Source organism: Pinus tabuliformis, chromosome X, assembly GCF_031772625.1.
Source record: "Pinus tabuliformis cultivar Carrire ecotype Pingquan chromosome X, CPIR1, whole genome shotgun sequence".
NCBI lineage: Eukaryota > Viridiplantae > Streptophyta > Pinopsida > Pinales > Pinaceae > Pinus > Pinus tabuliformis.
Window position 1 is genome coordinate 766,706,834 of NC_142308.1, and position 72,089 is coordinate 766,778,922.

Consider the following 72,089-nt stretch of genomic DNA (forward strand, 5'->3'; position numbering starts at 1 on the left):
ATACTTTTCCCAACAACAAATTGGCGACTCCACTGGGGATCGTATCTTGTTGGTTGTTTGTGTTTTTGCTATTCATTTCATAAACACAGGGAGTACCAAATCGAACTGCATTTGGAGCTTTCAAATGCAAAGTAGAGGGCAGCTACTCTAGCTCAGTTTCTGGGCATGTTTATGATTTGAAGAGCTGATCCACAAGGACTCTGAATAGCTCTTAGTGATAGCTTTTCATCCTCCTTTTCATCCCTTAGTGTGTACTTGATTGATAGCTTCTGATTTGGCCAAAAACTGTGAATTTTTGAGCAATCTGTGACCTGGAAACTGAGAAAAACGAAAGCTTATCTCTTCATTGCAGGCACTGTGAAGGCAGTCTGCATTTCAGCGCAGTTCCCGAAGGGGCTACCTGCACTGAAGGTCAAACTGCCAGTGTACTACCTGCGCTGAACCAGTTTTGCCTAGTGCTACTGGGGTTCCCTCCTGTTTATTGCCCTGTTTTCACCTTTGTTTTTGCAACCTGTTAGCAGTCAATGTACCTATCTGAAACCAACTTTCCTTGCCACTATTCCGCCTCGGTTGTATAAAGAAACTGTATTTGTTCTTTGTGTATTTCTTATATCATTTGCAGTTTCCCATAACGAAAGTGAACTAGTCTTGTTGTGGCCTCTTAGATCTAGACCTGTGATAAAGTGTCGTTTTGATCTTAAGAGTTAGTTTGTTTGCTGTTCATAGTTGATTGAGCTTTCGCTTTCGTCATATGGTTTGAATTTATGTATTTCTAGTGTCGAAACAAGTAAATCTTAAGGTGTCTTTTGATTTTGGACAAGCTTGTTTGCTTTCACTTGAAATTGAATTCAAAGTTATACAACAGCTTTCTTTTTGTATTACATCAACATTAAGAAAGAGAAAAGAAATACCTGCATTGTGCATGTGCATTTTGACAGCTTGCATGTTGATTTAGGGAAAAAAGTGCATTAGTGTGTGCTCTATGATCTGTGTGAAAAGATGATGTCTTTCTTTTCCCTCAATAGTTAAGATTTTCAAAGTTGAAAGATTGAAAAGCTTTCTTATCATCTTAGACTGCATTTAGGAGTATTACTATACATCTCGTGGTGATCCATAAAGGCAAACTGCTAAAAAAGATCAACCTTAAAATAAATTGAATTTACATAACAATGCATTGAAACATAACGCGAACACATAGAGGTCTAAGATAGAGACGTGTTCCGGCGTCGTTAAACGTGATATCTTAGCGTTGAGTGGTTGGGTGATTCCTCCACGGTGAAGTGATAAGTATCAATACGGACTTGTGCTCCCACGTACCGTCGCGTATATATTGGGAGACCCCTATAGGAACAAAGCCTTTATCCATAGGAAGCCGTGTCGGCCGCCCTACTGATCGCAATGCAGTGAACACAACATTCACGAAGATCGACCACTCGTACCGTAAAACGTATTCTGTGGTTTTGCGAAAAGTTTGGCACACCCTCTGCCTAGAACTCCAGAGTAGTTTCTTTTGGCCTTTTTCAAACTCTATAACTGAAAAAGTCCATCCGAGCATTTGTCACTTCGGGCTCGTTAAAACATCGAAGGAGACTAGAGTCATCTTTAGCTTTTTCTCGACTCTTAAAAAGTGAAAAAGCAAGTTGTGTCTAAAGCGTCGTTATAAAATTTATTTTAAACGGAACATAATCACCTCCTATTCCTGCGTTGATCTGTAGGTTGAGAACATGGAACGCCCCAACCAAGGAATTCCACATGATGGAAATCCTAGTCCTTTCTCCTCTTAGGGAGAAGTTGGTGCGCCCCACATGGCCACATTGTCGCTTCCAGGACTGACAATTGGCCTGCCTATTTGGCTATTCTCAACCAATGTAGTTCAGAACACCATGGTTCCTGAACAGTCGAGTCAACAGTTAGATCAGTCTAGAGCTGCCCACCAGCCTTCTACTTCCTATAACTCTTCCTCCAATCCTTCATCTTCGCAAGGTAGAGCCGGCAAAAGCCAAGCTCCCATGGAGAAGAAGGAGAAGAAGAAGAAAGAGAAGAAGAAGAAGGAGCCTAAGGCGACTGGGGGCAAGCAAAAGACATCTAACAAAAATCCACACACAGCACAGACTGGGCCTAAATCACCATGTGTCATATGTAGAGGAGACCACTTCCATAGAGATTGTCCCTGTATTCCCCGGATACTAAGGGACTGGTCCCCTCGTTTGCACAATTCGGGAGCATCAACCTCTGATAGCCATGTTGAATGCTTACCGTCAACCAGCGAAAGTGAAGGTTCAAGACAAAGAGGGGGGGCAAGATCCCCCTGCAGACTGTGTGAAGGCAATCACGCCATCCACCGTTGTCCCTTCTTAGACGAAGCGAAGAGAGTTTTGGAAGATCGTCCGGTTTCACCGTTGAGACTTCCTCCTGGATACAAAAAACTCGTGCCAAGTCCTTCGTTGGTTGAAAATACAGCTGGACCGCTCAAGTGGTCAGCTGAAGCGTCAGTCATTGAAAATGAACCTACTGAATCCAGACCGGATGAAAGTCCAAAGGTCGATACGGCAGTTGACCCGGTTCTGCCTTCGGAGGTTTCATCTTCAAATGACACCGTCACTGAAGATTCATCTTCAAATGACACCCTCACTGAAGAGAATAAGGATGACACCATCCAGATTCTTTTCATCAACACCGACTCTGATGAGCATCAGGGCAATGCGCCCATTCCTTTATCGCAGGAAGGAACATCTTCAGGGTCATATCCGGCCGTGTATTCGGTCCCACCACCAAGCAACCTAGTTGTGTCCTTTGATTGGAACCAACTAGGCAGACCCCGGTTACCAGCCAGTATACCATTCAGAATTATAGTCCAAATTTACAGAATGGTAATGGCTGGAACTATCATTGATGAAGGGGCATCTGTGAGTATCCTTTCCTCTATTGCTTGGAAAGCACTGGGTTCCTCGGCGCTTTTGCCTGAGATAAGAAATCTCTCGGGTTTTGATAAAGGAACCAGTCGACCATTAAGGATCCTCCCCAATGTGCCTGTTACATTGAAAGGGAAGACCGTTCAAATGAACGTGATGGTCGTTCAAGGACCCTTGGATTATAACCTACTCCTTGGACGAGACTATATATATTGCATGGGAGCTGTAGTCTCCTCACTCTTTAGAGTAATGTGTTTTCCACACGAAGGAAGGATGGTCAAGCTCGTAGACCAACTTTCATTTCCGGGATCACGCATCGCAAATAGTCAAATACCAACCCTGAATGGTCTATTCAATCAAGAAATATCTCCACCCCCAGTCCTCCTTCCTGATGAGTGCGAGTGATTCGGAAAGATGGGACTGGAACCCAGGGGGCATGCATCCTAGTCTGCTTCGGGCAGAGGAAACCCTGGGTATAAGGTAGAATTTCCGCGAGAGAATATGACTAGTCCGTACCCCGTCCGTGGATGGAAGAGGGGTTGTTCTAGAATAGGATTCTTTTGTCAAGGTTACTTGTTTGACAAAGGTCATTCACCATTGTCTACTTCGGTAGACAGTGCCGAAGGAATGTTTTCGTTTGAAGAAGTTAACAAAACAATCTTTGGGTAACCAGAAAGAGGCAAGCCTCCCTCGATAACACCAATGTTTTATCTTTGAGTAGTGTTCTTATCTTGTCGCAAGTAGCTGTTCTCTTGCGATCTTGCAAAAGATCTGTTAAAAGTTGGGCTGACGGGAAGACAAGTACCGCATAAGACCCGTTAAAAATAACGAGAAGACAAGTATCGTTAGCATTAGACTAGCAAGACGACAAGTAGCTGTGAACACCCAAAGAAAAGCAGAGGTGGGGGAGAGGAGGGGCAGCCTTGAAATTGTATTTTATACCTGGGGGCATGCAAACCTTTTGGAGTGCAAGCAAAGAGCGGTTATTTATCTGTTTTTTGGATTAGTCGTTTCCGAACTTGCATAAAGAAAGGATGAGAGGGAGCATAGCTTTGGTAAGGCACGAGCTCTATAAAAAATGGGATCTTACAGGGGACATTTCTTATCTTATGACTGGTATATCGAGCACTTTTACCGCAGAATTTATGCTCGTTAAAAAATAGAAAAGCGAGATCCGATCAGTTTTAGCACATAGTTCATGCTCGTTAAAAAATAAACATAAGATTGAGCAGTGTTTTTGGTGCATTCAAGCTCGTTAAATAAAAAATGAACCTATCCCGGTAAATAACCATTGTGATCGTAAATTTATTAGCCATAAAAAAGCCTTGGTCGTGTTTTGCACCTGCCACCTCCATTTCATTTGGCCGATCGTTCACCTCCATATGATTGTTTACCCATTTGGAGGAACAACTGCGAAGAGTGATTTCACCTAGCCATCCTTGTGACACTGCCGTGATTGGAAAATTCCAACCTATACCTGGAATCTGCTGCTATCCCTGTTTATCACTCGTTCCTCAAAAGACGAGTCTTCTTTGAGCTCTTTTCAATTGACTCGTAAAATATGAAAAGATTGCCGAGTTTTGGCCTTCCAGCTCGTTAAAGTGACCGGAAGAGCTATCCCTCCTCTAGATTTTAATCTTTTTGGACCTGAGGGATTATTACACAAAAAGGTCGAGCGCTTGTTTTATTCAGCTCGTTAAAGTTATCGAAAACTCATCCCTTCTGTATTGTTTTATACTTTTTCGGACTTAAGGGATTAGATGACGAAAAAGGAATTTTGGAGTTAACTTTCTGTACCTTTTCAGACTCTCTAAAAATGAAAAGGATCGAGTTTTCCTTGTCGTTAGACTCGTTAAAATGATTAAATAGCGACAAACTTGTCTTTAGACGAGAACGAGTTTCCCTATCGCTAGGCTCGTTAAAACATAGCGATGGGCTTGCCCGAATGGCAGGTTATAGAACAAGCATATGTTATCCTCCTCAAGCTTGACAAAAATAAAGAGGTACTGGTCAGAAATGATTGGGGAAAAATTGGGAGAACCTCAAAGCTTTAATGGTAGCAAGTCGCTCTTGAACATGACACTTTTCCTCCGTATCACATCGGGTTGGGTTGTTTCATTCACCGGTCTCATCACCATGGTCTCGCCAAACCATCCACATTTGGGGTAATGCTACCGATCCATCGCATCAGTGTCGTTATATGTTCAAGAGATGTTGTTCAGAAAGAGTCAACCGTGTCCCATCCACTGCCATACATTATCCTTCATCCACCCATGATCGCCACCTTGAATCATATTTCACAGATTGTTTTCACCTCCACTAAAATCATTAGCTCCGTTCCATGTCCCTGATGTGGGATTCATTAAGGCCCTCCTTTGACGGATCGCTTCTTGTCGACTTCAGCTCATTATCCAAGAAGTTGATCTAGGAACACCCCCCTCAGCACTTTGAAGCTTGCATGCCTCAATGGCAAGTTTCTCACTTCCGGCGACAGGTATACATCAATGACCTTCGACCAGAAGATTTTGCGTGGTGTTCAACGCCAAGTCCTATATTCACACCACGTGAATTGTACTGCAGTACCTTGAGGGTCATTATCATTATCGGTGATTCCTCTCGCGCTTGTTAACGGTTTACATCATTGACCGGTAATCAAGCGATGTCTTTCCATGTTCGACTTCAGCGCAATTCTCACATGGATCGACTTGTACTTAGAGTGAAGATCGAACGAGTTTGAAGACCCCGGATCTAGTTTCATCCATCCGGGCTGCGATATATATTCAGGAAATATAAAGACATTTGACATGTACATCATTACAGCAGATGATCATCCTCCTCAAAGGATGATAATTTCAGCAGAGAATTATCAGACGATCGTCTGTTCTATGTACTAAAATGAATTTATAAAGCTGAGCATGGGAATGCCCGCCTTGGCTAGATCATGAAAGCAGAATGAAAAATAATGTATTGTATTGTATTTTATTACAGGTCACCTCTCAGCGATTGAATGAACTTCGGATCCTCCTGATAAAGCATTTCACCCGATAAATGACCTCATACTTTAGGGGGCAACTGTTATAGACATTTTTGTGCCTTACAGCATGAAGCATGAAATGTCCATAATCTAAGGGATCCAAAGTCCCTAAACATGTTGTTCCTACCCCTAGAGGAACAAGGTCAGCAAACCACAGCACTGAATATCAGTTCTCCACCTGAAAACACTCAAAAACAAGCTAGTTCTGGATCATGTCAACTGCTCCACTGAGCATATGCGCTGAATGTCAACTGCTCCACTGTGTACCTGCGCTGAATGTCAACTGCAAAGAAGGCTACCTGCGCTGGGCGAGTTTGGACAAGTGGCACAGTCATTCCTCAAGGTGTCAATGCCCAGGAAGCTTCCAAAGTGACACTTGGATCAGGGAATTCGACTGGTGATGAGTAAGAGGGTCTAGATCTCCAAGTGGAAGCAAGAACCTCCAAGTGGACTCAAGAACTGAAGAATAACTGAAGTGGGAGAGGAGACTAGTCAGCTTCATGCCAGCTACAAGCTGACTCATCCTTTCTCCAAAACTCCTATATATAGAGCTCTCTCATGAGGTCTATGGGGGCTGGAATCTTGTGAATGTAAGGAAGTGTTGTTGGTTTGAGTATAGAACTATTGGGTGATTTGCTTGAAGGAGGTGAAGAGGAGATTTCTTTCTGCTGGGAGGTGATGCTGGATTGGGCCTCTTATGGTTGTATCACTTCCTGAACTTTACTTCTTCCATTAATAAAGCATTTGAGGTTCTTCTATATGCATGTGTCTCAATGGTGTATTGCTATACTTGTGTATTTGATTTATTCTAATCCTTGAATCAATTATGAATGTATGCTTCTTGTAGTTTCCCTCTCTTGCCAATTTGCAGGATCTTGGTGTAGCTGGGCCAGTGAAAGAGCAAGGAGCTGGGAGCAAGCAACGAAGAGAGAAGATTGGATCAATCATTAGCGGAAGACATCGGTTAGTGGGTCTCTTTCTCCCCTCTCTTACATCTCATAAAGAAGTAATCTTAAATAGCTTTGCTTTGATTGTTGCTGAGGTACTATCACCCTTAGAGTGGGATAGGGTCATTCCGTATTGGATACTTTTCCCAACAACAGACTCGAGCATTAAGGGGTCCGTTCATGGTGGGTTGACACAGAGGCAGAACATTGCCCAGTGGTTTGTATGTGATTCGGGAATTGGGTCTAAGTTGCATTGGGCCACCAGACTGGTCCAAAAGTTTGGATTGCTCCCACCAGATTGGTCCACAAGTTTGGATTGCATGAGGGCAAGTAATCTTGGGGCAAGACAATTTGTTATGTTCCTTTTTTTGGTTTCCCTTATGGAATGGTTAGGATGGAATTTCAAGATTGGAGGCAGACAATTCACAGGGGCACGTTTACTTCATCAGCAGGCCAAAGGACTTTTGGAGATGTTTTATGGGGTTTGGAGGAGTTCACTTGCTATATTCCATCATCAAGATTGATTCTGCATAGCTTGTTTTTTGTTCCATTGCATTATGGTAAATCTCGTAAAACAGAGTTATTATTGTGCCTAACTCAATTAATTAGGCTTAAGTTAACATCCCAAGAGGAATACTTGATGGAACATCTTAGTGTAATATCTCATTAGAACAGGAACAAGAAGATCTATTGGATGGGATGGTTAAAAGTGATTTTCAGTGGCCTGAAGAGGCATGGTGGCCAATTTACCATTTTCTCACATTAAAAAGATATTTTATTTGAAATAAAAAGAGGGAAATGTGCTCAATGATTAAAATAATAATAAAATAGGAGCTTCTAGAGGGGGGTCCATTAGATCTATAAATAGAGGAGGAGAAGGCCATTACGAGACATCTTGGGTTGGTGCATGTAGTCTTGATGAGAATTGGACATCCTAGTTCCCAGCTACTATGGCCCTAGGACAGAAACCCTCGGGTTTGCTATTGGGTGGTGGACGAAAACCCTGCTCTCTTTAGGGAATTTCACGTTTTGATGAGAATTGGAGAACCTAGTTCTCAGCTACTATAGCCCCAAGACAGAAACCCTCGGGTTTGCTAGTGGGTGTTGGACGAAAACCCTACTCTTTTGAGGAAATTTCACTCAGAAATCTCACGGTGCTTCAGCAGAGTTTTTGGAGAGAGCAAGTTTGCAGTAGTCTTCTCACTGGGTTGTCTACATCATTTTGGTCAAAGATCTTTTTCTAGTTTTTGCTCCACTTGCTTTTCAAGCACGGGTTCCACTATTCCTTCATGTTGATGTACTCTTTCTAGTGGATTAATAAAATGGCTTAGTGATTTTATTGACATCTATTTGTGTATCAAAATGGTAGTTGTGTGTCTATTTGCGATTATTTTGCTGTTCAAGTTCATTTTTGATATCTACTTTTAAATTTTTTCCATTAGGGATATTACACTGTATTTAATGCTTTGTGTTTGTACACCTACTCAAACTTTTCTTTGCCTTAAAGGAACTATTCTTTGTTTTAGGCAATCAATCTGATTATTTTATAAAAGAATGGTAAGAGTTCCTAGATCTTGTAAGAAAACCTGTCAACACAATAGTTCTTTAGACCCTTCACCATTTGATCTTATCTTATCATTTACATAATATCCAAAGTAATATTTGATTTTAAATCTTTCTATTAGCTTTATCTGGTATTGACATGAGACTCCTTGATTGTTCCTTCTATCATGCCGAGACAAACCAGTGAAATTTTCGAAGGCTATCATCATTAATTATGTCTTGGACAAGGCTCGTTGAAACTGTACTACACAACATTCTCTTCATCCATAATTTTATTGCTCCTTAAATAATAGCATATGACACATCAATTGTGAAAGGCAATCTGAGGACTGTTCTGTGAGAAAATCATTGCCAATATGCAGGCAGCCCATAGTACATCACTGAATTTCTAATAATATGACCTCACTCCAACTAAACATTAATCTTTAAGGTAAATTTCTGATTGAGGACCACATTAATCTTTAAGGTAAATTTCTGATTGCTAACCTATTTGTATCGGGTCTTACGAAGTATCTCCACTTGAATAGAGGTTGAATTTATACTTGAGGGAAAAAATTACACTAGCCTATAGATATTTAACCATATGATCATTTTCGAAGGCTATCATCATCAATTCTGTCTGGGAGAAGGCTCGCTGAAACTGTCCTACACAACAATCTCTTCATCCATAATTTTATTTCTCATTAAATAATAGCATATGACAGATCAATTGTGAAAGGAAATCTGAGCATTGTTCTGCCAAAAAATCATTGCCAATATGCAGGCAGCCCATAGTACATCATTGAATTTGTAATAATACAACCTTGCTCCAACTAAACACTAATCTTTAAGGTAAATTTCTGATTGAGAACCACATTAATCTTTAAGGTAAATTTCTGATTGAGAACCTATTTGTATCAGGTCTTATGAAGTATCTCCACTTGAATAGAGACTGAATTTATACTTGAGGGAACAAATGACACTAGCCTATAGATCCTTAACCATATGATCATTCCTTCAGCAATAATGTTAGGCCTTCACTATTTACAAAGTTTCAAATATGCCTAGGTTTTGAGATAAGACAACAATTTTAGCTTCAGGAATGACGCTGTAAGTTTGAATTGAATTTTCGAATTATTACAACATAGCAAATCAGACCTTGGCTAGGAGTTACAACCATCATGATAGGAGGTTTACCTAGCTTTTTCATTAAACAGAACTATCAAAAGCAATTTTTTTTGTAGCCCCTGTTCAAACCAACAAGCTTACCAACTAGAATTTTCTGGAATATCAACAATGTGCAAAACAAAAACAAAAAATCATGGTTTGGGATGGCTTGTAAATTAGCAATCAGAAAGTTAATGCTTGGTACTATTGCCAAAAATACCAAATCAACAAAGAGGTTGAAATATACCTTTCATAATGGTAAGTATTTTCCTTTGAGAATATTAAAGACTTTGAGCTTTGGTAAGAGTAGCATGCTTATCGTTGGAGATGACAAGGCAAGTTAGGAAAACAAAAACAAAAAAATTTGGCCAATGCTTTACTTTGCATGTAGAACCAAAAGTCATATCAAGCTTTTGCACTTAATTCTTATGTCAATATTAGACAAGACAAGATCAAAAGTAGGCTTGAAATGGACAACAAATCATTGGGGATGATAAAATTTGGAATCTACCAACCACATAAAAGAAGGATGAATCGTGACTTTCAAAAGTCAAACCATCAAGGAAAACAAGTCATCATAGTAAAGTGATTTAGGTTTTTGACAAGAGAAAATTCTAGAACCTCATATCAATGGAAATCTCCAACTAATTGCCACTTAAGATTGTTCTTAAACAATCATCTGCCACCCACCACAACTCGGAAACAACTCCACCATTGTTTGTCTTTGCCCATGATATCACAATCTATACCTTCTTAGGTTTTTGGCAAGAGAAAATTATAGAACCTCATATCAATGGAAACCTCCAACTAATTGCCACTTAAGATTGTTCTTGAGCAACCATCTGCCACCCACCACAACTCTGAAACCACTCCACCATTGTTTGTCTTTGCCCATGATATCACAATCTATACCTTCCACAAATAGGAAATATTAAATATAAACATACCGGGAAAAACAATTTAACTCCAAAAAACAAGAAAGACCGAAAATGAAGGAACTACTAAATATAAGCATGCCTGGAAAAGCAATATAACTCCAGAAAATAAAATAAAAAATAAGCAAGACAAAAAATGCAGGTACTACTAAATATAAGTATGCCTGGAAAAGCAGTTTAACTCCAAAAAAAGCAAAAAAGAAAGAAAGATTGAAAATGAAGGGTAGCTTATGTGACATTCTTGCCAAATATAGTCTAAAATTAGACACTTCCCAAATAGGAACATATCACATGTGGACAGAAATAATTTCATTGATTTTTATGTAACAATGTTGCCAAATATAGCCTTAAATTAGACACTTACCAAATAGGAACATGTGACACATCTCACATGTGGAAAAAGGTAATTTGATTTTTGTTTTCTACAAGGATTCCAACTACTTGCTCAAAAAGGACATGCAATCCCTAAAAAGAACGTTGCTAAAAATAGCAGTCATGAATTTTTTTTTCATATCATTAGAAGCAAGCTCATCAACATTGTGAGCTTGCATGGATCAAGAGTCTGTAAAATTTTTTGATAGGCAGACCCTAGATCACCTCCAAATGCACAAGCAAATCTGGGGTTTGACAAGCCTATAATAAAACTAGTGGCTAACTGAATGTATGTACTTAAATTCTAATTACTGTGCCAAGAAGGCAATTTAGCACAAAACAAGACACATTAAATTCCTATATAAGATAAGAAATAACATCATGATAAAAAATTTGGCTAAAATCTTGCAACTAAAATAGCAAGTTAAAAGATTTCAACCCAATAGAATCATTATTAAATGCTATATAACATGTTCATGTTCATACAACTTCTAGAGTGGAATTAAGTTCTAGTAAGATTGTGAATCTTCAAGAACCTTTGGTTGGAAAATAAACCAAAAAATCATTTCTAATATGTGAATAGGCTATTACATGTGAATAACCTACTGCAATAGATTAGCTCCAAAGGTAATCATAGTTTTTAGAAGACAATTATATAAGAACATAAACAATGACTAGTACAAGTTATCATTGTCAAACGGGGTATTCTTACTACCTTTCAATAGTTATTTTGGCCCTAAGACCACACTAATAGTTTAATAATTGCACAATCTGCTTCATTTTGGAAGCAATTTGGCACTATAAACTAGTGTATCATTTAACAAAGTGATCTAAGTCGATGTTTCTTAAATTTGAATGTATGTGTTCAAACCTTGTTTTTGTAAATTAGATTGTTTCTATTTCCTTTTTTAAATTACACCTAATTGGTCTAATTGACCACTTTTTTCAACGTATAACAAATGAGGAGACATAGGAGACTAGGAAAAACTCATAGTGAAAACGAAGGATGGACATCACATAAGTGGATATTTTATTCAGATTCCCATGTCTACCCATCAATATAAACCCTAATCGTTTTTGGGAGATTTCGAGATTTCCAAGTATCCTTTGTTTCCTTGAAGTTTCCTTGAGCATCAAGATGATCGATGAACTCCATAAGTGTTTTGAAGAGATTCTTTAATTCTACGAAAATGTGCTTCAACAATGAATTCCATAAGTGTTTTGAAGAGATTATTTACTTCTATGAAAATGTGCTTCACCGATGAACTCCATAAGTGTTTTGAAGAGATTCTTTAATTCTATGAAAATGTGCTTAAGTGACAAAGTAATTGGTGTAGATTGAAATGCCTATGAGTATCAAGCCATTTTCTCTCCACTCCACATCTCCATGTTGCTTTAGCATGGAAAAGAAATGCCTATCGGTGTAGAGTGAAATGCCTATGGGTATTAAGCCATTTGCTCTCCACTCCACATCTCCACGTTGCTTTAGTATGCGAATGAAAAAACATTTTGTTTTGTAATGTTCCCAGTTGAATTAATTTTGCTAAGATGAATTTCTATTTTTGCAATTGGGTGTTGGAAAATATTTTGGCATGTACACTTAGGAAAAGTGGGTGGAGGGAGTCCCCACTTAATTTTTGGAGAGATGGAGGCCACCAAAATTAGAGAAAACGAAAGATTAAATTGATAGTGGAATAAGGGTTCCACATAAAGTACGCACTTGGGGAACAAGGAATTCGATGCATTTCTATTTTTGCAATTGGGTGTTGGAAAATATTTTGGCATGTAAACTTAGGAAAAGTGGGTGGAGGAAGTCCCCACTTAATTTTTGGAGAGATGGAGGCTACCAAAATTAAAGAAAATGGAAGATTAAATTGATAGTGGAATAAGGGGCCCACATAAAGTACACACTTGGGGAACCAGGAATTCGAATTCCTTCAGGCAAATCGAATTGGTGGAGGGACCCAAAAGGAATGCATGACCAGCAATTATAAAAGGAAGGGAATGAGGGAGAAATAGGGGTCTTTTGTCTATTTGAAAATCGAATTTGCCTTAGTTCTTTAGCTGAGCCAATATCATGTTGTTTAGCACACGAGTGTCTTCGAGCTGAAATATCAACCCTTGCTTCAGTGGACTTCGAGTGCCAGCCCTAGGAGGGAGTTTTACTTCGTTCCACATCGTACCAGCAACAGTGAATCAAGTTGAAACAACAGTAAGTCGAGTTACAACAACAGGACAAGTAACAGCAAGGGGGCTGACTTACAACCACAGGGAAAGGAGCAACATGAGGGCCGAGTTAAAGCAACAGGAAAGTAGTAGGAGGGACAAGTTACAACAGCAGGAAAATAGCAGCAAGGAGGTTGAGTTCTAACAACAGGGAGATTAGCAGCAGTACAAAGCAGGGAGAGTAACAACAACGCATAGCAGGGAGAGTAACAGGAGCGCAGGGACTGCGCAGTCATTGGAGTGAGATTTGTTGGGGCAACATTATCTTGGGGATTGAGTTGGGGAGCTGGGAGATCATTTGGAGGGCCATTTGAGGAGGATTGTTGGAGTTGGGAGTGCATAGATTGACAGGATCAGTCACGACAACAGAATTCGTATTTGGAGGAGGGCCAAGCTGTGAAGGGTCAAATTTTGAAGGTTGGAACCAAGGGAAACCCTTTTTGGGTTTTCTAGGTTTCGGGCAATGATCACAATCCCAAATTCCTAGAATTTTATGAGCACTCTAAAGTGGGCAAATCAGGGTCAAATTCTAGCAGCAACGCAGTTTTCTGGAGGAACTGGATATTGCAGTTGTTGGGCTTACTTGTACTCATCCGCTGGTGCTTGTAGCTTGCCTTATGCAAGCCCAGGTGCACTTATTCCAACTCTTTGTACCACAAGCTAATATTATTAATCAAATCTTGGCCAGTTTGGGATTTGCAGGAATTTCTGGTTTATGTGTATGCATTCCTGAAAATTTTTGTGTTGCTATCTTTCATGTTTTTGTTATCATTGTAAAATTTTCCATTAGGAATATTACAGTGGTACCAGAGCATGATCTTGGCCAGTTGTGGGGTTTCCAACAAGATTATGGAAGACTTGGGCATGTATGCATTGTGATGGGTGAACCATAAACAAACCCATGGCTGAAGGGAGAGTGAATAACATTGAGGGAAAAATGACCCTCACCCACTTTGATGGCTCAGCTAGGAGTTATGTCAGAAAACAGGTACAATAACTGGACACATATTTCCAGGTAAACCCTAGGAGGGAGGCAGACACTATTAGACATGCCACTTTACACTTGGATGGAGACGCTATGGAGTGGTGTTATCGAAGGTTGATCCCTTTGGGTCATGCACGTATCACATCCTACACAAAGTTCACATAGAGGCTTGTGGAGAGATTTGACCTAAAGGACGCTAGACCCCCTCAAAGGGAGTGGGTATGACGAGGACAGTGAGAGGGTGAGAGCAGGGGGCGTTTCTGTTGGTGGAGACTGAGATTTAGATGTCAGGAGCTTGAGGAGGAGGTTGATCAGGAGGACATGCAGGATGGTGAGGGGCACATCGATATACCCAGTGTGGCGCAAGATTCACCATTGTTGGAGGCCTCTTTGATAGCTCTAGCAGACACCTTATTTGAGGGAGTGAGCATACACTCGAAGGGCCATTTATTAATGAGATGCCAACAGTTGATCAGGTACCCAATGTTATGACCCAGTTTCTAGGCGATGGTCACCTACAACAGCAGGTTGATGGGGTGCCTGGAGGCATACTTGTCGTGGAGGAGCTACCAGAAGAGATGGAGGGGTCCAGAGCGGTGACCAAGTTTATAGAGGCTAGCTACCCTCCATAGTTTTATCATTTCCGAGCTAGCCTTCTAATGTTGAGAAGAAGGCCACGACAGGGCGAGAGGCCATTCTTCAGCAGAACGAGGAGTTGGAGGGCATAAGAGCGGTTTGTGCTAAGTTAGTGGCCAAACAGACTTGTGTTGGGGAACAACGGGGTTCCCTAATTATTCAGTTGGAGTGCACATTGGAGTGATGGGGCACCCCTACTCAAGATGCATAGATGAGGCCAGTAGCACTAGCAGGTTACAACTATGGTGTTGCTCATATATGCTAATTTAGCATCTTGTGCCCATAATTGTAAATTGAATAGAGCAGTCATCAAATAATTGTACCCTTATGTACACACATTTTATACTTGTAGATCTGACTTTTAGAGTATATTCCCATGGAAATTAAGTAGTTTCTAATGTTGCGTATGAATGCTAACTTAACATAATAGTGAGTAGAATTTGTTGAGTAACATGATTGGACAATTGGATGCTTGAATTAGACAAACAAGGATCCTTGCTATGAGAAGTGCTTGACATTTAGAACCCATGCTTGGAGAGTACAACACTTGAGGATTGATCTTTTGACATGTGTACACCTTGGATAGTGAGCGCATGACTCTCTATCTTGTATATTGCAATCGCCCTTGGATGTCAATAATTAGACACCCTTATTTTAAGGCTATGGGCCACATTAGTGTTAGTGGGCGCCCACTAACACTAATGTGGCCCATAGCCTTAAACTAAGGTTGTCTAATGAATGAAATCCAAGGGTCATTGCATCCCTACGTCAAACTTTGCCAACATTTCTCCAAAAGGTAATAAGGATGCTTGAATTAGACAACAAGGATCCTTGCTATGAGAAGTGCTTGACATTTCGAACCCATGCCTGGAGAGTGCAACACTTGAGGATTGATCTCTTGGCATGTGTACACTTTGCAGAGTGAGCGCCTGACTCTTTATCTTTTATATTGCAATGGCCCTTGGATTGTTGAAGTTTCTAACTTTACTTAAGTTAGAAACACTCCATGCACTTTATCTGATTTATTCCTACCTACTTGTTATTTTACTTAACAAGTTATTTAACACTCCATGCACTTTATCTGATTTATTCCTACCTACTTGTTATTTTACTTAACAAGTTATTTACAATGTAAACACTAGTGCATCCTTAACATATTATAGATTAGCAACTAAAAGAAACAGAAACAAATATACCATATGACGCCATTATTTTTGGACCAATGTCTCTGGAAAAACCGGTGCAGCTATCTAAGGGTTTTCTTATTAAGCAATATCAGAGTACAATCTGGGTGCCGAAACTGGCCTACCCAACAGAGAATTTCCTTAGCAGTAATACCTCTCTGTTTAAGACAAATCTACTGGCTGAAACCCTGGATAATCCTTCTGGCAGCTACTCAGCACTAATCTACCCTTGAAACCCCAACATCTACCCAATCTAGACTGTGTCAGCCTCTCCTAGCCCAGCGTTGGCCCTGCATCAGCCTATCTTGGCCTTCGCCAGGCCCAGGAGGCCCTGCGTCAGCTACGCTGGCCGTTCTGGTGCTCTACGCAGCACTTAGCTGCCTCTGCGTGGCCCTACGTGAGCACTGGTTTCTCCCATGTCTCTCTCTGGCTTCTCTGCTGTTGTCCTGGCACTATCTCTGCTTCTCTGTTTCTCTGTATTCACTGCCCCTCAGTTGCTCTCCCGATCACTGATTCTATCTCTCTTAGAAAACCTCGCTTTAGAGAATAGAATGATTGATCATCTGGTGTACCCCTCCAAGTGACCCTCAAGCCTCCTCTTATACCTTTCTTGTTGATGATTCAACGGCCGAGATTAAGTCCCTAATCAACGGCTAAAATTAGCTCTGGCTTGATCAATGTATTTTGGACCCCTCTAACACAGATTCATATTAATACACATTAATATTTTATTTTCCCTAAGTTTAGACTTAGGGACTCCATTAAAAATATTAATTATTCTAATATCTCATGATCTATTTAGAATCTATCCAAACCCTTTCAGGGTATTGGAGATCTCATGTGCAACAACCTCTCCACCAAATTTTGTGGCTAGAGCACATCCGATGCTACCCCAAATCAAAACTCCCTCTTAGCGAGGACTGTGCTCTAGCAACACTCCTCACTGAGTATTACTCTGATCATCTAGCATCGGTACCTGTGCTGATGCTGGGCCTTCCTGTCCAACATCCTCTGCATTGCTACCTCATGTACTGCTGCCCAGGGTTCTGCGACTGCCACTGCTGCATCTGTATGACAACTCCCTCTGCATTCGTGCTGCTGCTGGTCCTTCTTCCTAGCACTGCATATGCGCTGCACCTCCTCTCATAATGTTGCATCGTGTTACCCATTGTTGCACTGCAACTCAATTACTGAGAAGTAAGTAACTGATCCTCCAACTGACCTCCATGTTGGGCTAGAAACACCCACTAATGTTGAAGCTCCCTCTGTCGTTGACAAGTGCTCCCTCTCTCTGACTTCTGCACTGCTGCATCAACTCCCTGCATCTCGCACCGTTGCACACCTCGTTGTGCCTTCCTGCACTGGTGCAACACTCTTGTGCCTCTCGCACTACTGCAGCCTACTAGCTCTGCGTTGTCTCAGGACTCCTGCATTGTAGCTCTCTCTGTCGCTCCATCCGCATCCGTATCTACCCACTCAGCCAGTCCTGCTACTCCTCGTCGGGGCTCCCGTAGCAAGGTCTAATCCAAGAGGTTGGGTACCTCGAGGATTCTGCCCCTCATCGCCTGTAATCCACCTGACTACAGCTCGATGTCTGCCCACTTCTTCTCAAGTAGTGCGTGTGGACTCATGGCACAGTCATCGTGTCTCAAATCTTCCTTCTCTGCCCGTGCTAGCACTGCCTTAGTCTCGGAAGACTTTCCCTTACTCTTCTTCATTGGGCACTGGGTTGCATAATGACCCATCTCCCCATAGTGGAAGCACTTGATCTTGGAGAGATCTTTCTTCTTCCGCTTCTCCTGCTTTCGCTCAAATTCTAGGGCCACATCCTTCTCCTCCTCCATGACCTTGATCCCTTTGCTGCTGCTACCTGTCTTCGACTGCCGTCTGATCTCTTCCTGGCGAAGAGTTGCCCACATCTCGTCCCAAGGTAGGAGGGTCCCTCTGCCAAAGATGCTCTGGACAAACACTTCCCACTCTTTTGAGACAGCATTCAGGGCTGTCCTCACAACAAGCTCCTGATCTGGAGTCGCTCCTATAACAGTCAACTGGTCTCGGATCTCATTCAGTCCTCCGAGGAAGGTGTCAATCGATTGACCCTTCTTCATTTGATACGACCTCCTCTGGTTCTTGAGCAACATTCTTCTCCGTACAGAAGTATGCTGGTACAGGTTCTTGAGAGCCTCCCACATCTCAACTGTCGTTTCCTTCTCGGCTATATATGGTACCACATGATCCTTGACCCCGTCAAGGATAATGCACTTGGCCCTCGCCATTGCCTCCTTGTACTTATCGTTCTCATTTGGGCAGGCTAGGATAGCTATAATATTCAAGGTGGAGTTCTTGACATGATTCTTGTCAAGCACTGATAAGATTCTGGCCTTCCAGACTGTGAAGTTTGATGCTTCGTTCAGTCTATCCTGGTCTCTTACCCCGTGTAGTGCCATGATGCTTCTCTACTTCCTTCTTGGAAGTTCTCTGTTCAACTCCTCTGAGTCTCTACTTCCTGTCTGGAAGTTCTCTTGCGGATTCCCTCTGAGTCATGATTTCCCTCCTGGAAATTCTCCTGTCGCTTGTCGAGATACCCGCTACTCTGATCGTCTTGTGCAACTGCACTGCTGATCCAGGTTCCTCGGCTAGAAACCCTCGGTAACAACTCCTCTAGCCTTGCTCTGTCAAGTATTGTTCTGACTATAGTACCTCACCAGCTCCACTCTGCAATGTTCCTGCAACCTTCTAGACCCTAGTAACTGCCTCTCTGTGAACTGCGTCAGCCCTTCTCTGCCCCACGCTGGCTCTGCGTCACCCGGGATGGGTCTGCGTCAGCCCTGGGATGCCCTGCGTAAGCCCTTTGGCCCTCTGCATCAACAACTCTTGCCTTTCTAAGGCTCTGCGCAGTTCCCGGCTTTTTCTTCGTGGTTCTGGCTGGCTCTACGTCACACTTTCTGGCTTCTGCGCTGCTAGAAACAACTTTTGTCACCTTGAGACAGTTGTTTTCTGCTGCTATTGCTCCACTCGGCTGATGTCTCTTAGTTCTGCTATGATTTGCAATCACACTTTGATACCATGTTGAAGTTTCTAACTTTACTCAAGTTAGAAACCCTCCATGCACTTTATCTAATTTATTCCTACCTACTTGTTATTTTACTTAACAAGTGATTTGCAATGTAAATAGTAAAAATAAACACTAGTGCATTCTCAACATATTACAGATCAGCAATTAAAAGGAACAAAAACAAATACACCATATGACACCATTATTTTTGGACCAATGTCCCCGAAAAAACCCAATGCGGGAAAACCAGTGCAGCTATCTGAGAGTTTTCTTATTAAGCAATATCAGAGTACAATCTGGGAGCCAAAATTGGCCTACCCAACAGAGAATTTATGTAGCAGTAATACCTCTCTGTTTCAGACAAATCTACTGGCTGAAACCCCGGATAATCCTTCTGGCAGCTGCTCAGCACCAATTTGCCCCTAAAACCCCAACATTTGCCCAATCTGGATTGCGTCAGCCTCTCCTAGCCCAGCGTCGGCCCTGCGTCAGTCCCAGGAGTCCCTGCGTCAACTCTTTGAGCCTCTGCATCAGCTACGCTGACCCCTCTGGTGTTCTGCGCAGCACTTAGCTGCCTCTATGTCGCCCTGCGTGAGCCCTGGCTGCTCCTGCGTCTCTCTCTCTGGCTGCTCTGCTGCTATCCCAGCACTATATCTGCTTCTCTGTCTCTCTGTACTCATTTCCCCTCAGTTGCTTTCCTGATCACTGATTCTATCTCTCTTAGCAAACCCTGCTCTAAGGAATAGAATGATTGATCATTTGGCGTACCCCTCCAAGTGACCCTCAGGACTCCTCTTATACCTTTCCTGTTGACGATTGAACGGCCAAGATTAAGTCCTTAATTAATGGCTAAGATTAGATCTGGCTTAATCCATGTCTTTTGTACCACTCTAACACAGATTCATATTAATACACATTAATATTTTATTTTGCCTAAGTTTAGACTTATGGACTCCATTAAAAATATTAATTATTTTAATATCTCCTGATCTGTTTAGAATTTGTCCAAACCCTTTCTGGGTATTGGAGATCTCATGTGCCCCAACCTCTCCACCAAATTTTGTGGCTAGAGCACATCCGATGCTACCCCAAATCAACCTGGATGTCATTCATTAGACATCCTTAGTTTAAGGCTATGTGCCACATTAGTGTTAGAGGGTACCCACTAACAATAATGTGGTCCATAGCCTTAAACTAACGGCGTCTAATGAATGACATCCAAGGGTCATTGCATCCCTACATCAAGTTTAGCCAACATTTCACCTTGGACACAAACTAGCTTGCATGATTTCCCCGAAACACCTAGAATGCATGTTAGTCCCCAATTAGGCCCTGGATTGTTCACGTGGGTCCTTGGATCACTATGCTTGAAAAGCTTTTATAATGTAAACTTAGAAAATCTCCTAGAGGACCTGGATGATATAAGTGAGAAATTAATGGTGGACTTGCTGGTATTCATGCTAGTTTGGTGTGCACCCTTTGAAGTGGCTACAAGTGGCTTAATGTGATGTCTCGCTAGACCAAATTTTCTAGTTATGGTTTGTTGTTGATGGTGGATATCCTAGCTAGGGTTTGGAAGCATTCCAAGTATCCACATTGTTCTTATTCTTTCAACAATTCGTCATCTTCGAGTTGGGGCTTCCAAACCATTGGGTAATAGCTTAGCCAAATCCACGTACACATCTGGTACCATTAACATACTAAGGTGCCAAATCGTAGGAACCTCCAACCTATAGGCTCATGCCCCCAATCAACCTGCACCGAGGAAAACCTAAAAGGGAATTTCGTTGATTTTTATTTTGGATTTTCGGTCTCCTTGGAGCCCCTCTCCGGCTACTGTTGTCAAATTCGATTTGCAGGAAAGAGCCTGCAAATCCACCTTAAAACTACCCTCAAATGTTGGTTTCTCCTGTGATAAGTGATTCCTTTTTTCCATATGATCCCTTTGCTCGGATGGCTATTCTCCTCAGCCCCATGAATTTGCTGCTAGAGGCGACTCTGCGGCCCCTCTGCCCAGAAATGCATTGTTGTAATCACTGACTGGCTGGCTGAAAAAATCAGAGAAAATGTCCTCATCCCACAACCTTTCCTGCTCTTGTAACTCCCACCAAGCTAGAGACCTGCCAGTTGGCTCACTCCTCTCTGCGTGTTTCTGGTTGCCCAGAAAGTACGCAGTCTCTTGCTTTGCATGGTTGGATGAGTTGTTTTTCCATGCTGGAACTCCTGCAATCTCTGTGGAACAACCTCCCTAGGGCGGGCATAGATAGTCCCCCAACGTAGAGGTTGAATCTTCCCTGCGGAAGACTCATGGCTAAACAGTCGGTAGACTCACTAAGCAACAGAGTGTAACAGATGGCCTAAGGGTCGCTAGAGCATGTAGAACTCCTCATGTGTAAGGGTCCCTGCTACACTATGCTCTCGACTGAGAATATCGTGCCATCAACAAGATATGAACTCATTATCTCCCACCAATCCATCTCGTGGGAAGGATCGGGTGCTTGTGCTCCTGTATATGGTATGAGTCCATTGTGTTGCACCATGCACAACTCATACAACTCTGCCCATCCAATCAACTAGATATGTCTAGGAATCCCTGTCTCTCTCCTTATAAGTGGACAACCTGTGCTGCATGCCCTATCTATGTACTCCTGGAGAGGGCTGCTGCCTGGAAATATTGCAACTTTTCTAGTTGCTGCTGCATCTACTTGCACCTCATCAATGGGTAGACTCAAAGATGATGGATGCACCACAATCTCCAAAAAAGCCTCCTTCATCAGACTGGAAACTCCATGCTCCAGTGGTCCACTCGTCACCTGCAAAATTGTCCTGTCAGGTCCCAACGCCTCCTGATGACCAATGTTTGCAAATATTACCTCCCTCGTGGTTGTCTGTGCATTTGCCCGCTCCTCATCAATGGTTTGCCCCAAGGATGTTTGCTCATCCTCCTCCATCATGGGCTCAACATGAGCAACTAGCTGACTCTGCAAAGATGGCCCATCATACGCACGATGCTCCACTATAAACTGTTGCTCATCAATCTCCTTACCAAACATGGCTGCATCTTTGAGTTTCCGTTGACAACTCCCCATGATTACTCATGCTCCTCAAAGGTGTCCTCATAAGAACACATGAACTCAATTATAAAAGAAGAATCCTTATCTTGAAAGTCAAGAGTCTTCTCTTTATCTACCCCTATCATCTTCTCGATGTCACTCATGCACGAGTGGTCAAGTCCCTAAGGTTCCTTGCAGATGAAGCAAAGATCCTTCCTTCTCATCTCATTCATGCTACATATTTTGATCTTTGTATCTTTCATCGTCATCAACTCCTCTTGGGTTAGTTGCCTTCTGAAGAATCTCATGTTTTTCTCAACCACCCCTTTGGCTAGCTCATAGGCAGCGAGTGAGGCAACCTGTGTCTTCCTTCAAATGGCTAACAATTTTGTCTGCCGTTGTTTGTGAATGACATCACGTTCAACTAGCAATGAAGATAAGATATCTCATATGTTGGCTTTTACCTCTCTGGGTGATGCTCCCTAATGTTGGTGAAGAAGAATTGGCACATCCGAAGGATCAAAACATCTTGTTCTAGATAAAGCATGACTACGTAGGATCTGGTTTTGGCCATGGTGTCTAGGATTACAAGCCTTCTATCAATGTTTGAGCTCTAGGTGTCATGCAATCTTGAATAGCGTTCTACAATCAATTGAAATACCCTCTTCATGATGTCATCATTATAGGAGGAAAGGGTGTTACTATCCTCAAAATATTGGTTAAATAGGATGTGATGATAAGCTTGGCTTTTTCTCCTAGATGTACCAACAATCTGGCTTGTACCAATGCAAGCATAGTTGGTTTTAGAGCCCAATTTAAACTCCAATCAGATTGACCCAACTTGGAAAGATATGATTCCAAGTCTTCCAATGCGAGGTCATCTCCTGATCTTCCAGGCTTTTAATTTGACCCAAGTACAAAAAGCTAATTCCACACTTCTTTCTCCCTTTCTAAATCCTTTAGATGATTTTGTTGGAGCATGTTATGCACTTTCCTAGAGAAGGGTTTGTTGTTCTGTTTGGGTGCATGGTGTTCTAAGGAACCAACTTTTGCATTGTTCTAGAGATAAACAACCTGCCACAACTTGGAATGTGAGTGGAATGACAATTCTGCTAGACACAAGACACTGACTTAGGTAGACTTGATTCTGGTAATAAATTATAAGGACTCGACCTTGGTTCTCCAACTGATTCAGCTCCCTTCTAATTATCTTGACCCCCTTTTAATTATTTGAGGGTGTTGGGACTCTACAAGTGAGTAACCGATGCCATTACCAAGAATTCAACTTTTTGCAATAATCAACCCTATTCTCCCTATAATCAATCCCTTTGGTAATGGCTCTCGCTTCTTGTAAGCTCAACGATCTCAACATAGGTTGCCCAATCTGATCTTGATGGTCACTAGCAACTCCTTGACCCCACTATTGATTTATGCTACTTCCCATAGAGATCTCAGCATCTTGTCACTAGTTGAATTCTCTGCTATGGAACTCTTAATCAGCGGTTTCCATCTTTCTTGTGACAAATTTTAGTTTCAAATACACAAATTCCATAATTCAATTGGATTTCCAGCCCAATGTATCAACGATTTGGTTTCTGCAATCTTGCCTTCAGGGAAATGGATCTACGAACATATATCGGCCTCTTGCTCCCATATATTTTCTACTAGCGGCTTAGAATTTCGTCTCTCCAGTTTAGCCACCTCGGAATACTAATCCATTGTAAGCTTGGTCTTCAATTTTTCCTAGAGTATGTGCGGAAAATACAATTGGTCCTTCCTTTCCACCATTAGATTGATTTCTGCACTCTTGCCAACTCCACGAAAAGTCTACTTCAAGTTTGGAATAGTGGATTAAGAAATGTAGAATTCTAGGTCAACCTTCCATCTCAATTCTCTCAGCCTCTCCTATGAGAGGAGAAGGTCGGGAGAACATCAGTTACCGGAGGCAGAGGTACAAGAGCAGAGAAAAGGAGCTGGAAATTACACCAGACATGGAGGAAAAAGGGAAAATAGTGGCCAGAGAGGAGGAAATGATGAGCCCAAGGGTAGGGAGGAGATGGCTTTCAATAGCCTCTTGAGGGCTTTGAGTGAATTGGCCAAGGGGCAGAAATACATGCTAGAGGAGATCAAATCAGAGAGCCGAGACAGAGCCACACCTAGAGGTTTTTTGTGTGGAGAAACTTTTAGGGCTTCTCAGCCTTTCTATCATCCCTCACCAACAGTGCATCACCCTTCAGTGAGTGTGCCCATTGGGCTACACTACCCTCTTTTGTACCAATAGCACAAATTGAACTAGCAAGGGAGGGGGACACTTCCCATATGGGTGATTACTTCATAGAGTGGCAGGCGATGGACAAAGATTTCAAAGAAGCCCTCTCCTTTAGAGATTACTGCAAGCTCAAGCAAAGTGAGAGGAACAAGGGGTATGAAGGACAGGGGATCCAAAACTATGAGCTGCGGAGAACTATAGGGAGGATGTACTTCAATACATTTGATGGCACTGCCAAGTGCATAGCCGGGGCTTGGGTTGAAAAGATGGGAACATAATTTCAACTCAACCAGATGACAGAGTAGGAAGCCATTAAGATGGCAGCGTTGCACTCAGAGGGGGAAGCCCATGTCTGGTGGTTTTGTGGCCTAACCTCTTTGGAGCATGCCTAGATAGCTTCTTATGAGGACTTCACCAGGAGGGTGGTGGAGTGGTTTGATCAGAGGGACCCGAAGGCATCTTTCAGGAAGTTGACCCAACTGCGCCAGAGAGGCAACCTAGAGCAGTACTTTTCTGATTTTCTGCGTGTGTTAGTGATGGTCCCGGATCTGCCTGAGGCCAAGAGGGTATATACCCGCATTGAGCGCTTGCTTGAGCCTCTATGTGGACTGGTAAAGTCACGCAAACCCTCTACGCTACAGGAAGTGGTGGTGTGCGCCAGAAACTTGCAGAGGGCCATCCCCAAGACCCGAGCGCCATTTCCTGCACGGACCCCTTTCCCACAGAAAGGGCATGAGATTAGACCCCCACCACCGAGGACCACACAGGGGAAGGGGCAACTAGATGAGGAGACATGGAAGGACCTCCGGAGGAGGAAGCTATGCTTCACATGCAGAGAGCCATGGGCACCAGGCCATAGGTGCACAGCGGGTAGAGCACATTACATTGAGGTATTTTCTGATAGTGACCGAGAGGACGAGGTGGAGCAGGATTGTGGTGGGACAGATGGAGAGAGTTCGGGGGACAGAGGGCCACCACCACCACCACCTCCATAGGGAGGGGCATCTATTGCCTCATCAGGGGGATTCCTTGCTTCTTTATGCGGGATTCCTAAGTTTTTGACACTCAGGATCAGAGGTACAATACATGGACAGAGGGTGTCGGTACTTGTGGACAGTGGGGATACCCACAACTTCATATATGCACAGCTGGTCCAGAGGAGGGGCCTCACCACAACAAAGTTTGAGCGGTTCTCCATCCTAGTGCCAGGGGACCATACCAGATACATGCCCTCCTTGACAATAGTTATGGGAAACTACTCGATGACAAGCCACTTCTTTCTGGTAGATGTGATAAACACCAACGTGGTGATGGGTGTCCAGTTATTGTATTCCTTTGGGTGAGTCACGACAGATTGGAGGAAACCTGAGATGGAGTTCATGGGGCCAGATGGAAAACTGGTGGTCTTGAGAGGCATGCAATCTTATCCGCCTTAGACAGTTTCGCCCCACAGGATGGAGGTGGATCTTCGACATGGGGACATTGCATGGGCAATCGAGTTGAGGATCTCAGAGGTTGGGGGACAGGAACAGTCACCACCAATAGACATACAGGCTCTACTGGATAGGTACGCAGTAATGTTTGGGGACATTCCACCAGGGCAGCCACCAGATAGAGGGTTTGGGCACACCATTGAGTTGGAGATGGGTATACAGGTAGTCATCACTACTCCTTACAGGCACCCCAAAGCCTATAAGGACGAGATAGAGAAAGCTATTGAGGAGCTGCTTGCTTTGGGTCACATCAAGCCTAGTTCTAGTCCTTTCGCTTCTGTCGTAGTGTTGGTGAAGAAAAAGGATGGGACTCTCAAGATGTGTATTGACTAGAAAGCCCTTAACAGGAAGAGCCTCAAGAACCGGTACCCCATTCCCCGCATTGATGAGCTGATCGATGAGCTTAGAGGAGCCAAGTACTTCTCTAAGATTGTTCTGTGTTCGTGGTACCACTAGATCAAAGTTCGGGATCAAGACATCCCAAAGACAGCATTCCGGTGCCACTATGGGTACTTTGAGTTTCTGGTCATGCCATTTGGGCTTACCAATGCTCCCGCCACATTTAAGTCTTGCATGAACCATATCTTTTGGGGCCAGCAGAGGAGGTTCGTTCTAGTATTTTTTGATGACATCCTAATCTATAGCAGAACATGGGAGGAGCACCTCCAACGCTTGGAGGAGGTAGTGTGCATTTTGGAGGAGCAGCAGTTTTATTCCAAGCTCTCCAAGCGCGAGTTTGGATTGACAGAGATGCTTTATCTCGGGCATATCATTGGAGCAGATGGGTTGAAGGTTCATGAGGAGAAGATCGAGCCATCCTAGATTGGCTAGTACCCTGGGACGTGACTACGCTGAGAGGCTTCTTTGGAATATACACTTACTACAGGAAGTTTGTCAAAGGGTTCTCATAGCTTGCAACACCCTTGACCGACTTGACCAAGAAAGGGGCCTTTGCATGGACTGAGCCTTCGCATGGACTGAGGGAGCACAGGCCACCTTCGATCGCCTCATGGAGGTGATGAGAAGTTGCCCTATTTTGGCACTCCCGAATTTTTCTTAGCCATTCCCTGTTGATTTGGGGTAGCATCGGATGTTCTCTAGCCATAAACATTGGTGGAGAGACTAAAGCACATGAGATCTCTAAGACCCAGAAATCGTTTTCGAAAATTCCATCTGAATGAAGAGTTGTTAAAATAATTAATATTTTTAATGAGTTCCTAAGTCTAAACATAGGGAAATAAAATTATTAATGGGTATTAATAAAGATAAGGATGAGAAGCTTCTAATAGATGAAGATCAAGTCTATTTTAATCTTAGCCGTTGATTAGGACTTAATCTCGGTCGTTGATTCATCAACAGGAAAAGTATAAGAGAAGGCTTGAGGGTTAGTTGGAGACACACTGAGGGACATTAGTCAGTTTGATTTCTAGAGCGTGGCTTGCTGAGAAATTCAAACTAGAAGACTGGATTGCAGCACGTGGTAGCGGGTACGTAATAGAGAGGCAGGGAAAGTGCTGGAGCACCAGTGTAGAGTTCAAGAGGTAGACGCAGAGGTAGCTAGACTGCGCAGAAACTGGAGGGCCTGCGTGGTTGATGCAGAGAGGCAAAGGCTGACACAAAGTGTCTAGGAGCTGCACAGAGGATAGTTGGACAAACTCTTAGCCTAGGAGAGGTGCCAGAGGATTTATCTTCGTTGGGTGAGCCAGTTTGGCACCCTAGTTGTACTCGACAAAATCTGATTAATAAAAATCCTCCTTTGCTGCACTGGTTTTCCCGCATTTGGTTTTTTCCGGGGACAGTTGTCTAAAAATATTTGTGTTAATGTGTTTGTTATTTGTGCATGTATGTGTTTCTCTATTTTGGTGTGATATCTGCGGTAGAATTTATTTTAATGTTTACTGAAAAGATTTCGTAAATAGCTTATTGGAAAATAAGTAGGTAAAATAAATCAGCTATTGCAGTAATAAAATTTTCACATTCACAGTGAAGTGTGATGCATCAAGGGTAGGAGTTGGAGCCGTATTGTCACAGGAGGGGCACCCCGTAACTTTCGAGAGTCGGAAGCTCCTACCGCATGAGCTGTCATATTCCATATATGACAAGGAGATGTTGGCCATTATGCATGCATTGGCCAAGTTCCGCCAGTACTTAGTGGGCAACCAATTACGAGTGAAGACTCATCATAACAGTCTTCGACATTTTGTGGGGCAGCAGGGCTTCAATGACAGGTAGCAAATATGGGTCAGCAAGGTGCAGTCCTACGACTTTGATATTGTATATGTGCGGGGCAAGCACAATGTATTGGTCGATGATCTATCTAGGAGACCGGCTGGGTTATCTCTTCTGAGCATCTACCAGGATTGGAAGGCTCAGCTGTTGGTAGAGTACTCCAAGGTCAGGAAGGCTTGTGAGGTGCTGGAGGGCACACATGTAGATGAGCGTTACAGTGTGATGGATGAGGTCATCTATTACAAGGGGCACATTTACTTGGTGCTTTACTCGCAGTTGAGGGAGAGGGTACTTCAGGCATCTCACGATTCACCACTGTCCAGAAACCAAGGGTTCCAAAAGACTTACATGGTTGTTCGGGAGAGTTTCACGTGGAAAGTCCTCAAGGAGGACGTGTTGCAGCACATAAGGGAGTGTGAGGTCTGCTAGCGAAATAAGGGGGAGCTTACTCACCCTAAAGGGCTATTACAACCACTTCCCATTCCAGAGGGGAAATGGGAAAGTATCTCGATGGATTTCATCACTGGGCTCCCCACGGTATAGGGGAAGGCTTGCATATATGTGGTGGTCGAAAGGTTGATCAAATTTCCCCACTTCATCGCCATCCCCACTACATACACGGCTGCCCAGGTTACCTATTTGTTCTTCTGGGAGGCTTTCAGACTACATGGACTTTCCAAGAACATTGTGAGCGATAGAAACAATAGATTTATGGGTGGCATTTGACAGGAGCTCTTCAGGTTGGTTGGGACAGAGCTCACTGCTAGCACCAGTTATCACCCTAAGACGGATGACCAGACAACCAAACGGAGAGTGTCAACTCGTGGTTGGAGGGGTATCGGAGAAACAATGTGACAGGTCAGCAGAGGATGTGGATTCAGTGGTTTCACTTGGGCGAGTTCTGCTACAACACCACACACCACATGTCTATCGATATGACTCATTTTCGTGCCCTCTATGGTTATGACGCTTTGAATTTTGCTAATGTTATTTTCAGAGACAACCAGGCCCCAAAGGCCAAGGACTGGGTCCAAGGGAGCCAAGATATCCTCAAAGCTCTCAAGGGTAATCTAGCGACAACCCAAAATCAACAAAAAATGTATGCAAATCGACACATGATAGAGAGGCACTTTAAGGAGGAGGACCTAACGGAGAGTGTCAACTCGTGGTTGGAGGGGTATTGGAGAAACAATGTGACATGTCAGCAGAGGATGTGGATTCAGTGGTTGCACTTGGGCGAGTTCTGCTACAACACCACACACCACATTTCTATCGATATGACTCATTTTCGTGCCCTCTATGGTTATGACGCTTTGAATTTTTCTAATGTTATTTTCAGAGACAACCAGGCCCCAAAGGCCAAGGACTGGGTCCAAGGGAGCCAAGATATCCTCAAAGCTCTCAAGGGTAATCTAGCGACAACCCAAAATCAACAAAAAATGTATGCAAATCGACACATGATAGAGAGGCACTTTAAGGAGGAGGACCTAGTGTACCTCCAGTTGCAGCGTTACAGACAACCTACGGTGAAACAAAAGGTGGCCGAGAAGCTACAACCACGCTTCTATGGTCCCTACCAGATGACTAGGCGGGTTGGAGAGGTGGCTTATGAGCTAGATTTGCCTCTGAGGAGTAGAATCCATAGCGTATTTCATGTGTCATGCCTGGAGGTGCTGGGACAACAGGTGACCGCAGCAGTTGATCTACTCCCATTGTATGATGAGGGCCATTTGGTGTTGGAACTAGAGGCCATTCTGGAGAGCAGGGAGATGAGACTGAGGAACAGAACCATCAGGGAGTTCTTGGTATGATGGAAGAACCTTTTGTTGAGGATGCCACCTGGAAGGGTGAGCACATACTAGAGCACCCGACTTTGAGGTTGCTTGAGGGCAAGCAACATTTGGGAGGGGAGGATTGTCATGTCCCTTCTCAAATGTATTAGTCACGGAGTGCAGCTACATAATTTTGGCATCATTTTTGGCTTAGGAGGAGGATCCCACACGCAGAACTTAAAAACTATAGGCAATTCGACTTTATTTCTGGTAGCTAGTGGAATGTGGGGGCCACCCACATGAATAATTCGAATTTTCTAAGGGATATGTTGGAGGGAAATCGAACTAGTGGAAGGAGGGGATCACAAGAGGCTGAGGAGGCCCAAAGTGATAAAATAGGAAGGAGCTCTCATTTTGCAACATTCTGATCATTTGACAAACAAAATTATCTTTGCACACTCTGTTTCTTAGCGAGTCTACCCGCTATTTAGCGACGAGTCTTCCGCAGGGAAGATTCAACTTCTACGTTGGCGGACTATCCATGCCCGCCCTAGGGAGGCTGTTCCACAGAGATTGCAGGTGTTTCAACATGGAAAAACAACCCATCCAACCATGCGAGTAGGAGACTAAGTACTTTCTGGGCAACCAGAAACACGCAGAGAGGAGTGAGCCAAACGAGAGGTCTCTAGCTTGCTGGGAGTTACAGGAGCAGGAAAGGTAGTGGGCTGAGGACATTTTCTCTGATTTTTTCATCCAGCCAGTCAGTGATTACAACAACACGCATTTTTGGGTAGAGGGGCCGCGTAGTGGCTTCTAGCAGCGAATTCGCGGGGCTTAGGAGAACAACCATCCAAGCAAAGGGATCATATGGGGGGAAATGAATCATTTATCACAGGAGAAACCAGCATTTGAGGGACTTTTTAGGTGGATTTGCAGGCTCTTTCCTGCAAATTGAATTTGACAACAGTGGCCGGAGAGGTGCTCCAAGGAGGCCAAAAATCCAAAATAAAAATCAATGAAATTTCCTTCTGGATTTTTTAGGGTTTCATCCAAGGAGTCTAACGCTGAACGGACATAATTTTCTGGGCTGCTTTTGGGCACCTTCGAGCAGGTTGAAGTCAGAGGATCAGTGGTTTCCATTTGACAATGCAATGTAGAGTGGTGCAACAACTGAAAAACCATCATCTAGCCATTACATTGCTTGGGTTTGGCTCAGCTTGTTCTTGAGACAAACCCAGGTGCACCAATTCATTTATATTGTACCTATGCTCTCATATTTTATAATATATGACTCAACAGTTCCAGATTGACAGTGTTTTTATGGTCGTTTGATGCATGTTTTTAATTTTTTGCTGCTGCATTGTTTAATTGTTTAGAATATCACTTAAATCCCTACTTGGGAACATTACATATATTGTATTAATATTAAAAGATAACTGAGGTGCCACACTACATTGTTTCTATGTTCATCATGGCTTGTGTGTGTGTATTCTGCATTGCAACAAATGTTTGTCGAGTTCAAAAATAAAAGTTAGTTATTCTAATTTTTTGCAAAAGATCAAATCAAGGTGTAGATGTGGGCTGACTACCCTAACAATTATTTGTATTTTATGCCCAGATACTCCCCTCACATTGCAAGATGAAATGTTCAATTTCGAGGGTAGCTTTACTGAAGTGTTTTTTATAGGGCTCAAAATTTGTATGAAAGGTTGACACCATCTCAGACTATTAAGGAAGGGTGTAGATCGGTCAATAACAAGACAATATTTTGTTAGGACTTTAACAATGCTGTTTCATGTATGGATTTGCTAATAGTCGAGAGTTTATCAACTAATCCAATATGAAAGATTCAATTTCGAGGGTAACTTTCCTTAAGTGCTTTTTATAGGGCTCAAAATTTGTATGAAAGGTTGACACTATCTTAGACTATTAAGGATGAGTTTAGATCGGTTAATAACAAGACAATATTTTGGTAGAAATTTCACAATGTTGTTTCATGTATGGATTTGCTAATTGTCGTGAATTTATCAACTAGGGTGTGAGAGAGTTGGATATTTATTGATTCTCTTTATTGCTCTAACAATGTACTAAACTTTCTCCTCTTAGAGAGCCTATGTTTTTTATTTTCCATCTCTGATCTTGTAGTTTCTTATTCTTATTTTTATTGTACTTCACTTTCCACTCTTATCAATTCCCTATAGTGGTCTGGTTAACTCTCATCATTTTTTTACATGTTGGAGATATGCCGACTAAGCCTAACTTGTAGCTCTAGTGGGCTTTAAATGTCATTTATTATACATCCTTAGGGGTTGGTAGTGGGTCACACTAATGCTAGTGGGCGCCTGCTAGCAATAGTGTGGTCCACTACCAACCACTAAGGTTGTATAATAAATGACATTTAAAGCCCACTGCAGTGACAAGTTAGGCTTAGTCGGCATATCTCCAACATGTAACAAGGCGGTGAGATTTAATACAAGCACGCCCCTATGAATCCCCTCTGGTGCTTTTGCTAACCCTCGTCACCATATTACATGTCGGTGATATGTCGACTAAGCCTAACTTGTAGCCCCAAAGAACTTTAAATGCCATTCGTTATACACCTTTAGTGGTCTATTGTTGACTACACTAGTGTTAGTGGGCGCCCACTAACACTAGTGTAGTCAACAATAGACCACTAAAGGTGTATAACGAATGGCATTTAAAGTTCTTTGGGGCTACAAGTTAGGCTTATTCAACATATCACCGACATGTAATATGGTGACGAGGGTTAGCAAAAGCACCGGAGGGGATTCATAGGGACGTGCTTCTATTAAATCTCACCGCCTTTTTACATGTTGGAGATATGCCGACTAAGCCTAACTTGTCACTGCAATGGGCTTTAAACGCCATTTATTATACACCCTTAGTGGTTGGTAGTGGACCACACTACTGCTTGTGGGCGCCCACTAGCAATAGTGTGGTCCACTACCAACCACTAAGGGTGTATAATAAATGGCATTTAAAGCCCACTGCAGTGACAAGTTAGGCTTAGTCAGCATATATCCAACATGTAACAAGGCGATGATATTTAATAGAAGCACTAAATCCCTATGAATCCCCTCCGGTGCTTTTTCTAACCCTCATCACCTTATTACATGTCGGTGATATGTTGACTAAGCCTAACTTGTAGCCCCAAAGAACTTTAAATGCCATTCATTATACACCTTTAGTGGTCTATTGTTGACCACACTAGTGTTCGTGGTGGTCTAGTGTTAACCATACTAGTGTTAGTGGGTGCCCACTAACACTAGTGTGGTTAACACTAGACCACCACGAACACTAGTGTGGTCAACAATAGACCACTAAAGGTGTATAATGAATGACATTTAAAGTTCTTTGGGACTACAAGTTAGGCTTAGTCAACATATCACCGACATGTAATATGGTGATGAGTGTTAGCAGAAGCACTGGAGGGGATTCATAGGGATGTAGTGCTTCTATTAAATCTCATCGCCTTGTTACCTGTTCAAGATACGTTGACTAAGCCTAACTTGTCACTGCAGTGAGCTTTAAACACCATTTATTATACCCCCTTGGTGGTTGCTAGTGGACCACATTACTGTTAGTGGGTGCCCATTAGCAGTAGTGTGGCCCACTACCAACCCCTAAGGGTGTATAATAAATGGCATTTAAAGCCCACTGCAATTGCAAGTTAGGCTTAGTCGGCGTATCTCCAACATGTAAAAAGATGATGAGAGTTAACCAAACCACTATAGGGAATTGATATGAGTGGAAAGTGAAGTATAATAAAAATAAAAATAAGAAATTACAAGACCAGAGATAGAAAATAAAAAACATAGGCTCTCTAAGAGGAGAAAGTTTAGTACATTGTTAGAGCAATAAAGAGAATCAATCAATATCCCACCCTCTCACACTCTAGATGATAAACTTTCGACAATTAACAAATCCATACATGAAACAACATTGTGAAAGTTTTAACAGAATATTGTCTTGTTATTGACCGATCTAAACCCATCCTTAATAGTCTAAGATGGTGTCAACGTTTCATACAAATTTTGAGCCTTATAAAAAGAACTTAAGGAAAGCTACCATTGAAATTAAATATTTCATATTGGACTAGTTGATAAACTCTCGACTATTAGGAAATCCATACACGAAACAACATTGTGAAAGTCCTAACAAAATAGTCTTGTTATTGACCGATTTACACCCATCCTTAATAGTCTGAGATGGTGTCAATCTTTCATACAAATTTTGAGCCCTCGAAAAAACACTTGAGAAAAGCTACCCTCGAAATTGAACCTTTCATCTTGGAATGTAAGGGGAGTATCTAGGCATAGAATACAAATAATTGTTAGGGTAGTCATCCCACATCTACACCTTGATTTGGTTATCTTGGAAAAAATCATAATAACTAACTTTTATTTTTGAACTTGACAAACATTTGTTGCAATGTAGAATACACACCCACAAGCCACGATGAGACAATGTAGTGTGGCACCTCAGTTATCTCTTAATGTTAATAAAATATATGTAATGTTACCAAGTAGGAATTTAAGTGATATTCTAAACAATTAAACAATGCAACAACATAAGATTAAAAACATGCAGCAAACGCCCATAAAAACACTATAAATCTGGAACTGCTGAGCCATATATTATAAAATCTGAGAGCATAGGTACAATATCAATGAATTGGTGCACCTTGGCTTGTCTCAAGGACAAGTTGGGCCAAACCCAGGCGATGTAATGGCTGAGATGATGGTTGTTCAGTTGTTGTACCACTTTGCATTGCGTTGTCCTAGTGAAACCTTCGACCTGCTGGAAGGTGCCCAAAAACTGCTCAGAAAATTATATCCTTTCGGCCTTCGACTGCTTGGATGAAACCCAGAAAAACCTAGACGGAAATTTTGTTGATTTTGATTTTGGATTTTCGGCCTCCTTGGAGCCCCTCTCCGGCTACTGTTGCCAAATTCGATTTGCAGGAAAGAGCCTGCAAATCCACCTGAAAACTCCCCTCAAATGTCAGTTTTTCCTGTGATAAGTGATTCCTTTCTCCCCTATGATCCCTTTGCTCTGATGACTGTTCTCCTAAGCCCCACGAATTTGCTGCTAGAGGCCACTGCGCAGCCCCTCTGCCCAGAAATGCGTGTTGTTGTAATCACTAACTGACTGGCTGAAAAAATCAGAGAAAATGTACTCAGTCCACAACCTTTCCTACTCCTGTAACTCCCAGCAAGCTAGAGACCTCCCGGTTGGCTCACTCCTCCCTGCATGTTTTTGACTGCCCAGAAAGTACGCAGTCTCCTGCTCTGTGTGGTTGGATGGGATGTTTTTCCATGTTGGAACTCCTGCAATCTCTGTGGAACAACTTCCCTAGGGCGGACACGGATAGTCCCCCAACGTAGAGGTTGAATCTTCCCTGCGGAATACTCGTGGTTAAACAACCGATAAACTCGCTAAGCAATAGAGCGTGCACAGGTAAGTTTGTTTGTCAAATGATCAGAATGCTGCAAAATGAGAGCTCCTTCCTCTTTTATCACTTTGGGCCTCCTCAGCCTCTTGTGGGCCCCTCCTTCCACTAGTTTGATTTCCCTCCAACATATCCCTTGGAAAATTCGAATTATTCATGTGCGTGGCCTTCAAATTCCACTAGCTACCAGAAATAAAGTCGAATTGCCTATAGTTCCTAAGTTCTGCGTGTGGGATCCTCCTCCTAAGCAAAAAATGATGCCAAAATTATGTAGCTGCACTCCGTGACTAATACATTTGAGAAGGGACATGACAGTCCTCACCTCCCAAATGTTGCTTTCCCTCAAGCAACCTCAAAGTCGGGTGCTCCAGTATGTGCTCACCCTTCTAGGTGGCATCCTCATCGAAAGGTTCCTTCATCGTACCAAGAACTCCCTGATGGTTCTGTTCCTCAGTCTCTTCTCCTTGCTCTCTAGAATGGCCTCTATTTCCAACACCAAATGGCCCTCATCATCCAATGGGAGTAGATCAACTGCTGCGGCCATCTATTGTCCCACCACCTTCAGGCATGAGACATGAAATACGTTATGGATTTTACTCCTCGGAGGCATATATATCTCATAAGCCACCTCTCCAACCCGCTTAGTCACCTGGTAGGGCCCATAGAAGCGTGGTTGTACCTTCTCGACCCCCTTCTGTTTCAGTGTAGGCTGTCTGTAAGCCTGCAACCGGAGGTACACTAGGTCCCCCTCCTTAAAGTGCCTCTCTATCTTGTGCTGATTTGCATACAATTTTTGTTGATTCTGGGTTATCGCTAGATTATCTTTGAGAGCTTTGAGGATATCTTGGCTCCCTTGGACCCAGTCTTTGGCCTTTGGGGCCTGACTGTCTCCGAAAATAACATCAGCAAAATTCAAAGCATCATAACCATAGAGGGCATGGAAAGGAGTCATACCAATAGACGTGGTGTGTGGTGTTGTAGCAGAACTCACCCAAGTGCAACCACCGAATCCACGTCCAATGCTGACTTGTCACATTGTTTCTCAGGTACCCCTTCAACCACTGGTTGACGCTCTCTGTTTGGACGTCTGGCCCTCTGTTTTAGGGTGATAACTGGTGCTAGGAGTGAGCTCTATCCCAACCAACCTAAAGAGCTCCTACCAAAGGCCACCCATAAATCTATTGTTTCTATTGCTCACAATGTTCTTGGAGAGTCCATGTAGTCTGAAAGCCTCCCAGAAAAAACTTGGTAATCTGGGCAGTCGTGTATCTAGTGGAGATGTTGAAGAAGTGGGAAAACTTGATCAGCCTGTCGACGACCACATATAGGCAAGCCTTCCCCTATACCGTGGGGAGCCCAGTGATGAAATCCATCGAGATACTTTCCCATTTCCCGTTTGGAATGGGAAGTGGCTGTAATAGCCCTGTAGGGTGAGTCAGCTTCCTCGTATTTCGATGGTAGGCCCCACACTCCCTTACGCATTGCAGCGCGTCCTCCTTAAGGCCTTTCCCCGTGAAACTCTCCCGAAAAACCATGTAAGTTTTCCAGAACCCTTGGTTTCCAGAGATTGGTGAATCGTGAGATGCCTGAAGTAACCTCTCCCTCAACTGCGAGTTAAGCACCAAGTAAATGTGCCCCTTGTAATAGATGACCTCATCCATCACACGGTAACGCTTGTCTGCATGTGTGCCCTCCAACACCTCACAGGCCTTCCTGACCTTGGAGGACTCTACCAACAACTGAGCTTTCCAATCCTGGCAGATACTCAGAAGAGATAACCTAGTCGGTCTCCTGCATATTGCATTGACAAACACATTGTGCTTGCCCCGCACATACTCAATATCAAAGTCGTAGGCCTACACCTTGCTGACCCATATTTATTGCTTGTCATTGAGGCCCTACTGCCCCATGAAATGTCAAAGACTGTTGTGATGAGTCTTCACTTGTAATTGGTTGCCCACCAAGTACTGGCGGAACTTGGCCAATGCATGCATAATGACTAGCATCTCCTTGTCATATATGGAATATGATAGCTCATGCGGTAGGAGCTTCCGACTCTCGAAAGTTATGGGGTGCCCCTCTTGTGACAATACGGCTCCAACTCCTACCCGTGATGCATCACACTTCATCGTGAATGTGAAAATTTTATTACTGCAGCAACTGATTTATTTTACTTACTTATTTTCCAATAAGCTATTTATGAAATCTCTTCAGTAAACATTAAAATAAATTCTACTGCAGATATCACACCAAAAATACAGAAACAAATGCATGCACAAGTATTAAACACATTAACATAGATATTTTTAGACAATTGTCCCCGGAAAAAAACCCAATGTGGGAAAACCTGTTCAATAGAGGAGGATTTTTATTAATCAGATTTTGTCGAGTACAATTAGGGTGCCAAACTGGCTCACCTAACATAGATAAATCCTCTGGCACCTCTCTTAGGCTTAGAGTTTGTCTAACTATTATCTGTGTAGTGCTTAGACCTTTTGTGTCAGCCCCTTCCTCTCTGCATCAACCACGCAGGCCTCCAGTTACTGAACCATATCTTTCGGGGGCAGCAGAGGAGGTTCGTTCTAGTATTTTTTGATGACATCATGATCTATAGCCGAACATGGGAGGAGCACCTCCAACACTTGGAGGAGGTATTGCGCATTCTGGAGGAGCAACAGTTTTATGCCAAGCTCTCCAAGTGCGAGTTTGGATTGACAGAGATGCTTTATCTCGGGCATATCATTGGAGCAGATGGGTTGAAGGTTCATGAGGAGATGATCGGGCCATCTCGAATTGACTAGTACCCTGAGACGTGACTACACTGAGAGGCTTTTTGGGCTTTTACATTTACTATAGGAAGTTTGTCAAAGGGTTCTCACAGCTTGCAACACCCTTGATCGACTTGACCAAGAAAGGGGCCTTCGCATGGATTGAGGGAGCATAGGCCACCTTCGATCTCCTCATGGAGGTGATGAGAAGTTGCCCTATTTTGGCACTCCCGGATTTTTCTTAGCCATTCACTATTGATTTGGGGTAGCATCGGATGTGCTCTTGCCATAAACATTGGTGCAGAGACTAAAGCGCATGAGATCTCCAAGACCCAAAAATCATTTTGGAAAATTCCATCTAGATGAAGAGTTGTTAAAATAATTAATATTTTTAATGAGTTCCTAAGTCTAAACTTAGGAAAATAAAGATATTAATGGGTATTAATAAAGATAAGGATGAGAAGCTTCTAAGAGACGAAGATCATGTCTATTTTAATCTTAGCCGTTGATTTATCAACAGGAAAAGTATAAGAGAAAGCTTGACGGTTAGTTGGAGACACACTGAGGGAGACCAGTCAGTTTTATTTCTAGAGCGAGGCTTGCCGAGAAATTCGAACTAGAAGACTGGATTGCAGCAAGAGGTAGCGGGTACATAACAGAGAGGTAGGGACAGTGCCAGAGCACCAGTGTAGAGTTCAAGAAGGCAGACGCAGAGCCAGAGGGAGTTGCGCAGAGGCAGCTGGACTGCGCAGTCACTGGAGGGCCTACGTGGTTGATGTAGAGAGGCAAAGGCTGACACAAAGGGTCTAGGAGCTGAGCAGAGGATAGTTGGAAAAACTCTGAGCCTAGGAGAGGTGCAGAGGATTTATCTCTGTTAGGTGAGGCAGTTTGGCAGCCTAGTTGTACTCAACAAAATTTGATTAATAAAAATCCTCCTCTGCTGCACTGGTTTTCCCGCATTGGGTTTTTTCCGGGGACGATTGTATAAAAATATCTGTGTTAATTTGTTTGATACTTGTGCATGTATTTGTTTTGTATTTTGGTGTGATATATGTAGTAGAATTTATTTTAGTGTTTACTGAAGAGATTTCGTAAATAACTTATTGGAAAATAAGTAGGTAAAATAAATCAGTTGCTGCAGTAATAAAATTTTCACATTCATGGTGAAGTGTGATGCATCAGGGGTAGGAGTTGGAGCCATATTGTCACAGGAGGGGCAACCCATAACTTTCGAGAGTTGGAAGCTCCTACCACATGAGCTGGCATATTCCATATATGACAAGGAGATGCTGGCCATTATGCATGCATTGGTCAAGTTCCACCAGTACTTGGTGGGCAACCAATTACGAGTGAAGACTCATCACAACAGTCTTCGATATTTCATTGGGTAGCAGGGCCTCAATGATAGGCAACAAATATGGGTCAACAAGGTGCAGGCCTACGACTTTGATATTGCATATGTGCGGGGCAAGCAAAATGTGTTGGTCGATGCTCTATCCAGGAGACCGGTTGGGTTATCTCTTCTGAGCATCTGCCAGGATTGGAAGGCTCAGCTGTTGGTAGAGTACTCCAAGGTCAGGAAGGCCTATGAGGTGCTGGAGAGCACACATGCAAATGAGCGTTACCGTGTGATGGATGAGGTCATATATTACAAGGTCCTGGAGGTTGGAGGCTTCGAGGTTTTGATATTAGGGCTTGGAGCATACCTGGGAGCTCAGATATTAGCTATAAGTCTTGAAGTCACAAGGCTGTGAGAACGTCTCTGTTCCGCCGAGTAATACGCCCTAGAGGTGGTGGCATAGCTTGAGGGTCTGTAAGTGTAGAGACGGGCGTGCACTACCTAGGTGCAGTTTCATGGGGGGCGTGAGCCTATAGGTTGGAGCTTGATAGGGTTTCGTTCTTTGGTCATTTGATGGTACCACATGTGTACCCGTATTTGGCCGAGTTGTTACTCAATGGAGTCGAAGCCCTAGCTTGGGGGTTACCCACTGTTGATAGGAAATGAAAAATATGGTCTATGGTTGGGAGGAAGATCGAAGGTTTGCAACCAGTTGGATGCTTAACAGATAAGTTCTACTATATCTTAAAGAAGACTACATGCCATGCCATGCAAGGTGTTTAGGGGAAGTTGTGACTGCCAGTTCATGGCCAATTTGAGTTAAGAAATGAAACGACCTATATATACATATCGAGAACACAAGAATAATAGCAGGCATATGATGCATGCATATGATAGCTACATATGCATGTGTCGCATACACCGCACTAGTATTTATATACTAAATTAACTTTAAGTATTAAATATCATGACACTTTTTCAAATAGAAGTTCTATTCACCCATCAACACCCATATTGCTTAATGTGTCATGATTAATGGGTAAATACTAAATTTAAAATGTATAATGTAAATGTAACTATAAAGGGATAGATGTTAAAAATTAAGTTAAATCCTAAAAGATGGTTATATAATTATATATTTTAGATTACTAATAAAATTATATTAATAAATTAATAAAATGATTAAAAAATATAATAAATTAATTAAAGGTAAGGTACTTAGTATAAACTTAGGATATTTATATTAAAACGAAGTATTTTATTAAACCATAAAAGAAATATATTTTATTAAATCATAAAAGAAATATATATGATACGTGACATGGAAGGGTGTCACAAGGAGGCAAAGCGGTGGGTTGTTGGTGGAAGAGCGGCCATTACCAAGAAACAAGATATAAACCACAAAGAAGAATTTTGGAAGGGATCGGGAGGAAGAAGAAAGAACGAAGGAAGGGGATACTGAAAAAGGGAGGAAATCCATAAACTGGAGTTACCGAGCGCGAATTGTTCTGAGGTTTTTGGGCACGGGGGAACAGTCTGCTTCAACTGAGAAGCTTACTGGACTGAGTAGCGAGGTTCTGCTCATTTTGGCTAGGTGGTTTCGATCTTTTGGTAACCGAAGCAGAGTAGCTTGAGGCTGGGCGGTTTCGATCTTTTGGTAACCGAAGCAGAGTAGCTTGAGGCATCATCAACCGCAAGAGTACATGTAGGTACCCTCGTCAATTCTATTAGCTAATTTGTAAAATTTCAGGAAATTGATCACAGGATCATGATGAAAAACCCTTTATTTTATTTTCAATGGCTTTACTGTCTTTAGAAGAAAACATAATTAGTAGAAGAAGTTAACTTTTAATGAAGTAGAGTTGCATTGGGGAGGGCCATATGAATTAAGACAACTACAGAACGTTGTTACAGGTAGGTTTGGTTGGTGTCGGGAAGTAAATCAAAATGTTAGCCAATTTTTTCGAATATTCGTTAATATTTTGAGTCATTCTTCTAATCTACAAGAACATCATGTCTTCTCGAGGGTTAGACTTTGAAATAAACTAGATATTGTAGAAAAATTACATTTTATAATTGTCTTGTTGCAAGGGTGGATGGGGCTATGGATTTTTACAATAAACCATAGAGAAGATATGATGTTCTAGGCTTTGATGTCATATCCCCAATAATTAAATTTTTGTCTAAGCCACATTTCCAGGATCCTTCCAATGATCAATTCAAAGACACTTGGAACGGATGCTTGGAAAGTGCAACACTAGAAGACTGATCTCTTCACATGTGTATACCTTGGAGATTGAGCACTTGATTTTATCTTGCATATCGCAATGACCCTTGGATGTCATTAATAAGTCAACCTTAGCTTAAGGCTATGGACGACATTTGTGCTAGGTGGTGAGGATTAAGTTGGGAAACCAAATAAGGAATTTTGACATAAAGGATATTTGAACAAGTGAGTATTATATTCGATTGGAGATTAAATGCCAAGTAACAACATTGGTGCACTGTAAGTTTATCTTGGAAAATGCAGACTATATAACAATTCAAGCCCATGATTGTAGAGCATATCATTAGAGAATTTATTTCTTAACATGTGTACAACCTGGAAAGTGAGCCCTTAAATTGGAAACCTTGTCCTGTAGATTAGGAGGATGAATCAAGAAATTAACAAATATTCGAAAAAATTGGCAAACATTTCGATTTACTCCCCTACACAAATCGGAACTACCTGTAAAGATGTTTTGTAATTGTCTTCAGTCACACAAACCTCCCCAAAGAAACTTTACTTCATTAAAAGTTAACGTCTTGTACTTATTTTGTTTTCTTAGCTCACATTGGACACGAACTAGCTTGCATGACTTCCCCTAAACAGCTTGCATGACATGGCATGACATGTAGTCTTATTTAAGATACAGTAGAACTTATCTGTTAAGTTTCCAACTGGCTGCAAACTTTTGATGTTCATCTCAACCATAGACCACATTTCTCATTTCTTATCAACAGTGGGTCACCCCCGAGCTGGAACTTCGATTCCATCAGGCAACAACTTAGGCAAATACGAGTACACATGTGGTACCATCAATTGACCAAAGAACCAAATGCTAGCAGGCTCAAACCTATAGGCTCATGCTCCCCATCAAACTGCACCTAGGCAGTGTGCGCCCTTCTCTAGACTTGCAGACCCTCAAGCTACCACCACCTTTAGGGCATCTTACTCGGCCGAACAGAGACATTCTCATAGTCCTGTGACTTCAGGAATTTCAGCTAATTTTCGAGCTCTCCAGGTATGCTCCAGGCCCTAATATCGTTTTCGGCCCTTTCCGGTGATATACACTTATTGACATATTCCTCCCGCGATTTCTTAAGAGTGACCAGTTGAAATCGCCAATTACCGATTTGCAATCTGTTTGGGTGGTTGTTATCGCTAATATGTCGCATGGCTATAAGGTGTGATTGCCGATTTGTGGGCCCGCCGATATGTGGGATCGTCGATTTCTAATTGCTGATGCGCCCCGGACCTTTGATCGTCGATAAACTATGTGTCGTGGACCTCCAATCGCCGATTGCTGATATCAACGATTGTTGATCGCAAGTTTGCTCTGACCTTCCCTGTTTTAGCTTTAGAAAACTCTGATTTGCAGGATCCGGGATTAAACTTAAACATTTTGTTCGCTTTCATGTTTTCAAGAGTAACTTTCAACTTCCTCTAACTTTTGATTCTGGAGTCCATTTGGGGAGTTCCATATACCATTGGAAAGCTAATTTCAAGCACTATCCATTGGATGGTGTCCGATTTAGCTTTGAGTGCGTATATGGCTTGGAGGATAGCTCCAAACGTCTTTGTTCTTTTCTCTCTTTGTACAACTAAAACTCTCTTTTCAGAAGGTGACAACTGTTGGCTAACTGGCTAACCCTTCACAGTTCCCACAACTTTAATTTAAGAGAATGGCCTTTTTTTGACACTTGGCACTCTCTAAATTCACTATATTGACTTTGTTTATATTCATCTGCTCCTTTTAATGATTATTGAATCATACCAACCGCATTTATATTCTCGTGGAGTCTTGGTCCCCTATACTCTTTTCGTCAAATTTGGTCTGCAGATGTTATGTGTTTATTAATATGCACAAGTTAAACATATTTAAAACATCAATTTTTCTAGCCTATAAGAGATTATACACATGGGCACACTGGCCCCTAAGCAGATACAAACATACACATAGGTACACGACTCCAAAAAGTAATTCTCAACTCACCAGCGTAATTAATATCTTATGGCTCACGAACCTAAGTTTCACATGTACATGGCATTTACAATATAGGGTTGGACTAGGGGTGTTACATTTTATAATTGTGTCGTTGCAAGGGTAGACGGGGCTAGGGATTTTTACAATAAAACCCTAGAGAAGACATTATCTTCTAGGCTTAACGAAAAATTTCTAACAGGTTAGACTTAGAAATTTCAACAAATTATGCCTCGCAGCAGTTTAGAATAGGTGACTCAGCCTCTTTACACTCTGCAATTTGTTCACATGCCATGATTCTCCTCTACTGTCACCGAGATCAGTCAGCGTAGCATACCCAATGATGTTTTTCAACATCCTGTCTTCATCGAATTGCATTTGAATTCGGGTTGCTGATTAAATTTGCACCGATCTGAACTCGCACCGAATTTGACACGTCCAATATGCCAATATTGACTGTAACCAGCATGCTGAAATCTATCAATCTATCACGCACATTTGTTGGTTCGTATGACTAGATATTTTCGTACCAACTAATTACTTCAATATTCCTTGTGTGCGCACAATCATCTCTGCTATTCACTTTCCAATTTAGCACACTGGTATCTATAGGAGTGCAAACATTTGTCTTACAAGTGCATATGGCTCAATGTCTTCTCTTTCAAATTATCATCACACCAGATATGTACAACTCCAACAAGCACATTTGCTTTTGGTATAAGGAAATATAATCTTAGCCTTCTACAATTTCAACCTGCATCAAGAAATCAACAACGATATTTTGGCCCTAGATAGGGTTTTGGCTTCAGATTGAGCCAAGACCAAGTCTCTGATACCACTGTAATGCCCCAAACCAATGAAATTTGGAACAAACCCTTCAAATCAAATTATCTAGCACTTAACATGAAATTTCGATGGAAACCCAAACACCATAAATTTGATTGAAACCATAAACTCACAAATTGCATAAAATCTCATTAGAAATCACAACATGAGAAACAATGAGAAATGAAGCAACCAAAATCCAGCTTTATTATATATAGATAGATGCCAATACAATCGCCGGGAATGACCCTACGGTCTCCAAACTGAAATAGAAAAACTATCTCTACACCTGTGGATTCTGAGTGAATCCACCAAGGGGAGATGGGTGCTCGTCCAATCTCTCTATATCACCTGAGATTTTTCATCCTGAGGCTACCAATGGAGTAGAGAACCATGTTCTCAACCTCATATACAAGAAATAGTATTAAAACCAAGATGTGCTCCAATGGTCTCCTCCTCCTCTTTTATAGATTTGATGGACTCTTCTAGGACCTTCTATTTTATTATTATTTTAATCATCGAGCACTTTTCCTTCTTTTATTTCAATTAAAATATTCTTTTAATAAAGGAAAAGGGTAAATTGGCCACCATGTCTCCTCAGGCCACTGAAACTCATATCTAACCATCCCATCCTGTAGATCTTCTTGTTCCGGTTCCAACGAGCTATTTCACTGAGGTGTTCCACCAATTAATCTCCTCAAAATTCCACCACGAGCATAATTAATTAAGTTATGCCCAATAATAATGTTGACTTATGAAAGTTGTCGAAATGCGATAGAATGAAAGGTAAACTGTGCGAATGGTGGAATATTCCAAGCGAATGCCATCAAATCCCATAAAAACTCCTCAAAACACCATCGGAACCCCTGACGACTTAAACCTGCTCCACTGACCTGGTCATCTCCTTCCTTGGAAATCCACCCTAGTTACACTATGAAGAAGGATAAAAATGGAGACATGACAGTCCTCCCACCCCAAGATTGCTTGCCCTCAAGCAATCCAAATATGTGGACCAATCTGGTGGTCCGACGCAACTGCGACCCAATGCCAAGATCCCATACGAACCATTGGGTGATGCTCTGCTCCTGTGTCAACCAACCCTGAACTGACTCCTCGATGCTTGGATCCCAGATCAATCTCTGATGGAACCAGTCATCAACAAATCCTCTTGGACCCCAATGCCACCAAGAAGGAGCATCAAGGCTCCATGACTCCTGTTGTGCTATAACTCTAGCTGTGAATGTTGCTCCACCTGCAGCGTACCAACTCATCACCTCTCTCCAATCCAACCCTTGGCATAGACCAAGGTCAATCTCATCATGTTGAAGCCGTGCTAAAATACTGATGAGTGGCCAGCCTACATCGTGCTGCCAACTGAAGCATTCTATATCCCTCACCTTGGATGGCTCATGCAATACAATGCTCCTGACTAAAAATGACACTCCATCAAAAGGATACTAGCTCATGATCTCTCGCCAATCTATGTCATAGACTGCTGTGTAAGGAACATGTCTACTATGTTGATGCTGGTCCATGCTGAACTCATGCTGCCCTATCTGGTTGTTCAACAATATCCATCAAGAAATTCCTGCCTCTCTCCCTAAAATGGGTACAAGTGGCCAAACTGTGCTGCAAGCCCTATCTATGTACTCCTGATAGGGGTTGCTCCCTGAATGTCCTGCGACTCTGCCAACTGCCTGTGCATCTGCCCGCACTGCATCAATGGTTCGGCCTAAAGATGAATGCACCACCATCTCCAACAACTCTTGCCGTCTACTATCCTCCTGCCAAACTATCCGGTCAATCTCCAATGTCTCCTGAGGACGAGTGTTCGCAAATGCTACCTCCCTGGAGACTACCTTCACATCTGTCCGCTCCACTCCAATGGTTGGCCCCAAGGGTGACTGCTCATCCTCTATCATGGGCTCAACATGAGCCACTAGCTGACTCTCCAAAAGCAGCACATGCTGCACATCTATTGCACCCAAGGACATCAAAGCCTAGAACATCATGTCTTCTCTAGGGTTTTATTGTAAAAATTTGTAGCCCCATCCACCTTTGCAATGACACAATTATAAAATGTAACATCCCTCGTTGAACCCCGTATTGTAAATGCCATGTACATGCGAAACATAGGTTGGAGAGACATAACATATTAATTAGGCAAGTGAGTTGAGATTTACTTTTTAGGGTGGTGGGCATGTGTGTATATGCTTTGGGGCTAGTGTGCCCAGGTGTATATTCTTTTATATGTTATGAGGCTAGAAAACCTGATGCTGTAAATGTCTTTAAATTGTGCATATTAATAAACACATAATGGTTGCAGACTGAATTCGATGAAAAGAGTATGTGGGGCAAAGAAGCCATGGGAATGTAAATGGGGCTAATATGATTCCATAGTCATTAAAAAGAGAATATGAATATAACCAAAGTCAATTAAGTGACTTTAGAGGGTGCCAAGTGTCGAAAAAGGTCATGCATTTAAAAGGAAGTTGTCGGAATTGTGAAGGGTTAGCCAGTTAGCCAATAGGGTTAGATACCCAGGATGGAAGTAGGAACTCTTGGAGCGCTAGTGCTAAGAATATATCTGTCTAGTCTATTTGGGCACCCTGGAAGTGGTGGCATAGCTTGAGGGATTGCGGGTGTGGAAAAGGGTGTGCATTGCTAGAAGTCCTGAAGTCATAGGACTCTGAGAATGTCTATGTTCGGACGAGTGAGACGCCCTAGAGATGGTGGCATAGCTTGAGGGTCTGCAAGTGTAGAGAAGGGTGTGAACTGCCTGGGTGTAGTTTGATGGGGGGTGTGAGCCTATAGGTTGGAGCCTGCTAGGGTTTGGTACTTTTGTCGGTTGATTGTACCATATGTGTACTAGTATTTTGCGGTGTTGTTACCTGATGGAGTTTAAGTCGCAGCTTGGGGGTGACTGACTATTGATAGGAAATGAACAATTTGGTCTATGGTTGGGAGGAACATCAAAGGTCTGTAGTGAGTCAAAAGCTTAAAATATAAGTTCTATTGTATCTTAAATAGGGCTACATGCCATGACATGCAAGGTGTTTAGGGGAAGTGATGCAAGCCAGTTCGTGTCCAATGTCAACTAAGAAAATAAAATTAGTACAAGAAGTTAACTTTTAATGAATGAGAGGCGCATAGGGGAGGTCCTTATGACTAAAGACAGTTACAAAACATCATTACAGTAGATTTTATTGGTGTAAGGGAGAAAATCGAAATGTTTGCCAATTTTTTTGAATATTCGTTAATTTCTTAAATCATCCACCTAATCTACAAGATAAGGTATCCAATTTAGGCGCTCACTGTCGAAGTTGTACACATGTCAAGAGATAACTTCTCCGATGATGTTCTCTACATTCATGGGCTTTAATTCTTAGACAATCCATATTGTCCAAGATAAAATTATAGTGCACCAATGTTGTTACTCAAGATATATGGTCCAATCAGATATAGTACTTACTGGTCAAATATCGTTTATGCTAAACCTCCATATTTGGTTTCCAAGATAATCTTCAAGGGGAATGTTCTTGATGTGTTGGACATTTTTTATTTTTCTTGCCAAGGAAATCTTTAGGTGGATATTGTTGAGTTGTTGGTTTTGTCTAACATATGACCAGAATAGAGATATGCTAATTGTTTCCTACTTATTACGTTTTGGACAGTGGTTGACTAAGCTTGACGTAGGGCTTTTATGGCTCTTGAATGTCATTGATTAGACAGCCTTAGTTTAAGGCTATGGAACAAATTAGTGTTAGTGGGCACCCACTAATACTAATCTGGTCGATAGCCTTAAACTAAGGGTTTCTAATGGATGACATCCAAGAGCCATAGAAGTCTTAAGTCAAGTTAGCCAACCCCTCTCCAAAGGGTAGTAAGGTGGAAAAAATTAGCATATCTCCATTATGATCATATGTTAGGCAGAGCCAGCAAATCAACAACATCCACCTTAATGTGTACACATGTCAAGATATCAATACTCAAGTGTTTCTCTCTCCAAGAATCAATTCCAAGTGTCTAGCATTGATCATTGCAGGATCGTGGAAATGTGCCTTAGACAAAAAATAAATTATTGGGGATATGACATGAAAGCCTAGAACATAATGTCTTATCTAGGGTTTTATTGTAAAAATCCCTAGCCAAATCCACCCTTGCAACGAGACAATTAAAAAATGTAACACCCATAGTCTAACCCCGTCTTGTAAATGCCATGTACATGTGAAACTTAGGTTGGTGACCTAGAACATATGAATTAGGCTGGTGAGTTGCAACTTACTTTTTCGGGTGGTATGCCTGTGTGTATGTGTGTATCTGCTTTGGGAAATGAACAATGTAGTCTATGGTTGGGAGGAGCATCAAAGGTTTGCAGCGGGTTGGAAGCTTAACATATAAGTTCTATTGTATCTTAAAAAAGACTACATGTGATGCCATGCAAGGTGTTTAGGGGAAGTCATGCAAGCCAGTTGGTGTCCAATGTCAACTAAGAAAACATAATTAGTACAAGAAGCTACATATTAATGTAGTAGAGGTGCATAGGGTTGGCCCGTATGACTGAAGGCAGTTACAAAACGTCGTTATAGGTAGATTTAATTAGTTTAGGGGAATAAATCGAAATAATTTACCAATTTTTTCAAATATACATTAATTTCTTCATTCATCCATCTAATCTACAGGAGAAGTATTCCAATTTAGGGGCTCACTTTCCAAGTTGTACACATGTCAAGAGATAAATTCTCCAGTGATGTGCTCTACATTCATGGGCTTGAATTGTTAGATAGTCCACATTGTCCAATATGAACTTATAGTGCACCAATATTGTTACTGATCTGAGGAGGTTTTCTGACATTGTGTAGAAAGTTACAATAGTTCCAGCTACAGGCATTGATTTCTAGTATTGGAGGAGGGTCAATCCATAACGGGTTGAAATTGGTAGGTCAAAACCAGGGAAAACCCTTTCTGGGTTTTTGGAAAGGAGCACATCCCGAAAACTGCAGAAATTTCTGGGTTGTTTTGAGGGGGTAAATCAGAGCTTGAATTCATCTAGCAGTGCAGATTTGAGGAGACAACAGAGTTCTATGGGGAGCAGCAAATTCACAACAGCTGGGTACTTTTGTATTGATCACCTGAGGTTTGTAGCCTGCCTTGTGCAAGCCCAGCTACACCTCATCTGACTTCTATTGTACTCCAGCATATTTATTTAATGAAAAAATGAGCCAGTTGGGTGTTTGATGAGAAATTTTTGTTCCTGTGTTCATTACTGAATAAAATTTTATTGTGAATTTTGTTACTTGTCTTTGTTATCATTGCAAATCTTCCATTAGGAATATTACAATTTTACTGGTGGAGGGGAGTAAATCAAAATGTTTGATAATTTTTTCGAATATTCTTTAATTTCTTGAGTCATCCACCTAGTCTACAAGATAAGGTATTCAATTTAAGCGCTCACTTTCCCAGTTGTACACATGTCAAGAAACAAATTCTCTAGTGATGCACTCTACATTCATGGGCTTGAAATATTAGATAGTCCACATTGTCAGGGATGAACTTATAGTGCATCATTGTTGTTACTCAACATACATGCTCCAATCGATATAGTACTTGGTGAAATATCCTTTATGCCAAAGTTCCTTATTTGGTTTCTCAACTAAATATTCAAGGGGAATGTTGTTGATGTATTGGCTATTTTTTATTTTGTTGCCAAAGAAATCTTAAGGTGGATGTTTAGTTGTTGGCTCTGCCTAACATATGGTCATAATGGAGATATGCTAATTGTTGCCACCTTATTACCTTTTGTAGAGGGGTTGGATAAGTTTGACGTAGGGCTTCTATGGCTCTTGGATGTCATTCATTAGACACCCTTAGTTTAAGGCTATGGAACACATTAGTGTTAGTGGGTGCCCACTAACACTGATGTGGTCCATAGCCTTAGACTAAGGGAGTCTAATGAATGACATCTAAGAGCCATAACAACCCTCGCTAACTAACACTAATGTCGTCCATAGCCTTAAACTAAGGGTGTTTAATTAACTAAATACAAGGATCTTTGCAACATAGAAGATAAAGGCGAGTGTTCACTCTCCAAGGTGTACACATTTCAAGAGATCAATCCACAAGTGTTGCACTCTCCAAGCATAGGTTCCAAGTGTCAAGCACTGATCATTGCTAGGATCTTGGAAATTTTCCTTAGACAAAAACTTAATTATTTGGGATACGACATCAATGCCTAGAAAATCATGTCTTCTCTAGGGTTTTTTTGTCAAAATCCATAGCCCCATCCACCCTTGCAATGACACAATTATAAAATGTAACACCCCTAGTCGAACCTCGTATTGTAAATGCCATGTAAATGCGAAACTTAGGTTTGTGAGCCAGAACATATTAATTAGGTTGGTGAGTGCAGAATTACTTTTTGGGGTGTTGTTCGTGTGTGTATGAGTGTATATGCTTTGGGGCCAGTATGCACATATCTATATTCTCAGAAAAAGCTTATGCGCTTAAAAGAAAGTTGTGGGAACTTTGAAGGGTTAGCCACTTAGGCATCAGGGTTGGATACCTAGGCTGGCAGTAGGAACTCTTGGAGCTCCAGTGCTAATAACCAATTTGTATGGCCAAGTTGGGCAGCCTGGAAGTGGTGTCTTAACTCGAGGGACTACGGGAGCAGAGAAGGGTGCCCATTGCTTGTGTGTAGGCTGATGGGGGATGTGAAACTGGAGGTTGGAGGCTTCTAGGTTTTGATATAAAGGTCTGGGGCATACCTGGAGAGCTCAGATATTAGCTATAAGTCCTGAAGTCACAGGATTGTGAGAACATCTCTATTCAACCTATTAATATGCCCTAGAGGTAGTGGCATAGTTTGAGGGTCTGTAAGTGTAGAGAAGGGCGTGCACTGCCTAGGTGTAATTTTATGGGGGGCATGAGCCTATAGGTTGGAGCCTAATAGGGTTTGGTACTTTGGTCAGTTGGTGGTACTGCATGTGTACCCATATTTGGCCGAGTTGTTACCTGATCGAGTCGAAGCCCCAATGCGGGGGTGACCCACTGTTGATAGGAAATGAACAATATGCTCTATGGTTGGGAGGAAGATCAAAAGTCTGCACCCAGTTGGAAGCTTAACAGATAAGTTCTACTATATCTTAAAGAATACTACATGCCATGCCATGCAAGGTGTTTAGGGGAAGTCATGATTGCCAGTTCGTGGCCAATTTGAGTTAAGAAAACATAATTAGTAGAATAAGTTAACTTTTAATGAAGTAGAGATGCATTGGGGAGGCCCGTATGAATTAAGACAACTACAAAACGTTGCTAAAGGTAGATTTGATTGGTGTCCGGGAGTAAATAAAAATGTTTGCCAACTTTTTCCAATATTCGTTAATATCTCGAGTCATTCTCTTAATCTACAAGAAAAAGAATCCAAGTTATGCGCTCACTTTCCAAGTTGTACACATGTCAAGTGATAAATTCTCTGGTGATGCACTCGAAATTCATGGGCTTGAATTGTTAAATAGTACACATTTTCCAAGATGAACTTATAGTGCACCAATGTTGTTACTCAACATATATGCTCCAATCTAATATAATACTCACTTGGTCAAATATCCTTTATTCCAAAATTATTTATTAGGTTTCCCAAGTTAATTTTCATGGAGAATGTTGTTAATGTGTTGGGAAATTTTTGTTTTTGTTGCCAAGGAAATCCTAAGGTGGATGTTATTGAGTTGTTGGCTTTGCCTAACATATGATCATAATGGAGATATGCTGGTTGTTTCCACTTTACTACCCTTTGTAGAGGGGTTGGCTAAGCCTGACATAGGGCTTCTATGGCTCTTAGATGTCATTCATTAAACACCCTTAGTTTAAGGCTATGGAACACATTAGTGTTAGTGGGCGCCCACTAACACTAATGTGGTCCACAGCCTTAAACTAAGGGTTTCAAATTAATGACATCCAAGAGCCATAACAACCCTCGCCAACTAACACTAATCTTGTCCATAGCCTTTAACTAAGGGTGTCTAATTAATGAAATCCAAATGTTTTTGCGACATACAAGATAAATTCGAACGGCATATTGTAAATACCATGTACATTCGAAACTTATCTTGGTAAGCCAGAACATATCAATTAGGCCAGTGATGTTAGACTTACTTTTTGGGGCGGTGTGCCTGTGTGTATGTTTGTATATGCTTCGGAGCCAATATGCCCATGTGTATATTATCTCATATGCTATGAGGCTAGAAAACCTGATGTTGTAAATGTGTTTAATTTGTACGTATTAATAAACACATATTGGTTGCAGACTGAATTTGACAAAAAGAGTATGGGGGGCCAAGACTCCATGGAATATAAATGGGGCTGATATGATTCCATAGTCATTAAAAAAAGAAGATGAATGTAACCAAAGTCAATATAGTGAATTTAGAGAGTGCCAAGTGACAAAAAAAGCTCATCCACTTAAATGAAACTTGTGGGAATTGTGAACAGTTAGCCAGTTTCCCAACACTGTTGGATACCAAGGATGGAAGTAGGAACTCTTGGAGCGCCAGTGCTAAGAACATCTCTGTCTGGCCGAGTTCGGAACCCTGGAAGTGGTGGCATAGCCTGAGGGATTGCGGGTGCAGAGAAGGGTGCACACTGCTTGGCTATAGGCTAATGGGGATGTGAAACTGGAGGATTGAGGATTCCAGGTTTTGTTATTAGGGCTTGGAACATACCCGAAGAGCTCAAAAATTACCTAGAAGTCCTGAAGTAACAAGACTCTGAGAACGTCTTTGTGCGGGCTAGTAAGACTCTTTGGAAGTGGTGGCATAGCTTGAGGGTCTACAAGTGTAGAGAAGGGCGTGCACTGCTTGGGTGAAGTTTGATGGGGTGCGTGGGCCTAGAGGTTGGAGCATACTAGGGTTTGGTTCTTTGGTTGATTGATGGTACTACATGTGTACCCTTATTTGGCCAAGCTTTTACACGATGGAGTCGAACCGTTGCTCGAGGGTGACCCATTGTTGATAGAAAATGAATAGTGTGGTCTATGGTTGGGAGGAACATCGAAGGTCTGCAGTTAGTTGGAAGCTTAACAAATAAGTTCTACTATATCTTAAAGAAGATTACATGCCATGCCATGCAAGGTGTTTAGGAAAAGTCAAGCAAGCAAGTTGGTGTCTGATGTGAGCTAAGAAAACATAATTAGTACAGGAAGTTAACTTTTAATGAAGTAGAGGTGCATTGGGGAGGCTCGTATGAATGAAGACAATTAAAAAACGTAGTTACAGGTAGCTTTGATTGTTGTCTGGGAGTAAATCGAAATGTTTGCCACCTTTTTCAAATATTCGTTAATTTCTTGAGTCATTCGCCTAATTTACAAGATAAGGTATCCAATTTAGGTGCTCACTTTCCAAGTTTTACATATGTCAAGAGATAAATTCTCTAGTGATGTGCTCTACATTCATGGGCTTCAATTGTTAGATATCCCACATTGTCTAAGATGAACTTACAGTGCAGCAATCGTATTACTCAAAATATATTCTCCAATCAGATATAATACTCACTTGGTCAAATATCCTTTATGCCAAAATTCCTTATTTCGTTTCCCAAGTTAATCTTCAAGGCGAATGTTGTTGATATGTTGGCCAATTTTTATTTTTTTTGCCAAGGAAATCTTAAGGTGGATGTTGTTGAGTTTTTGGCTCTACCTAACATATGATCATAATGGAGGTATGCTAATTGTTTCCGGCTATGGAAGACATTAGTGTTATTGGACGCGCACTAACACTAATGTGGTCCATAGTCTTAAAATAAGGGTTGCTAATGAATGACATCCAAGAACCATAACAACCCTCGCCAACTAGCATTAATGTCGCCTTTAGACTTAACCTAAGGGAATCTAATTAACAATATACAAGGGTCATTGCGATACACAAGATAAAGTTAAGTTCTCACTCTCCAAGGTGTAAAGATGTCGAGATTAGTCCTCAAGTGTTGCACTCTCCAAGCATCGATTCCAAGTGTCTAGTATTGATCATCATAGGGGTCCTGGAAATGTGCCTTAGACAAAAATCTAATTATTGGGGATATAACATCAAAGCCTAGAACATCATGTCTTCTCTAGGGTTTTATTATAGAAATACGTAGCCTCATCCACCCTTGCAATGACACAATTATAAAGTGTAACACCCTAGTCGAACCCGGTATTGTAAGTGCCATGTACATGCGAGACTTATGTTGGTGAGCCGGAACATATTAATTAGGCTGGTGACGGTACTCAATTTTTGGGGCGGTTTATCTATGTGTATGTGTGTATATGCTTTGTGGCTAGTGTGCCCAGGTATATATTTTCTTAGATGCTATGAGGCTAGAAAACCTGATGCTGTAAATGTCTTTAATTTGTGCCTATTAATAAAAACATAATAGTTGCAAACCGAATTCGACGAAAAGAGTACGGGGGGCAAAGACTCCATGGGAATATAAATGGGGTTGATATGATTCCATAGTCAACAAAAAGAGCAAATGAATGTAACTAAAGGTAATTAAGTGACTTTAGAGTGTGCCAATGGTCAATAAAAGGTCATGCACTTAAAAGAAAGTTGTGGGATTTGTGTAGGGTTAGCCAGTTAGCCAATAGGGTTGGATACCCAGGATGGCAGTAGGAACGCTTGGAACTCCAGTGCTAAGAACATCTTTGTCTAGCTGATTTGGGTAACCTTGAAGTGGTGGCATATCCGGAGGACTATGGGTGCGGAGAAGGGTGCGCACTGCTTAGGTATAGGCTAATGGGGGACGTGAAACTAGAAAAGTCTTTCGGCAGAAATCACATAACATAATTTTTTGGCCATAATTTTTGAATTCAGGATTTTGTGATCCATAGTAAATTTCGAAAATCCTTTCGGTAGAAATCACATAATAGAATGTTTTGGCCAACGCGTTTCAAACCAACCAGTGTGGTTAATCATCGGGATCAGATGAAGAGGCAGACCATGGCAATGACTTAAATAGAGAGCATTATAAAGACCAAAATTTCAAATAATGGCTATTTTTGAGAAATAATATTTAATTAGTACAAGAATTTACCTTGTAATTAAGTAGAGGTGCATAGGGAGGCCCGTATAACTGAAGACGATTACAAAACATCGTTACAGGTAGATTTGATTAGTGTAGGGGAGTACCTAACACTAATGTGGGCCATAGCATTAAACTAAGTGTGTCTAATGAACGACATCCAAGATCCATATCAACCCTTCCCAACTAACACTAATGTTGTCCACAACCTTAAACTGAAGGTGTCTAATTAATGACATCCAAGGGTCATTGCGATATGAAAGATAAAGTCAAGTGCTCACTCCCCAAGGTGTAAGCATGTTAAGGGATCAATCCTCAAGTGTTGCACTCTCCAGGCATCGGTTCCAAGTGTCTAGCATTGATCATCACAAGAATCCTGGAAATGTGCTTTAGACAAAAAATTAATTATTGGGGATATGACATCAAAGCCTAAAACATCATGTTTTTTCAAGGGTTTTATTTTAAAATCCCTTGCTCCATCCACCCTTGCAAGGACACAATTATAAAATGTAACACCCCTAGTCGAACCCCGTATTGTAAATTCCATGTACTTGCTAAACTTAGGTTGGTGAGCCGGAACATATTAATTAGGTTGGTGAGTTCAGACTTACTTTTTGGGGCAGTGTGCCTGTGTGTATGTGTGTATATGCTTTGGGGCCAGTGTGCCCAAGTGTATATTCTCTTATATGCTATTAGGCTAGAAAACCTAATGCTGTAAATGTCTTTAACTTGTGTGTATTAATAAACACGTAACATTGCAGACCGAATTTGACAAAAGAGTATGGGGGCCCAAGACTCCATGGGAATATAAATGGGGTTGATATGATTCCATAGTCATTAAAAAGAGAAGATGAATATAACCAATGTTAATTAAACGACTTTAGACGATGCTATGTGTTAGAAAAAGGTCATGCACTTAAAAGAAAGTTGTGGGAATTGTGAAGGTTTAGCCAATTAGCCAATAGGGTTGGATACCCAGGATTTCAGTTGGAACTCTTAGAGCACCAATGCTAAGAACATCTCTGTTTGGCCGAGTTGGGAACCCTAGAAGTGGTGGCATAGCCCGTGGGACTACGAGTGTGGAGAAGGTTGCACACTGCTTGGGTGTAGGTCGATGGGGGATGTGAAACTGGAGGTTCGAGGCTTCTATAATTTGGTATTAGGCCCTAGAGGATACCTGTAAGGCTCACAAATTAGCTATAAATCATAAAGTCACAGGAATATGAGAACATCAATGTTCGGCAGAGTAACACGCACTAGAGGTTGTGGCATATCTGTAGGGTCTGGAAGTGTAGAGAAGGACGTGGCCTCCCTGGGTGTAGTTTGATGGGGGGCATCACCCTATATAGGTTGGAGCCTGCTAGGGTTTGGTACTTTGGTTAGTGGATGATACCACATGTTTACCTATATTTGGTCGAGTTGTTACCCGATGGAGTTGAAGCCCCAGCTCGGGGGTGACCCACTGTTGATAGGAAATGAACAGTGTGCTCTATGCTTTGGAGGAGCATCAAAGGTATGCGGTGAATTGGAAGCTTAACAAATAGATCTACTATATCTTAACGAAGACTACATGCCATGCCATGCAAGGTGTTTAGGGAAGTCATGCAAGCCAGTTAGTGTCCAATGTCAGCTAAGAAAACAAAATTAGTACAAGAAGTTAACTTTTAAGTAGTGTAGGGGAGTAAATCGAAATGTTTGCCAATTTTTTTGAATATTCTTTAATTTCTTGAGTCATCCACCTAATCTAAAAGGTAAGGTATCCAATTTAGGTGCTCGCTTTCCAAGTTGTACACATGTCAAAAGATAGATTCTCTAGTGATGCGCTCTACATTCATGGGCTTGAATTGTTAGATAGTCCACATTTTTCGTGATGAACTTATAGTGCACCAATGTTGTTACTCAACATATATGCTTCAGTCGCATATAATACAAGGTCAAATATCCTTTATGCCAAAATTATTTATTTGGTTTCCCAAGTTAATCTACAAGGGGAATGTTGTTGATGTGTTGGACATTTTTTCTCAAGGTGACGAGAAACCAAACCAAAATACTCGCACCTTGGAGGCAGCTCAATTTTTGTAAGTGGGGAATCATAATATTTGATGGGACTGGCATGGGGCCCAAAGGAGAAAGAATAAATAGAAGGAAGTGAGCAGAGTTTGGGGCCTTTTCATGATTTGAGAATTCATTTTTTCTTTGGTTGTTTTGCTAAGCCACAAGTATTGTTCAGCACAAGAGCTTCCCAAGGAGTAAATCTCATCCCTCTCTTCGGTGCACTTCGAGTGCCACCCTAGGAGAGCTTTCTTTGCCATTGGAGATAGAGAGAAGATCACCCGGCAGAGGAATATGTTGCCTTGGCTAGCAAGGACACAGTTTGCGAGCAGTAGGGACGAGTGGGAGAGATTGCATGTCGATTGGAGCAGTAGAGCCAGGGAATTCGAATGTGAAGGTCGCTGGAGGTATTCTCATCGAGCTTCCACTTCGGAAAGGAGAAATCAAAGTAGGAAGGCACCAATGTTGTTACTCAACTTATATGCTCCAATTAGATATAGTACTTGGTGCAATATCCTTTATGCCGAAATTTCTTATTTGGTTTCCCAAGTAAATATTCAAGGGGAATGTTGTTGATGTATTGCCCATTTTTTATTTTGTTGCCAAAGAAATCTTAAGGTGGATGTTGTTGATTTGTTGGCTCTGCCTAACATATGATCATAATGGAGATATGCTAATTGTTGCCACTTCATTACCTTTTGGAGAAGGGTTGGCTAAGCTTGACTTAGGGCTTCTATGGCTCTTGAATGTCATTCTTTAGACACCCTTAGTCTAAGGCTATGAAACAAATTAGTGTTTGTGGGCACCCACTAACACTAATGTGGTCCATAGCGTTAAACTAAGGGAGTTTAATGAATGGCATCCAAGAGCCATAGTAGCCCTTGCTAACTAACACTAATGTTGTCCATAGCCTTAAACTAAGGGTGTTTAATTAATTAAATCCAACGGTCATTGTGACATAGAAAATAAAGGCAAGTGCTCACTCTCCAAGGTGTACACATGTCAAGAGATAGATCCGCAAGTGTTGCACTCTCCAAGCATCGGTTTCAAGTGTCAAGCACTGATCATCGCTAGGATCCTGGAAATCTGTCTTAGACAAAAATTTAATTATTTGGGATACAACATCAATGCCTAGAAAATAATGTCTTCTCTAGGGTTTTATTGTAAAAATCCCTAGCCCCATCCACCCTTGCAACGACAAAATTATAAAATGTAACACCCCTAGTCGAACCCCGTCTTATAAATGCCATGTACATGCGAAGCTTAGGTTTGTGAGCCAGAACAGATTAATTAGGCTGGTGAGTTCAGACTTACTTTTTGGAGCGGTGTGCCTGTGTGTATGAGAGTATATGCTTTGGGGCCAGTATGCACATGTGTATATTCTCAGAAAAAGGTCATGCGCTTAAAAGAAAGTTGTGGGAATTGTGAAGGGTAGCCAGTTAGCCAACATGGTTGGATACACATGATGGTAGTAGGAACTCTTGGAGCTCCAATGCTACTAAAAACTTTGTATGGCAGATTTGGGCACCCTGGAAGTGGTGGCATAGCTCGAGGGATTGTGGGTGCAGAGAAGGGTGCGCACTGCTTACCGGTAGAGCTCGGAAATTAGCTACAAGTCCTAAAGTCGCAGGACTCTGAGAATGTCTCTATTTAGCTGAGTAATACGCCCTAGAGGTGGTGGGATAGCTTGAGGATCTGTAAGTCTAGAGAAGGGAGTGCACTGCCTAGGTGCAGTTTGATGGGTGGCATGAGCATATGTGTACTGGTATTTGGCCGAGTTGTTACTCGATGGAGTCGAAGCCCTAGCTCGGGGGTGACCCACTGTTGATAGGAAATGAACAATATGCTCTATGGTTGGGAGCAAGATTGAAGGTCTGCACCCAGTTGGAAGCTTAAAAGATAATTTCTACTATATCTTAAAGAAGACTACATGCCATGCCATGCAAGGTGTTTAGCGGAAGTTGTGACTGCCAGTTCATGGCCAGTTTGAGTTAAGAAAACATAATTAATAGAAGAAGTTAAATTTTAATGAAGTAGAGGTGCATTAGGGAGGCCCGTATGACTTAAGACAACTACAGAACATTGTTATAGGTAGATTTGATTAGTGTCGGGGAGTAAATCAAAATGTTTGCCAATGTTTTTGAATATTCGTTAATTTCTTGAGTCATCCTCCTAATCTACAAAAAAAAGAATCAAAGTTAGGTTTACTTTCCAAGTTGTACACATGTCAAGAGATAAATTCGCTAGTGATGCGCTCTACATTCACGGGCTTGAATTGTTAGATAGTCCACATTTTCCAAGATGAACTTGTAGTGCACCAAGGTTGTTACTCAACATATATGCTCCAATCAGATATAATACTCACTTGGTCATATATCTTTTATGCCAAAATTCTTTATTTGGTTTCCCAAGTTAATTTTCTTGGAAAATGTTGGTAATGTGTTAGCCAATTTTTATTTTTGCTGCCTAGGAAATCTTAAGGTGGATGTTATTGAGTTGCTGCCTTTGCCTAACATATGATCATAATGGATATATGCTAATTGTTTCCACCTTACTACCCTTTGGAGAAGGGTTGGCTAAGCTTGACATAGGTCTTCTATGGCTCTTGGATGTCATTCATTAGACACTCTTAGTTTAAGGCTATGGAACACATTAGTGTTAGTGGGCGCCCACTAACCACTAACACTAATGTGTTCCATAGCCTTAAACTAAGAGTGTCTAATGAATGACATCCAAGAGCCATAACAACCCTTGGAAACTAACACTAATGTTTTCCATAGCCTTAAACCAAGGGTGTCTAATTAATGACATCCAAATATTGTTGCGGCATACAAGATAAAGTCAAGTGCCCACTCTCCAAGTGTCAAGCACTGATCATCGCAAGGATCTTGGAAATGTGCCTTAGACAAAAAATTAATTACTGGGGTTATGACATCAAACCCTAGAAAATCATGTATTCTCTAGGATTTTATTTTAAAAATCACTAGCCCCATCCACCCTTGTAACAACACAATTATAAAATGTAACACCCATAGTCGAACACCATAATGTAAATTCCATGTACATAAGAAACTTATGTTGGTGAGCCAAAACATATTAATTAGGCTAGTGAGGTTAGACTTACATTTTGGGGCGGTGTGGCTGTGTGTATGTTTATATTATGCTTCGCGTCCAGTGTGCCCATGTGTATATTCTCTTATATGCTATGAGGCTAGAAAACCTAATGTTGTAAATGTGTTTAACTTGAGCGTATTAATAAACACATAATGGTAGCAAACTGAATTTGACAAAAAGTGTATGGGGGGCCAAGACTCCATGGGAATATAAATAGATCTTATGTGATTCCATAGTCATTACAAAGAGTAGATGAATATAATCGAAGTCAATATAGTGAATTTAGAGAGCGCCAAGTGTCAGAAAAAGGTCGTTCGCTTAAATGAAACTTGTGGGAACTGTGAAGAGTTAGAGTTAGCCAGTTAGCCAACAATGTTGGATACAGGGGGTGGCAATAAGAACTCTTGGAGTGCTAGTGCAAAAAAATCTCTTTCTGGATGAGTTGGGAACCCTAGAAGTGGTGGCATAGCCCGAGTGTTGAAATTTCTAAGTCTAACATGTTAGAAATCCCTACTGCATTATTTAGTTTATTTTCTCCTACTTGTTCTTTTCATTAACAAGTGATTTATAAATATAAATACCGAAAATAAACACAAATGTAGCCTTAACACATCTATAGATCAACAACTAAAATAACTGAGACAAACACACAAGGGACACACTAATTTCTGGACAATCGTCCACGGAAAACCCAAATGCGGGAAAACCGGTGCAACAAATATGAGGGTTTTATTATTATGCAGTTTCTGAATACAACTAGGGTGCCAAAAATGGCTCACTCAACAGAGGATGTCCTCGACAGTAATACCTCTCCTCGGAGACAGATATTCTAGTTACTCAATCACCAGATGAACGATACCACAATAACTACGACAGCTCTTAGCTCGACAGCGAAAGCTGCACCAAGATTCTCTACTACTCTGCATCACTTTGCAGGGACTGGGTCACCCTTCCCAGCTCACCAGCACTCAGTTTTACCAGCTACTAATGCCTCTGCATTAGCCTCTAGGCTCTCTGCGTCATTCCTCTGACTCTCTGCATCACCCACGCTGGCCCCCTCAGCCTCTGCATAGGTCCCAGATGTCTCTTCGTCAGCCTTCCGAGGCTTTGCGCTGTCTATCTACTATGTATTCTTTGCCGCGTGCCAAACTGCCCCTTGCTGAAATAGATCACTAGCTCGATTCTCTCAGCAAAACCCCGCTCCAAAAAATCAAACTAACTAATCAATTTGGTATATTTCCAATTGACCCTCAAGCCTCCTCTTATATGTTTCCTGTTGAGTCTTCAACAACCGAGATTAAGTACCTAATCAATGGCTAAGATTAGATTTTGCTTGATCCATGTAATTTAGAACATTCTCACCTTATTTTATATTAATACCCATTAATGTTTTAATTTTCCTAAGTTTAGACTTAGGAACCCCATTAAAAATATTAATTATTTTAATATCTCTCCAACTGGGTGGAATTTTCCCAAACCATTTCTAGGTCTTGGAGATATTATGTGCCTTAGCCTCTCCACCAATTTTCATGGCTAGAGCACATCTGATGCTACCACAAATCAACACTCCCTCTTAGCGAGGAATGTGCTCTAGTAATGTTTCACCGTGGAAACATCAAATTGATCCTCCGCACCGCTACCTGTGTTGATGCTTCGCCTGCTACCTCACATCATTTGCACTGCAGCTTCCTGTACTGCATCCCATGACACTGCCACTGCCACTGCTACAACTGTACTGTAGCTCCCTCTCAATATGCTGCCCATGCTACCCCTAGCATTGCCACTACTAACCACTGAACTGCTACTCAGTTACGAAGAAGTAGGTAACTGAATTCCCCCATATACTAACATCCCAGTCAGTTTGGAATCCTCTTAAATCTGAAGCTTCCTCTGCTACTATTATGTGCTCTCTCTGCTGCTGTTTCATACACCTTTGTGCCTCTCGCATTGCTGCAACCTCCATTGCACTGCCTCAGATTTCTGCACCCAAGCACTCCATTCCTGCTCCACTACACTTTGCTACACCCGACCCCTGTCAACCTGCTACTACTGTTAAGGGATCCCGTAGCCGGATATGATCCAAAAGGTTGGGCACATCGAGGATCCTACCCCTAGTATGTAGTCCTCTCGACTACAACTCGATGTCTTCCGACCTCTTCTCTAGAGGTGCATGAGCACTCATGGCACAACCGTCATCAGTCTCGACCTCTTTCTCTACCTTAGCTGGAGCTGCCTTAGAGTCAGAAGCCTCTCCCTTGTTTTTCTTCCTGGGACACTGGGATGCATAATGTCCCAGCTCCCCACAATGGAAGCACTTCACCTTGGAGATATCCTTCTTCTTCCTCTTCCCTTGCTGTTCCGCAAATGCTAGAGCCGTATCCTCCTCCTCCTCTTTCTTGATTTGACCTCCCTTGCCACTACTCCCCACCTTGGTCATCTGCCACATCTCCTCCCATCCTGGAAGAGTGGCCCTGCCCAAAATACTTTGGGCAAATGTCTCCCACTCCTTAGAGACTGCATTCTGGGTAGTCCTAACCATAAATTCTGGATCTGGTGTAGACCCTATGGAAGTGAGTTGTTCTTGAATGTCTTGCAACCTGTGAAGGAATGGATCTATTTGATCTCCCTTCTACATCTGATACGACCGCAGCTGATTCTCCAATAGCATCTTCCACTGCACGGAAGTTACCTGATACAAGGTTGTCAAAGTATCCCACATCTCCTTTGTTGTGTTCTTTTCAGTAATATGTGGTATGACATGATCTTTGACCCCGTCTAGGATCATGCACTTCGCCCTCACCATTGCATCCTCATATTTCTCATTCTCAGCTGGGTCTATCGGGATAGCCATGGTTCTCAAGGAAAAGTCCTTGATGAGATGTCAATCCAGGACGGCCAGGATCTTCGCCTTCTAGATGACAAAGTTGGAAGCCTCGTCCAACCTATCATGATTCCTTAGTCCGTTCACTGCCATTTTAGCTCCTCTTCTGGACTCCCTCTGAGATTTGAATTCCCTCCCGTAAATCTCCCTCTAAGTCCTAATTTCCCTCCTGGAAATCCTTTGGCCAGGTGTCGAACCACTCTGCTCCAATCCTCCTTGCAACTGCAAGTTAGATCTGGATTTCTTGGCTAGAAATCCATCAAGGAGGCAACTCCCTCTACCTTGGTTCTGTCTCCTTAGGTACTATTCTGCATCGACAGAAACAACACCCCAGCAGCTTCTCAATCACAATTTGCCCACAACTCCCCAAGCATCATCAACTGAAGAAACTGAGCCTTTCACACTTTGCACAATCCCGACAATGGTAAAATTTGCACCTCCTGGCCACAGCGTCGATCCTTCATGGCTGAGAAAGATGATTGGGCACTATGTAGGTCTGATCTACCCCTCTCTCCCTCTGTACTGACCCTCCTCTTGGCTCGAAATGATGATGCAGGCCCTCTGCGTCACTTCTTCTCTGCTGCTTCTGCTCTGGAAAAATGTTGTCTCTTGGGACCGCTGTTACTGCTACAAATACTTCAGATTATTGCTGGTGCCTTCAGTGCTCCTGTCGTCTGCACTGCTCTGATACCATGTTGAAATTTCTAAGTCTGACACGTCAAAAATCCCTACTGCATTATCTGGTTTATTTTCTAGTACTTGTTCTTCTCGTTAACAAGTTATTTATAAATACAAATATAAAAAATAAACACAAATGTAGCGTTAACACATATACAAATTGGCAACTGAAATAACTGAGACAAACACACAAGGGACACCGTTATTTTTGGACAATCGTCCCCGGAAAAACCCAATGTGGGAAAACCAGTGTAGCAGATATGAGGGTTTTATTATTATGCAGTTTCTAGATACAACTAGGGTACTAGAAATGGCTCACCCAACAGATAATATCCTCGGCAGTAATACCTTTCCTCGAAGATAGATATTCGGCTGATCAATCACTGGATGAACGATCCCACAACAACTACGACAGCTCTTTGCTGGACAGCAAAAGCTGCTCCAAGATTTTCTACTTCTCTGCATCACTCTGCAGGAACTACGTCACCGTTCCTAGCTCGCCAATAGTTACTCTACCCTATGAAAATCACCCAACATTGCCTCTTGGCCCTGCGTCAGCTCTGTTATCCTCTGCGCAGCTACTAATTCCTCTGCTTCAACCTCTAGGCTCTTTGCGTTAGCCATGCAGCCCTCTGCATCACCCACGCTGGCCTCCTTAGCCTCTGCGTAGCTCCCAGATGCCTCTGCGTCAGCCTTCCCAGGCTCTGCGCTATCTCTCTAGCAATATATCTGCCTCTCTGCTATGTATTCTCGGCCTCGTGCCGAACTGCCCCTCGCTGCAACAGATAACTAGCTCGATTCTCTCAACAAAACCTCACTCCAGAAAATCGAACTGATTGATCAATTTAATGTATCTCCAACTAACTCTCAAGCCTCATGTTATACTTTTCTTTTTGAGTCTTCAACGACCAAGATTAAGTCCCTAATCAACAACTAAGATTAGGTTTGGCTTGATCCATGTCAATCTAGTGATCTGTTGTACTGAGGCGAAATTCGGCACGAGGCCAAGAATACATAGTAGAGAGGTAGAGATAGTGCTAGAGAGACAGCGCAGAGCTTGGAGAGGCTGACGTAGAGGTAGTTGGGACTTACACGGAGGCTGAAGAGGCCAGCGTGGGTGACGTAAAGAGCCAGAGGGCTGATGCAGAGTGCCAAGGGGAAGTCACAAAGGCTTCAGTAGCTGCGCAGAGGCTAGCAGAGCTGAGGCTTGGCCAAGAGGCAGCGCTGGAGATTTTTTGTGGGGCAGACTGAGTGCTGGTGAGTTGAGATGGTGACGCAATCCCTATCATAGTGACACAGAGCAAAGGATAAGCTTGGAGCATCTTTCGCTATCCAGCTAAGGAGCTGTCATAGTTACTGTGGGATCGTTCATCCGGTGACTGATCAACTGTTGATTTATGGTAGCATCAGATGTGCTCTAGCCATGAAAATTGGTGGAGAGGCTAAAGCACATGAAATCTCCAAGAACCAAAAGTGGTTTGGATGGATTGTACCCGGTTTGGGAGATATTAAAATAATTAATATTTTTAAAGAAGTTCCTAAGTCTAAACTTAGGAAAAGTAAAATATTAATGGGTATTAATATAAAACTGGGTTAGAAGGTTCCAAAAGTCATGGATCAAGCCAAATATAATCTTAACTGTTGATTAGAGATTTAATCTCGACCGTTGAAGGACCAACGAGAAAAGTATAAGAAGAGGCTTGAGGGTCAGTTGGAGAAAACACGAGAGTGATCAATCATTCATTTTGCTAGAGTGGGGTTGCTAAGCAAAGTTTAATCAGTGATCAATAGCGAGGGGCAGTGAGTACGAGGTAGAGAGGCATAGACAATACTGGAAGACCAACGCATAAGTAGAGAGAGCGAGAGCAACAACCAGTCCAAGCTACGCAGAGCCCAACAGAGTCAGCACAGAAGCCAGAGGGACTGCGTCATCCACGCAGAGGCTGCTGGAGTGACGCAGAGGGTCCCAGATGTTGCGCAGTGCCTCAGAGGGTCCTGGGGAAGAGTGTCCACAAATGCTGCCTCCCTGGAGACTGCTTGCACATCTGTTTTCTCCACTCCAATGGTTGGCCCCAAGGGTGTCTTCTCATCCTTCATCATGGGCTCAACATGAGCCACTAGTTGACTCTTCAAAAGCGACACATCTCACACACTAGGCGTGTCATCTGTCTCCTGCTCACTATGTTGAATCACTAGTCGCTCATCTGCTCCCGGGTCTCCTTCCCTCCTGGGAACAATCCGTTGCTCGTCATACTCCTCTACCACCCATGGATGTACATCTGGGCTACTGACATTAACTCCACATGACTGCTCGCGCTTCGTAGAGGTATCATTGTGTGAATCCATGGACTCGTCCAAAGAAGAGTCCTCACCGTAAAATTTAGAAGGAATCTCCTCCTACTCTACCTCTGTTACCTCCTCAGTGTCACCCAAACATGAGTGATCAGGTCCCCAAGGTCCGTTGCAGATGAAGCAATATCCCTTCCTCCTCATCTCATTCTTGTTGCATGATCCACTAGACTTGAGCAGTACCTCCCTGGTCAATTGTCTCCTGAGTAGCCCAATGTTCTGCTCAACCAACCTTTCATCTAGCTCATAAGTGGCAGGTAAGACCAACTGCTCTCTCCTCCAAACAAACAACAATCGAGACTGCAACCCCCGACAAATGGCATCACGACCTCTCCTACATGATGACAAGATGGACTGCATGTGTGCTATGACTGTGTCAGAATGATGTTTCCTAATGCTAAAGAATCATTGGAATATCTGCAGGATAAGATGATCGCACTCAAGATCAAACATGACTTCATAAGTCCTAGTCATGGCCATGCCTCCTAAGATATCAAGCTTCTTCCAAAGGTAGAGCCTGAACTATTGTCCAAGTCTCGGAAAGTTCCTATCATCAGTTTGAAAACTCTCCTCATAACATCATCATTGTAAGGAGCTATAGGGGTGGTTAGTCTCATGATGTTACTGAGACAAGATGCAATTGGGAGTCTAACCTCTTCACAAGGTTCCTCGAAGAACTTGTGTTGTATGAGAGCAAATATGGTTGGTTTTAGAGCCTGAATTAATTACTCCCCTTCTAACTAGGTCACTTTGGAAAGGAGGGCATCTAGTTCATCAAGTTTGAAGAGAATCTTCCATGCGACCCTCATGTGCTTCAAATCTGATCCAAGTTTAAAGATTTTGTGTCCTATTTCCTGCTGCTTCTGTAAATCTTTTGGCGGTTCTTACTGGAGAAGGGTGTGGATATCTTTTGAGAATGGTTTGCTGTTCTGTGTGGGTTTTTGGTCTAGATTGCAGTCCACCAATGTACTGATGTGTTGATTTAAGAGGTAATTTAAGTACCTCATCATTCAAGAGCAACAAGACATCAACATACAATCAATTTGATCTCTGTTATGGCTCTGGCATCAATTTACATGGCATTAAGACATACACATCAAATCCTCATTCAGCCATACAACTACTCAGCAACATATTAAGCTCACTCATTCTCTAACAACAATCACTCTCATTCTCTGACAACAACACTGACCTTTACTATGGGTACACACGGTGTTATACTTTAAATTTACTAATGAAGGTTATTAGATATTGAGAATCTAGAAAGGATATTTGACCAAGTATTATATCCAATTGGAGCATATATGTTGAGTAACAATATTGGTGCACTATAAGTTCATCTTGGACAATGTAGACTGTCTAACAATTCAAGCCCATGAATGTAGAGTGCATCATTAGAAAATTTATCTCTTGACATATGTACAACTTGGAAAGTGAGCGCTTAAATTGGAAACCTTGTCCTATAGATTAGGTGGATGACTTAAGAAATTAATGAATATTCGAAACAATTGGCAACCATTTCGAGTTACTCCCCTACACTAATAAAATCTACTTGTAACGATGTTTCGTAATCTTCTTTAGTCATACGCGCCTCCCCTATGCACCTCTACTTCATTAAAAGGTAAATTATTGTACTAATCAAATATTATTTTTCAAATATAGTGTTATTTGAAATTTCGGTCTCTACATTGCTCTTTATTTAAGTCATTGCCATGGTCTACCTCTTCATCTGGTCCTGATGATGAAACACACTCGCTAGTTTGAAACGCGTCGGCCAAAAAAAATTTCTATGTGATTTCTATCGAAATACTTTTTGTAATTCATTATGGATCACAGAAGCCTGAATTCCGAAATTACGACAAAAAAATTATGTTATGTGATTTCTACTGAAAGACTTTTCGTAATTAATTATGTTTTCTTAACTTATATTGGAATCTAAATGGATTGCATGAATTCTCCTAAAATCCTTGCATGGCATGGCATGTAGTCCTTTTTAAGATACAATAGAACTTATATGTTAAGCTTCCAGCTGGCTGCAGATCTTTGATGATCCTCCCAACCATAGACCACGTTGTTCATTTCTTATCAATAATGGGTGACCCCCGAGCTGGGACTTTGACTCCATCTGGTAACAGCTCAGCCAAATAAGGGTACACATGTGGTACCATAAACCGACTAGAGTACCAAACCTTAGCAGGATCCAACCTATAGGCTCACGCCCCCCATCAAACTTCACCCAGGCAGTGCACGCCCTTCTCTACACTTGCGGACCCTCAAGCTATGCCACCACCTCTAGGGCATCTTACCCGGCCGAACATAGATTTCCTCAGAGTCCTGTGAATTCAGGACTTGTAGCTAATTTCCGAGCTCTACAAGTATCCTCCAATGCCTAATATAAAAACCATAGAATCCTCCAAATTCTAGTTTCACATCGCCCATCAACCTATACCTAAGCAGTGCACACCCATCTCCGCACCCGTAGTCCCTCATGCTATGCTGCCATTTCAAGGTTTCCCAAATTGGCCAGACAAAGATATTCTCAGCACTAGCGTTCCAAGCGTTCCTACTGCCATCCTGGGTATCCAACCCAATCGGCTAACTGGCTAACCCTTAATAAATCCCACAACTTTCTTTTAAGTGCATGACCTTTTTCTGACACTTGGCACTCTCTAAAGTCACTTAGTTACCTATAGTTATATTCATTTGCTCTTTTTATTGACTATGGAATCATATCAACCCCATTTATATTCCCATGGAGTCTTGGCCCCCCATACTCTTTTCGTCGAATTCGCTTTGCAACTATTTTGTGTTTATTAATAGGCACAAGTTAAAGACATTTACAGCATCAAATTTTCTAGCCTCATAGCATATAATAAAATATATATCTGGGCACATTGGCCACAAAGCATATAAACACATACACATAGGCACACCGCCCCAAAAAGTAAGTCTCGTCACCAGCCTAATTAATATGTTCTGGGTCACCAACATACGTCTCGCATGTACATGGCATTTACAATACCGGGTTCGACTCGGGGTGTGAGATTAATAATACTGTCGTTGCAAGGGTCGATGAGGCTAGTGCTAGTTGGCGAGCATTGTTATGGCTCTTGGATGTCATTCATTAGACACCCTTACTTTATGGCTATGGACCACATTAGTGTCAGTGGGGGCCCACTAATACATTGTGTTCTATAGCCTTAAACTAAGGGTGTCTAATGAATGACATCCTAGAGCCATAGAAGCCCTATGTCAAGCTCAGACAACCCCTCTCCAAAGGGTAGTAAGGTGGAAACAATTAGCTTATTTATATTATGATCATATGTTAGGCAAAGCCAAAAACTCAACAACATCCACCTTAAGATTTCCTTGGGAACAAAAATAAAAATTGGCCAACACATCAACAACATTCCCCTTGAAGATTAACTTGGGAAACGATATAAGGAATTTTGGCATAAAGGATATTTGACCAGGTGAGTATTATATCTGATTGGAGAATATATGTTGAGTAACGACATTGATGCACTGTAAATTCATCTTGCACAATGTGGGTTGTCTAACAATCAAGCCCATGAATGTAGAGCGCAACACTAGAGAATTTATCTCTTGACATGTGTACAACTTGGAAAGTGAGTGCCGAAATTGGAAACCTTATCTTGTAGATTAGGAGGATGACTTAGGAAATTAACGAATATTTAAAAAAATTGGAAAACATTTTGATTTACTCCCCTACACCATTCAAATCTACCTGTAACTATGCTTTGTAATTGTCTTCATTTAAACGAACCTCCCCAATGATCCTCTACTTCATTAAAAGTTAATTTCTTATACTAATTATGTTTTCTCAGCTCACATTAGACAACAACTTGCTTGCTTCACTTCTCCTAAACACCTTGCATGGCATGGCATGTAATCTTCTTTAAGATATAGTAGAACTTTTCTATTAAGCTTCCAATTGGTTGTAGACCTTCAATGTTCCTCCCAACCATATACCACACTGTTTATTTCCTATCAATAGTGGGTCACCCCCGCTCTGGGGCTTCGACTCAATCGGGTAAAAGCTCGGCCAAATACAGGTACACATGTGGTACCATCAACCGAACAAAGTACCAAACCCTAGTAGGCTCCAACCTATAGGCCCACGCTCACCATCAACTGCACCCAAGTAGTGCACATCCTTCTCTACACTTGCAAAAAGCTTAAGCTATTTTACCACTTCCAAGGCGTCTTACTAGGCCGCACAAAGACGTTCTCAAAGTCCTTTGACTTTGAGCTCTCCAGGTATGCTTGAGGCCCTAATATGAAAACTTGGAATCCTCAAACCTCAAGTTTCACATCCCCCATCAGCCTACACCCAAGCAATGTGCACCCTTCTTTGCACCTGCAGTCTCTCGGGCTATGCCACCACTTTCAGGGTTCCCAACTCTGCCAGACAAAGATATTCTTAGCACTGGCACTCCAAGAGTTCCTACTGCCATCTTTGGTATTCAAGACTATTGGTTGACTAACCATCATAGTTCCCACAAGTTTCATTTAAGCGGATGACCTTTTCTGTCACTTGGCACTCTCTAAATTCACTATATTGACTTTGGTTATATTCATCTGCTCTTTTTAATGACTATGGAATCATATCAGCCCCATTTATATTCCCATGGAGTCTTGGCCCCCCATACTCTTTTTGTCAAATTTGGTTTGCAACTGTTATGTGTTTATTAATACGCACAAGTTAAAAACATTTACAACAACACGTTTTCTAGCCTCATAGCATATAAGAGAATATACACATGGGCACACTAGCCCTGAAGCATATACAAACATACACACAGGCACACCACCCCAAATAGTAAGTCTAACCTCACTAGCCTAATTAATATGTTATGTCTCACCAACATAAGTTTTGTATGTACATGGAATTTACAATAGGGGGTTCGACTAGGGGTGTTACATTTTATAATTTAGTCGTTACAAGGGTGGATGGGGCTAGGGATTTTTACAATAAAATCCTAGAGAAGACATGATGTTCTAGGCTTTGTGTCATATCCCCAGTAATTAATTTTTTGTCTGTGGCACATTTCCACAATCCTTGCGATGATCAGTGCCTGATACTCGTAACCGATGTTTGGAGAGTGCAACACTTCAGGATTTATCTCTTGACATGTGTACACCTTGGAGAGTGAACACTTGACTTTATCTTGTATGTCGCAACGACATTTGGATGTCATTAATTAGACACCCTTAGTTTAAGGTTATGGACAACATTAGTGTTAGTTGGCAAGGGTTGTTATGGCTCTTGGATGTCATTCATTTAACACCCTTAGTTTAAGGCTATGGACCACATTAGTGTTAGTGGGTGCCCACCAACACTAATGTGTTCCATAACCTTAAACTAAAGGTGTGTAATGAATGACATCCAAGAGCCATAGAAGCCCTATGTCAAGCTTAGCCAACCCCTTTCCAAAGGGCAGTTGTTATGGCTCTTGGATGTCATTCATTTGACACCCTT